Below are 70770 nucleotides of genomic sequence, written 5' to 3' on the forward strand. Positions count from 1 at the left end.
AGGTACTTTAGCCTTATCCCCAGTTTTCAGATGAGAAGACTGAATCTTGTGGTGAGGCAAGGGTAACATGACTTCTTCAAGAGCACACAGCTCAGGAGTGGAGGAGCCCAAATTCAAATCTAGACATACTTTAGGCCCCTGATCCCTAATCTTGAATCTTAGTGTATAGTCATGAATGAAGAGATTGCCAACCACTGGAGATAAAGAGCCAAAGAGTATTTGTACACAGAAGAAAGGTTGACTGGTACAGAAGAAAGCACGAATCTGGTCTCAGGAAGAGAGGCATTTGAGGCACTGAAAACAGCAATGAGCAGGAATGGACTGGGACTACAGTGAAGTCTGCATCCCCTTCCCAGTGCTCGGAAGTAAGTGAGGCAGAGGTGAGAGGCCTCAATGTCTCTGATGGACACTCAAGACAGAGTGGGGAGCCTTTAAAAGGAGAGATGACAACAGGAGAAATAGCTGATCATTTTGAGGCTCTGGGTGGCTAGAGAGAGCCTGACATTCTCAGGAGATTTCCAGCACTGATGACAAGGTAATCCTTATGTCTTGCCATCAAATTCCTTCAGAAAGCCTTATCTCCCTTTGTAAGCAGATTCACCTATTTCTTTACAGAGCCTTAGTAGGGACAGCAACTCAGGTATCTTACTCTGCAAGATCCAGGTCTCCACTCCAAGTATTTTCCTACTGTTTATAGCAAATAAGTCAAAATAAAGGGAGTGACTGGAAAGAAGGGGAGGACATTCACAGCTGTCCTCATGGTCTTGGTGCTCTGAAACCTCTCTGTTGGTAGGTAGTAAGAGGGCACAGAGCAGTGACAGCAAGAGGGATTTAGGGCATACAATGAGGAGAATTCCTGGAAGAGAACTGAGTCTCATGACTGTGATGCTGAGACATTCAGAAATAATTTTTGCAGGGTATTTAAGAAAGGGTTGACACTTTCAGGACTGGGGTTGAGGGCTAGGTGGTGCAATTCTATGAATTTTCCAGAAAGGGTATCTCTTCCCAGGACACAGTTGCTTCTCTATATTAGCAGGTTTTTTTACATGAATTATTTCTAGGCTTTCCCAGAGAAAAGCAAATTGCTTTGGGTATCCTCTCAAGGTATATCTCCTCTTCTCTCCCTGTTTTGCTAAAAGTTTTCACAATTATCTCAGGTTCAAAGAATTTGGTAACAAAATAAGCCATTTGTTATAGACAAATAAATAAAACCAATATTTATTAGAGACTTATTTAACTTACTTTCAATATTACTGGCATTAAAAGAAAAGAGAAACAGAAACAGCAGAGGACATAGCAGCAAATTGGGTTTTGCCAACATTCAGACTCAAACAGCACTGGGAAACCCCATGTCACAACACATCTGGAATCCCAGTTGAGCAAAGGTCCCAGGCAGCGTGTCTGCTCCCTGGGTGAGATCTCAAAGATTGTAGTTCTGGTTTCCCACATATAATCCCAGGATGCAAACTGGTATCATCATCAATCTGTGAGCAAATTGCAGCTCTAGTTTCATGTTAATGCTGTTTATTTTGGTCTGTAAATCTTGGAATGTTGCTAAATCCAGGGAATGTTTGTCCAGACCTCCACCAGGAACTTAACAAATTGCATGATCCACTTCCTATCTCTCTATTGTGCCTCTCTTCTGACACTCACAGCAGGTATGGCTGACACCCACAGCAGTAGTCAGGGCCGTGGCCAGGTACATCAGAAGCAAGGTCAGAGGCCTGCTCTGCTGTTTTGCCTCTGAAGCCTGAACGAGACTACTTCTATTTGATTTCTTTAACATCCCCCTGGTGTCTCGGAGAGTAAAGAATCTGCCTTCAATGTGGGAGACCGGGGTTTGATCCCTATGTTGGGAAGATCCCCTGGAAGAGGGCATGACAACGTACTCCAGCATTCTTGCCTGGAGAATCCCTATGGACAGGGGAGCCTGGTGGGCTATAGTCTGTAAGGTGGTAAAGAGTTGGACATGACTAAGCAACTAAGCACAGCACACAATGCTCCCCAGACCCTATACCCTGGCTTTGCAGATATTTAAGCCCCTCTGGCTCCCCTAGTTATCCCCTGATTTGGGTCTCTGTCACTTGTGCCCTCAGCATTGCAAGGTAACTGGCACCCTAGTCTTGCCCCTGGCCTGTTAGCCTCCAACAGAGACATCTGTGTTTAGGAAACTCCCATCCCAGCCTGTCATGGGGCTCTTTTAGTAGATGGGTGGCTGGTAGCCAGCACATTGGAGAAATAACTGAGTGGGCATAGGATACAGAGGAGCAGGTGAGAAAGCTCTGTGGCATCAGAGAAGATCTGAGAAGATACAGAAGCCAAGGTGGCTGGAGATACTTTTCCTTTGGAGGGTATTCCTGGAAAACAGACTGTCTCAGCATCTCAGAGCCTCCTGTTTTCCAGGTCTAATCTCGGGCCCTGAGGATTCACTGTGAGTCAGCAGCTTGAGTGTGTTTGAGTTTAGGGTTCCAGACCTGTGTCTGAGACTGATTTTCTGCAGAGCTTTAAGCAAGTTACTGTTCCATTCTGAGTTTTTATATTATCTACTCAATGATCTGGAAAGGTCTTTGTTTTTCTGACCCTCTGACTCAAACACAGCTGCGTAAGCACTAACATTCACTGAGATGTACAAGGTGGCAGGCAGAGAGGGATACTTCACTGAGACAGAGAAGATGAGGTGCTCAGCTCTGAACAAAGCATGTTTGGCAGGCCTGTTAGACATCTGAGGAGAGAGGTCAAGCTGATTAGTGTGCAGGAGAGAGATCTAGGCTGGAGACACATGAATGGTCATCAGCGAGGCAATTGGGTTTCAAGCTATGATAGCGGATAGAATCATGCACCAAGTGTGAATAGAGGAGATGAAGAGGAATCATTAATAGGGACCAAGAATAAGAGGAAAATCAGGTGAAGGAAAGGGCTAAAGGAAATGAGAGGACAGGATGTACATCAACTCTGTGTGAGTTCTGTTCCTGCCTTCCTGTCAGGAGTTCCTGTTCATGTTGAAGCATGAACCTGCTGTCAGTTTTGTGCATAAATCTCCTTTTGATCTCCTGGATTGAAAGACTAGTTCCTGGCTGGCTCCAAGGCTGTAGGACTGTGAAATCCATAAACATAACTAGGAGGACTGGTGTTATCTCGAGTTAGCCTCAGTTAATGATTAGCTGTGCCCTCTTTGAAGGCTGTAGGGATTCTCGAGCTGTCTTCCTGATTAGCTGTGCCATCCTCCAAGGCGACAGGGTTTCTGGTGCTGTCTGTTCAGGAGGGAGTAAACCAAGAGATCTCCAGAGAGACTTCCTTGAAAGGACTTGGCAGGTGAGCAGGTTGTGAGGAATGAATAGATGGAGTCATGCTTCATGATGGCACTATCCAATCTTTAGAAGTCACGACTGGTGAGTAGAATAACAATCCACCAGGAAAAGTAGTCTGCAATCTCTAGGGACCAAGAAAGGTCTGCCAGGTCCTAGTGAGGAGGCAGCAGTGGGCAAGGAAAAGGGAGCGTTTAGCACAGCAAAAGGGAAGGACTGGGGTTGCTGGGAGAAGGGTGGTCAAAATGGGGTGGAAATTGGGTGGTAGTCAGGAAAGGAGGCCTCTAAGAGGATGTGAGGCCGGAAGAATGAGAATGAGCCAGGTATGGAAAGAGAGAGGAATCAGCAGGTAGAAAGGCAAAAAAAATTTCCTGCCTAGGAGCTGGTAAGGAAATCTTCACTTTTTGTTCTTTTAGAAAATAAGAGAGGAAGGTCTTTAAGAGACCTTAAGCATTCTGACTGCTACTGCCCAAACAACAGAAGTGGGAATCTGACCAGCTGGAGGAACTACTGGCTGGATTCCTTGCGTCAAAGGTCATTACACTTGAATTCTGCAGCCCTCATCAAGGTGCGCATGTTGGAAATCAGAGACCAGTAGCTTTTGAACTACTTTTCCTAGAGCCAATGCAGAGACAGAAATGAAAATCACAACAGTTATAATTTCTAAAGTGATTCTGTTTGTCAGGTCCTGTGTGCTGAATACGCAGTACTCAAGATATCTCAGTCAAGTATCAGTTAAAGAAAACAAATGCTGCTTGTATTAGTCAGTTTTTGCCATGATAGCAATCATCCTGAACATCTCAGATGCTCATATCCAAAAATATTTTCCTGTGAGTCTGGAAATTATCTGTGGCTATACTAGGCTCAGCTCAAGTCCACATGCGTTCTGGGACCCAGGCTGGAGGTAGGCTCACTTGGGATATGCTGTTCTCATGGCATTGGCAGGAGGATTCTTTACCATCTGAGCCACCAGGGAAGCCATTTTCATGGCAGAGGGCATAAATGCAAGAGTCTCTGACCAAGTACACAAGCACATCCACTCATATCTCATTCTCCAAAGCATATCCTATGGACAAGCCAAAGTCAACGAGAGGTGCATACACACTCTTCTCCAGAATGCACACGGAGTTGCTGGTAATAACAATCCAATCTACCACACTGCTGTGTCTTAAGCACAAAAGGATTTATTATGTGGAATTGGGTGTTCACAAAATTGTCAGAGGTGCTGGAAAAATAGGATTTAAAGCAGGTGCTGTGTTTTCGGAGAATGGTATATCAGAAGGTGACTGAGATAGATGCTGACTTCTGGTTCACTCATAATCGCAGCAAATTAATTTCTGGAAGAACCCTGTAAGGTTGGAATGGGGCTCCTTAAGCAACTGCTGACAGTACAGAAAGACTCACCTCTGTCTTTTCCTTCCTTCATAGGTTTGAACATGTATTGGCGGCGGCAACTCCAGGCACTTTGCATCCTATGGAGGTCTCAGATGTCCAATCACACTATCCGCATTCATACTAGGCAACTGGCATCCCTGCAGTGGGGACACCAGGAAGTTCCAGCCAAATTTAACTTTGCTACTGATGTGATAGATCACTGGGCTGGCATGGAGAAGGTAATGGGGTGGAAAAGAGGCACACAGTTGGAAAATTTGGCTGAGTTCGCTAGTCCATCCATTCATTCAATAAGTGTTTGTTGAGTACTTATTATGTGTCAGGCACTATAATGAGCTGTGAACAAGATGTCCATCTTCCATTAAGGTGCATAGGTTAGGAACAAGAGAACATGAGCTTGGCAGAAAGAAGGTTTCAGGAAACTGATGCATGGTGGAGCAATCTGGGAACCACCACACCTCAGGCAGCTTGAACACACAGCCGACCTGAACATACTCCACGTTCTCTGTTGTGACCTCCCAGGGTGAAACAAGGACTAGCAAGTTGGAGTCATAGAGGAAGTAAATTTGTATTTAATAAAACAAAAATCAGCATTCTCTTGTTAAATCAGCATCAACCAAAGACTGAGTGGGTCTTCTCAGAAAGCTATGTGTCCTTGTCATTCGGCATACACAAGTAGAATGATTATTAGGCTGGGAGTGTCAAAAGGATTCCAACATGAGACATCAGAGAAGAGAGTAATGCGAAAATTCCTAAATTTTCTTTCCTAGCCTGGACTTCCGGAATTCTGCTCCATTCATTGCTGACACTGTGATTGACTTTACCTGAGTTCAATGTACCTTTATGGAAGATGAAAGGATTCATCCTGGCTAGGGTAGCAGAAGAGATGTTTCTGTTAGCATGGGCTTAAAAGAATGATGATCAAAGGGAATCATAGTTGTGATGTTGTGATGTCTCAACACCATGACATAACTGTAGTACAGAAATGGTAAATGCCAGGCCTCTAGGCTAAACATGGCCCATGGTGCAGGGCTCTCTAAACAAAACAAAACAAAACAAAAAATTGGTAAACATTTTAAAGTTGAAATTTTTCAGATAAAAATTTAGATTTCTGGCTTTTCTTTTGAAGTTATACTTCTTTAGAATAATGAAAGAGGTCTTTACTACCATGACTCAAAATCTTGAATTCATAAAATAAGTAATTTACTAAATATATGTACATTTCAAAAACAACAAATTTCCGTTGAAAAACACAGTCAGCAAAATTTTAAAATAATGACAATCAGAGTAAAGATATGCAGTTCATAAAAGAGCCAAGAGTTAATAGCTCTAATGCAAAAAGAGCTCCTAGAAATCAAGAATAAAAAGATGCAATCAAAAATAGATATGGGCAAATATATAAAAACAGTTCACAGAAAAGTGAACTCACAAGGCCCTTAAATGTAAGAAAAAATGCTCAACCTCACTCATAGTAAGAGTTACACAAAAGAAAACTTCACTGAAATAATATATCTTACTTACTAGTTATATAAAAATTTTGTCAACATACTCTGTTGACAAAGCTATGAGGAAATAGACACAGGTACTGATCAAAGTGCAAAAAGAGTCAACCCTTATAAAGAGGAATTTTGAAATACCTAATACAATTACAAACAAATTTTCTCTTTGGCTTGACATTAGTGCTTTCAAACTATGATATGGAGACCCTGAGGATTCCTGAGACTTTTCCCAGGGGAATATGTAAAATGAAAACAATTCGAAACAAAACTAAGACAAATTGAAACTCTTGTGCAACACTGGTGGGAATGTAAAATGGTCCAGCCATTGTGGAAACAATATATTTCCTCAAAAAATTAAAAATAGAGTTACTGTATAATCCAGTTTTTCCATTGTTGTGTATGTACCCCAAAGAATCAGAAGCAGGGTTTTGAAGAGATATTTATACACCCATGTTCATAGTAGTAGTATTCACAGTAGCCAAAATGTAGGAACAATCCAATGTCTATCAATGGACTAGTGGATACATAAAATTGGCATCTTTACACAACATTTTTTTAAAAGAATGCAATTCTGATATATGATACACCATACATGAACATTAAGTGAACTAAGCCAGATACAGAAGGAAAAATATTGTGCAATTCCATTTATATGAGGTACCTAAAGCAATCAAATGGCAACCCATTCCAGTGTTCTTGCCTGGAGAATCCCAGGGACGAGGGAGCCTGGTGGGCTGCCGTCTATGGGGTCGCGTAGAGTTGGACACGACTGAAGCGACTTAGCAGCAGCAGTAGCAGCAGCAGAGTAATCAAATTAAGAGACTAAAAGTAGAATAGTAGCTACCAGGGACTTGGGAAATGAGGGACTGGGGAGTCATTGTATAATGAATACACAGATTCAGTTTTAGACAATGAGAAAGTTCTGGAGACAAATGATGGTTGTGGTTACACAGCAGTATAATAAATGCATGCCACCAAATTGTGTACTTTAAAAATGGCTAAAATGGTAAATTTTATGTTATGTATATTTTACCATGGGCTTCCCTGGTAGCTCAGTTGGTAAAGAATCCACCTGCAATGTAGAAGACCCTGGTTGGATTCCTGGGTCAGGAAGATCCCCTGGAGAAGGACATGGCAACTCACTCTAGTATTCTTGCCTGGAGAATCCCCATGGACAGAAGAGCCTGGCAAGCTACAGTCTATGGGGTTGCAAGAGTTGGACATGACTGAGCAACTAAGCACAGCATATTTTACCACAATAAAAAATAAACAAATACATAGAGATAGATAAATAAATCTAAGATAATATTTGCTTTTCTAATTCTCATTCTCTCATAAAAATACTGTGTCATTTTCCAGAGGCTACAATGAGGTAAATACATAAAAATAAAGGAATCCAAATGTCTTCTATTAAGGAAGATATTAAAAAGATTTGCAAAAATATAAAGTGATGGAACTCTTCTCATTATATTTTGTTTGTTTTAGAAAGTATACTTACTTCTTCAATAAAACATATCTTATTTGTGTTAATATACGATGGACTTATTACTGTTATATTTAAAAGCTGAAGCTCCAATACTTTGGCCACTGAATGCGAAGAGCCAATTCACTGGAAAAGATCTTGATACAGGGAAAGATTAAGGGCAGAGGGAGAAGGGGATGACAGCAGATGAGATGGTTGGATGGCATCACCAACTCTGGACATGACTTTGAGCAAACTCCAGGAGATAATGAAGGACAGGGAAGCCTGGCGTGCTGCAGTCCATGGGGTCACAAAGAGTTGGACTTGACTTAGCGACTGAGCAACAACAACAACAACAACAATAATGGATCTGTTCACACATGTATACAATTTCTCAGTTTAATTTCTAACAAACATTGAGAGATATTATTAAAGTGCTTATAAATAAAGCTCTTTAGGATTGTAACACTTCTTAAGAGTGTATAGGAGTCCTGGGATCAAAAAGCTTATTAAGCACCACTGCAGCAGTTCCAAGATGGGAATTTATTTTACATGCTTGTGTACCATCCCACCTTAATCATTAGACCTTCTCTTTCTTCAGGCTGGCAAGCGACCCCCTGGCCCAGCCCTGTGGTGGGTGAGTGGCAATGGGGATGAGGTAATGTGGAACTTCAGCCAACTGAGTGAACTCAGTCAACAAACAGCCAACGTCTTCGCAGGGCCATGTGGTCTGCAGCGTGGGGACCGTGTGACAGTGGTGCTGCCCCGAGTGCCTGAGTGGTGGCTGGTGATCCTTGGCTGCATGCGAGCAGGTTGGTGATTGACCACCTGAGCTGGGCACCGTCTCCCTTGTGAAAGAAACTGCAATCATTCCTCCCAAAAGATGCCCCCTCCACCTATCATGTGGTCCCTCGTCATATAGAGACATCACTCTTCTTCCATTTATTTAAGCAAACAATGCCCTAAGCACTATGCTAAGAGGTTGCTAATACAGAGTAAACGAAACAGAGTCTATGTATGGGACACACAAGTCTCTGGAGAAAGACAGCTGCTTTAAATTATTAATTGCATATACAATTATTAAATCACAGTTTTGATAAGTGGCATGAGGTTCTATAAGAACCTATACAAAATATTTGTCAAACTATGACCTATAGGGCAAATCCAGCCCACAGCTTGTTTTTATAAATAAGAGGTTTTGTTAGAACCCAGTCATGCCCTGTGTGTGTATTATCTGTGATTGCTTTTGAACTATAATAACAGACTAACATAGTTTGGACAGAGAGCCTCTGGCACATAAAGCCTAAGATATTTGATATTTGCTTGGCTTTTTGTAGAAAAAAATTGCTGATCTTTGCTGTAACAGGAGACCCAAACAGACTAATCTGAGAGGTTTACAGAAGTCTTAGTAGAAGTAGTATTTAGTCTGAGAGCTGAAGGACAAGTAAGATTTGACCAGGAAAGGAGGAAGAGAGGAGGAGTGCTCCAAGCAGAGGGAACAGTAGAGAGGAGGGAAGCCTGAAAATTATGAAAGAACCTGGAATGATGACTTGTGTGCCTACAGCCCAGGCGGCAAAAAGAAAGTAAAGGCAAATGGGTCTGGAGAGGTGGACAGGTGCTAAACTGGCAGAACCTCGTAAGCCATGGCAAGGGAAGGGTACTGGGTCCTTATGCAGTGAGGAATGGAAGCCATAAACTGATTCCATGACATGACTATTTTCTGAATATAGATGGTGACTCTGGATGGTACATGGAGAATGGGATGAAGGAGGGAAAGAATGGGGTTGGGGAATTCAAATAGGAGACAAAGAATGATAGCGATTTCAATTTGGATGGGGAGATAGAAATGGAGTTAAGTGGTTGGATTCGAAAAAACTGATTGCAAGATTTTTTTTTGATGAATGACATAAGGTAGAGGAAGAAGTCATGTAGATGGAGAAGTCAGAGTCACTCAGGCAACTGGGTGGATGCAGTGGTCTTTTTTACAGTGAGAAGCAGCTATGGGGTATCAGGGAAAGATGACAAGTTCAAGTTGGGAGCTGTTGAGTTAGGGGTATCCAAGTGATGTTCAAGAAGCAGGGAGAAGTTCTAGTTATAAGATAAACGTGTCCTAGGTATATAATATAAAACACGATCACTATAGTTAACAATATGTATTGTAGAGAGTAGATTCTAAACATTCTCATCACAATTGAAAAAATAAGTGTAATCATGTATAGTGATAGATGACATAAGATAGTATTTATTAATTATTCATTTTTATTATTTATTATTTATTTATTGTGGTATTCATTTATAGTATATAGGTATATCAAATCATTAAGCTCTATACTTCAAATAGATAAATTCTTGTATGTCAGTTATATCTCAATTTTTTAAATATAAGGATAGAAAGGAAGGAATAAGAAGTGAATAGCTGGGATTTAAGGGCATAACATCTGAGATGCAAACAGAAATTTCAGAATGATCAATTTTTAGATATAAGAGATGAGAAGTGGAAGAGCCTCAAGAAACACCAGTATCCTTCATTTACAACTTATCTTTCCTGGCCTTCTTCACACACAACAAGCATTCTCATCAGTAAGGAGGAAAATGTGATTGTGGTAAAAAAAAGTAAGAGTTATCAGAGGAATAGGAACACAGCTATAGAAGCAGGTAGCCCATGGGAGGAGTGAGCAGGCCGTGAGAGAAAAATGACACAAACTGACACACTGACAGATAATGGTCTGAAGGGAAGGAGAACTCAGAGCGGGAGATGGAGGGACAGTTGAGGTGGTAACAGGCCTGCAGTGTGGATCCTGAAGTGTTGAGAGTGGGAAAGAGTAAGCCAGAGGTGGAAACTGATAACCAGGAAGAGCATGTGAAAGCAGCTTTATGAAAGGTGAGAAACAGTCTAATTATTATCCAGAAGAATAAAGCAAAGTCATAAAAGTCTCATCAAGATAGAAAACAAAAGCCTAGGAGTGCTCTTCCCAAAGAAAATTCAGTGTCCCATGCTTGAGACAATCAGGACCTTGAGCACTGTGGTATCGCATGAACAATTCCAAGTTCTTTTAAGGCTCTAATATTTTAGTTACTATATATGATTGTTTGGATATAGCAAACTTCTATAGGGCAGTGTGTGTGTGTGTGTGTGTGTGTGTGTGTTAGTGGCCTTAGACTACCAATGGTGTAACATGAGGCAATTGGGTTTCTCTCAGTCTCAGTAGACTTTTTACAGCTCTGACAACCCCAGGGACATCTGTGTTTAAATCAGTCTCTAGTCCCAAGTTCCTTTATTATTGATACTCCCCATTGGTTATCACCACCCCTACCTCCCCTAACCCAGCTTCTCCCCACTGGCTGTTCATATTAAAATTCTCTAGGGGAGAAATCAACCATCCCTTCCAGTTCTCTCTCTAAGCCATTTGACTTTTTCCAGGCCTTGTCTTCATGCCCGGGACCATCCAGATGAAAGCCAAAGACATTCTCTATAGGCTGCAGGTGTCTAACGCCAGGGCCATTGTGGCTGGGGATGAGGTGGCTGAGATAGTGGACACTGTGGCACTGGAGTGCCCTTCTCTGAAAACGAAACTACTGGTGTCTGAGAAAAGCCGGGATGGATGGCTGGACTTCAAGACACTACTGTGGTGAGCATCTATGTATCCTGTTGTTTAGTCACTAAGTTTTGTCCAGTTCTTTTGTGACCCCATGGACTATAGCCCATCAGGTTCCTCTGTCCATTGGATTTCCCAGGCAAAAATACAGGAGTGGGTTGCCATTTCCTTCTCCAGGGGATCTTCCCAGGAGAACCCACATCTCCTGCATTGGCAGGTAGATTCTTTACCACTGAGGCACCAGGGAAACCCATCAACCTGTCTTAGCCTGAGCTTTTACCAAAGATGGAAACCTGCACTTATGTGCAGATTCTTTATTTGGGAAGTCTGAGGAGCAGTGTGTAAGATGTGGGAGAGTTAAGCAGGAAAGAAGTAAGAGTTAATACAGAGTTTATTATCTGCATTATTGAGTCACTGCACAGCATAAGTGGGCCTTGGCCTGCAGGGACCTTTTGAGGAACACACAGAATGCCTCTCAGGATTGTCTACTAAAGGACTGACAAACATTGACCCATCAGCACTTAACCTCCATTCATAGAGGGCTGCCCAGAGATGTTATTTACCCCACACTCTGGGCTGCACATACATGCGTGCAGGATAGGCTCAGAGTCCCATGCCATGGTGGTGACAGAGAATGAAGGCCAGAGGCACAGAGTGCCTCGCCTCACTGTGGCTCGCAGTAGAAGCAACAGCAAGTTGGTTGGAACTCACCTGGAGCTTTTGACTGTGTCGAATAAGAGGTAAAGCTAAGAGGGTATGTGGTAAAACACAGGAGATGGCTGATACACAGAGTTTATAGACTCCTTTCCCATCTTTTGCATCCCTAAGTGAGGCTGCCAGCAGTCTATAACATGATTGGCCAGAAGAATGAGTCTCCCTTTCATATATCTGAAATCTCCACACTAGAGACAATACCTTAGGAAATTCCTAGGGAGAGTGTAAGCTTTTTCTTTCTAATGTTATAGTCTTTAATATAACTGTCAGGGAAATAGACAACATAACAGCAGTTTTGAGAGACTCCAAAGAGGAGTAAATGCTTCTAGGGAATAGAAGAGGGAAGATTGGGAGAATTTACACTAATTGAGCATCTCCTATGCACCTGCTGTCATGCTGTGGCTTCCAACAACAAGCAAATAAACATTCACTGAATTCTCAAAGCAAGTTGCCATTTCTCAATAACTCTGAGATGGGTGTTATATTGATCCTATATCTCAGATATGGAAAATGAGACTCTGAGAAGTTAAATAAATAATCTAGAGTGACATAGTTAACAAAGTATCAAACTTGAGTGGTGTTCAAACCCAAGTCTGACTGACTCAAAGTCTCACAATCTTATCCACTCATAAGCCTCCTTTCTAGAGTGGGTCAGCTGACTTGCCTCTCCAGTATGAGGGGAGATGGGAAGGCATGAGTCACCAAGACATCTGGGGTCCAGGGCAGATCTTATTAGGTGACAATCTGTGTCACTGTTGTCAGGAAAGCATCTACTACCCATTGCTTTGTGGAGACTGGGAGCCAAGAAGCAGCTGCCATCTACTTCACCAGTGGAACTAGTGGCCTTCCTAAGATGGCGGAACACTCCCACTCAAGCCTAGGATTAAAGGCCAAGATGGATGCTGGGTAAGAAGAGTCCTTTCTCTCTGGAAATGACATGACCAGGCCTTGAGATTTTTCTGATCTCAAATTCAATTCTCTTGAAATAAATAGGTTACCATGTGGTACTTCTGAGAAACAGAGTTGGGAAGCGGGCAAAAGGGAACATTGCTTAGCAAGCTGGGTATCCAGTGACCCACGGTCGAACATTTCTGTCGTAGATAACAAAGGATCACAAAACCTCTTCAGCGCTTTGAGCAGTGTCTCTACTAGCTTGAGTGCTTAGCACGAGGTTTATATGCATTTTTTCGCAAGACTGATCTGTATCTTGTCCTTTGGCATGTTAGTAATTTTCTTTGATGCTGTCCACATTCCAAGAGCCTGTTTTTGTCAGTAGCAAATTACTTTTCAAATTCATTAAACAGAGATCTGTAATTGGATTAATAAGATGAACTGAGATCTCAGAATTTCTGTATCTCGGATCTCAAATCTAGGCTTTTCTTTCACTCTACATCAATCTCATCAGTGGAGTCAGAAAATAGTGTGCTAAGATTGTCATGAAATTATAACCAGAGATCTTGATCTTTTCAGTTGCTCCTGCTTGCCATGTTAATTTTGTTATTAGAACTAGAAAAATGCTTTCATGCAAAAACCCTCAAAAAAAATGTCATATCTATGAGCCTATGGCATCAGAAAATTAAATTTCATAGAAATTATTTAATAGAAGAGCTACAATAAGAAAAACATAGTTTCAAAAGATGGAAATATAAAAAATGTAGCTAATATATTAAATTCCCACTCACCACTCAAAATTTGATTCCATTTGGCTAAGACCTAATTTCTCTACAGAGCTGGCTGTGGGTGAAAGTAGCAATCATCTTGAGGATGGGACATATTCTATGGTAATTCCCAGCCACAAGGAAGTTCTTTCTATGTGGCTTAAATTACTTTTGCTTTCAGTTCAGTTCAGTTTAGTTGCTCAGTAGTGACCGACTCTTTGTGACCCAATGAGTCACAGTACACCAGGCCTTCCTGTCCATGACCAACTCCCAGAGTCTACTCATACTCGTGTCCATCGAGTCGGTGATGCCATCAGCCATCTCATCCTCTGTCATCCCCTTCTCCTCCTGTCCCCAATCCCTCACAGCATCAGAGTCTTTTCCAGTGAGTCAACTCTTCTCATGAGGTGGCCAAAGTACTGGAGTTTCAGCTTCAGCATCATTGCCTCCAAAGAAATCCCAGGGCTGATCTCCTTCAGAATGGACTGGTTGGATCTCCTTGCAGTCCAAGGGACTCTCAAGAGTCTTCTCCAACACCACAGTTCAAAAGCATCAATTCTTCAGCACTCTGCTTTCTTCATAGTCCAACTCTCACATCCATACATAACCACAGGAAAAACCATAGCCTTGACTACATGGACATTTGTTGGCAAAGTAATGTCTCTGTTTTTGAATATGCTATCTAGGTTGGTCATAACTTCCCTTCCAAGGAGTAGTTCAGTTCGGTTCAGTTCATTTCAGTCGCTCAGTCATGTCTGACTCTTTGCTACCTCATGAATCACAGCATGCCAGGCTTCCCTGTCCATTACCAACTCCTGGAGTTCACTCAGGCTCATGTCCATCGTGTCAGTGATGCCATCCAGTCATCTCATCCTCTGTCGTCCCCTTCTCCTCCTGCCCCCAATCTCTCCCAGCATCAGAGTCTTTTCCAGTGAGCCAACTCTTCGCATGAGGTGGCCAAAGTACTGGAGTTTCAGCTTTAGCATCATCCCTTCCAAAGAACACCCAGCGCTGATCTCCTTTAGAATGGACTGCTTGGATCTCCTTGCAGGCCAAGGACTCTCAAGAGTCTTCTCCAACACCACACTTCAAAAGCATCAGTTCTTTGGTGCTCAGCCTTCTTGACAGTCCAACTCTCACATCAATACATGACCACTGGAAAAACCATAGCCTTGACTAGACGGACCTTGGTCGGCAAAGTATTGTCTCTGCTTTTGAATATGTATCTAGGTTGGTCATAACTCTCCTTCTAAGGAGTAAGCGTCTTTTAATTTCATGGCTGCAGTCACCATCTGCAGTGATTTTGGAGCCCCCACCACCAAAAAAAAAGTCTGACACTATTTCCACTGTTTCCCCATCTATTTCCCATGAAGTGATGGGACTGAATGCCATGATCTTCATTTTCTGAATGTTGAGCTTTAAGCCAACTTTTTGACTCTCCTCTTTCACTTTCATCAAGAGGCCTTTTAGCTCCTCTTCACTTTCTGCCATAAGGGTGGTGTCATCTGCATATCTTATTGATATTTCTCCCGGCAATCTTTATTCCAGCTTGTGTTTCTTCCAGTCCAGCATTTCTCGTAATGTACTCTGCATATAAGTTAAATAAACAGGGTGACAATATACAGCCTTGACATACTCCTTTTCCCTATTTGGAACCAATCTGTTGTTCCATGTCCAGTTCTAACTGTTGCTTCCTGACCTGCATACAGGTTTCTCAAGAGGCAGGTCAGATGGTCTGGTATGCCCATCTCTTTCAGAATTTTCCACAGTTTCTTGTGATCCACACAGTCAAAGGCTTTGGCATAGTCAATAAAGCAGAAATAGATGTTTTTCTGGAACTCCCTTGCTTTTTCAATGATCCAGCAGATGCTGGCAATTTGATCTCTGGTTCCTCTGCCTTTTCTAAAACCAGCTTGAACATCTGGAAGTTCACAGTTCAAGTATTTTTGCTTTAAGACAAGCTTAATACTTTAAATTCTGGCCTAGAAAGAGACAGGTTACAAGTGTCACTCTGCATGAGACCCTCAGTTGTGCTCAGGCAATTCATGATGCTCGAAAACAAGAGAACCAGCCAAGGTCTATGCAGCCAAAGTTCAATTTGCAGGCAAGGCCACTTTTTAGACTATCCACTAAGGTGTCTTTTGTTAGTAAACATTTCTCAAGTGGTTACCACTGGCCAAAAGCTGTACTCAGTACTGGAGTTAAAATGGAAATGAAACCCAGTTAGCTGTTCAGTCATGGGAGCTGGAGTCACACCTGAATAGGCACCTGCTGGTGATGGACAGGGAGGCCTGGAGTGCTGCGATTCATGGGGTAGCAAAGAGTCGGACATGACTGAGTGACTAAACTGAACTGAACTTGAGACAGGATGTGTGGATAGAACAACTCTCCTTTCCCCTGCTTGCTTATACCTTAACATACCTATAAACATATGCAAACATTCACGTACACAACACTCCTCTGCACACATACCTACCTCTACCCACATATAGACATACTCATGCTCCATCCACACCCACATGCACTTACACATGTTTTTCCTCTATGTTGTCAGAAAATGGACAGACCTGCAAGCCTCTGACATAATATGGCCTATATCAGACACAGCTTGGATAGTGAATATTTTGGGCTCACTTCTGGAACCCTGGACGTCAGGAGCATGCACATTTATCCATCTCTTGCCAAAGTTTGATCCAGTGATCATTCTAAAGGTAAGAGAAGATCCAGTTTGCACCAGATGGGCAGAGTGAACCCATCTTGAAGTTCCTTTCAATTCATCTAATTTTTACTAACCTTGGCCATGCAGGTAGAAAGTGTTCAGTAAGCAAGATGGAAATGGTTCCTGCCCTCATGCAATTCATGGTCTGGGAAAGGAGACAGACATATACACAATTAAAAGGAGTATATTCAGGAGACAAGCATCATGGGTCATTCCTTCATTTAACACATATTTAATGGGCCCTTGCTCTGGTATGAAGTGTCAGATAGATGACAGTGAACTGAGTGTAAAACAGAGGGATGGACTACTAGAGATGATGCCGTCATTGTGCATGTCTGTGTATGTGTGTGCCTATAGTGTAGCCATTTTAAGAGTGTAGCTTGAAAATGATTTACCTGTGTTACACATTTTATTAATCATTCATGTTGCTTTACAGAATTCCATAGAATGGGTGGCTTAAACAACAATTATTTCCTCTTTATCCTGGGAATCTGAGATCAAGGTGCTGGTATAGTTGGGTTCTTGGTAAGAACTTTCTTCTAGGCTGCCTTCTTGTAATATCCTCATATGGTAGAGAGAGTGGGCCCTGGTATTTCTGCTTTTTCTTATAAGGACAATAATCTCACAATGAGGGACCCACCCTCATGACTGCATCTAAACCTAATTGTCTTTTGAAGGACTTACTCCTAAGTACCAACATACCAGGGGTTAGGGCTTCAATATATGGATTGTGTGGGGACACAACATTCAGTCCATAACAGATAGCCATGTAATCACCATCAGATCAAGATATAAAATGTTACCTGCATTGCAGAAAGAGGCCATACCCCTCATGTCATTGTTCACACTCCATAGATTATTCATTGTTAACCTCTATCACCATAGATTTACTTTGCTTCTTCTGGAACTTCATGTAATCTTTTGTGTCTGGCTTCTTTCACTCAATATATTTTCTGTGAATACTGTCCATATTACTGCACATATTAGAAGTTTGTATAGTGTTCCCTTCTGTGGATCTATCACAGTTTCTCTTACCACCCTATTGTTGGTGGACATTAGGGTCATTTTCAGTCTGGGATTATTATCTATGAGGAATTTTGAAGAATAAATAAGAGTTCTTCCTGTGGAACTTGAAGGGGTAACCATTGAATAAAATCTACAAACTGCATGATCTGGAGCAACAAAGCAATGGAAATAGGCTCATTTTGTTTGCAAAGGCACAACCTATTTGGACTTCATTTGTGACAGAGTGGGCAATTAACACTCTGGGGCCTCCAGATCTCTGTAGCAGTTAATGACTCCGATTTCTGTTTGGCTGGCAGCAGAGATACCAGGAGCAAACTGAGGCATAGATGACATCTTCAAAGGTCAAGAGACCAGGCAAGTTCTGCAGTCTCTCAAGAGATTCTCTTTATATGATTCTGTCATTTTCTGTTTTAAAGAAATTCTTATTCTGTCTCCTTCCACAAAAAGATTTGAAGTAGCTTTTGTAAAGAGCAATAAATAGAAAAAAGTATGAAACAAATGTAAAATTATAAAGCCTATTAGGAAAATATAGGCTGAACATGTGGGGTGAGTGAGTGGGAAGACTAAGGAAAGGAAGCAAATAAGTAGGTAATTGCAAATAAATGGGTAAAGCAAATAAGTAGATAATTGCATGTTGAGCTTCCTGTAAGGCAAGGCAATAAGGGAAGTGAGATAATTTTCATCTCTTATACCAATACGTCAAAAGCACCCAGAGGAAATAATTACATGGTGTGTTAACATTAGAATTTTTTTAGATGTTTTGTCTAACCCATTCTTTGTAATAAATTCTGTACAAAGCAAAGCATGGAGTGAAGGTGGTATTATTGTTGTTGTTCAGTCTCTCAGTTGTGTCTAACTCTTTTTCAACCCCACGAATTGTACCCCGCCAGGGTCCTCTGTCCATGGGATTTCCCAGGCAAGAATACTGGAGTGGATTGCCACTTCCTTCTTCAGGGTATCTTCTAGACCCAGGGACCAAACCTCTGTCTCCTACATTGGCAGGTAGATTTTTTACCATTGAGCCACCAGGGAAATCCATGAAGGTGGTATTTCTAAAAAGTATAGGCTGCAAATGGTAGTGCTGCTATTTACTGATTGTGTGACTTCAGGCTAGTTGCTCAACCCTCTGTTGTTGAGGGTTGATAATACAAACTCCATCAGGTTATAGTGGGAATTAAATTAGAGAGCACAGGGCCTAGAAAGTATTCAGTAGTACCTTATTTTTCATAGCACTTCTGTAAAGTCTATAGATGCTTTTAACTTTAAAAGGCACTTTCTACCTGAATTAGGTCCCAAAAAATATTTTGGGGAAAATAAGGCTGGGATTCAGTTCAGTTCAGTCATTCAGTTGTGTCCAACTCTTTGCGACCCCGTGGACTGCAGCATGCCAGGTTTCTCTGTCCATGACCAACTCCCACAGATTACTCAAACTCATGTCCATTGAGTCAGTGATGCCATCCAACCATCTCATCCTCTGTCGTCCCCTCCTCCTCCTGCCTTCAATCTTCCGCAGCATCAGGGTCTTTCCAAATGAGTCAGCTCTTCGCATCAGGTGGCCAAAGTATTGGAGTTTCAGCTTCAGCATCAGTCCTTCCAATGAACACTCAGGACTGATTTCCTTAAGGATTGACTGGTTAGATCTCCTTGCTGTCCAAGGGACTCTCAAGAGTCTTCTCCAACACCACAGTTCAAAAGAATCAATTCTTCCACGCTCAGGTTTCTTCATAGTTCAACTCTCACATCCATACATGACTACTGGAGAAAGCATAGCCTTGACTAGATGGACCTTCGTTGGGAAAGTAATGTCTCTGCTTTTTAATATGCTGTCTAGGTTGGTCATAGCTTTCCTTCCAAGGAGAAAGCATCTTTTAATTTTATGGCAGCAGTCACCATCTGCAGTGATTTTGGAACCCCCCAAAACAAAATCTGCCACTGTTTCTACAGTTTCTCCACCTATTTGCTATGAAGTGATGACACTGGATACCATGGTCTTTGTTTTCTGAAAGTTGAGCTTTAAGCCAACTTTTTGACTCTCCTCTTTCACTTTCATCAAGAGGCTCTTTAGTTCCTCTTCACTTTCTGCCATAAGGGTGGTGTTATCTGCTTATCTGAGGTTGTTGATATTTCTCCCGGCAATCTTGATTCCAGCTTGTGCTTCATCCAGTCCAGCCTTTCTCATGATGTACTCTGCATAGAAGTTAAATAAACAGGGAGACAATATACAGCCTTGACATACTCCTTTTCCCTATTTGGAACCAGTCTGTTGTTCCATGTCCAGTTCTAACTGTTGCTTCCTGACCTGCATACAGATTTCTCAAGAGGCAGGTCAGGTGGTCTGGTATTCCTATCTCTTTCAGAATTTTCCACAGTTTATTGTGATCCACACAGTGAAAGGCTTTGGCATAGTCAATAAAGCAGAAGTAGCTGTTTTTTCTGGAATTCTCTTGCTTTTTTGATGATCCAGCAGATGTTGGCAATTTGATCTCTGGTTCCTCTGCCTTTTCTAAAACCAGCTTGAGCTGGTTGGAAGTTCACGGTTCACGTATTGTTGAAGCCTGGCTTGAAGAATTTTGAGCATTACTTTGCTACCGTGTGAGATGACTACAATTGTGCTGTAGCTTGAGCATTCTTTGGCATTGCCTTTCTTTGGGATTGGAATGAAAACTGACCTTTTCCAGTCCTGTGGCCACTGCTGAGTTTTCCAAATTTGCTGGCATTTTGAGTGTAGCACTTTCACAGCATCATCTTTCAGGACTTGAAAGAGCTCAATTGGAATTCCATCACCTCCACCAGCTTTGTTCATAGTGATGCTTCGTAAGGCCCACTTGACTTCGCATTCCAAGGTGTTTGGCTTTAGGTGAGTGATCACACCATTGTGATTATCTGGGTCATGAAGATCTTTTTTCTACTTTTCTTCTGTGTATTTTTGCCACCTCTTCTTAATATCTTTTGCTTCTGTTAGGTCCATACTGTTTCTGTCCTTTATTCAGCCCATCTTTGCATGAAATTTTCCCTTGATATCTCTAATTTTCTTGAAGAGATCTCTAGTCTTTCCCATTCTATTGTTTTCCACTATTTCTTTGCACTGATCACTGAGGAAGTCTTTCTTATCTCTCCTTGCTATTCTTTGGAACTCTGCATTCTGATGCTTATATCTTTCCTTTTCTCCTTTGCTTTTCACTTCTCTTCTTTTCACAACTATTTGTAAGGCCTCTTTAGACAGCCATTTTGCTTTTCTGCATTTCTTTTCCATGCGCTGGTCTTGATCCCTGTCTCCTGTACAATGTCACGAACCTCTGTCCATAGTTCGTCAGGCACTCTATCTATCAGATTTAGTCCCTTAAATCTATTTCTCATTTCCACTGTATAATCATAACGGATTTGATTTAGGTCATACCTGAATGAACTAGCGGTTTTCCAAACTTTCTTCATTTTAAGTCTGAATTTGGCAATAAGAAGTTCATGATCTGAGCCATAGTCAGGTCCTGGTCTTGTTTTTGCTGACTGTATACAGCTTCTCCCTCTTTGGCTGCAAAGAATATAATCAATCTGATTTTGGTGTTGACCATCTGGTGATGCCCATGTTAGAGTCTTCTCTTGTGTTGTTGGAAAAGGGTGTTTGCTATGACCAGTGACTCTCTTGGCAGCACTCTATTAGCCTTTTCCTTGCTTCATTCTGTACTCCAAGGCCAAATTTGCCTGTTACTCCAGGTGTTTCTTGACTTCCTACTTTTGCATTCCAGTCCCCTATGATGAAAAGGACATCTTTTTGGGTGTTAATTCTAGAAAGTCTTGTAGGTCTTCATAGAACCATTCAACTTCAGCTTCTTCAGCATTACTGGTTGGGGCATAGACTTGGATTACCATGATATTGAATGGGTTGCCTTGGAAATGAACAGAGATCATTAACCTATTGTAAAACTAGTCTAAGGAGTTTCAAGACTTAACCTCCACCAGTTAAGACCACATGGTTGGTTTGTAATAGCAGCTAATCCTCCTTTGGTGACTGGAGGTTTATATAATTCTAGAGGTGAGTGGGACAGCCAGTCAATTGCCAGGAAGAAGCAGCCTGATTTGACCAAAAAACAACTGTGCTCGACTTTTTTCTGTAATAAAAAAGTGCAATCTTTTATCTGTCATTTTTGGTTTGAGGGTTCATGAAAATCAGGTTCATTTGGCCTGAAGCAGATGCATTAAAGAAGCTAAGCTTTAAGTCTACAGCTTCATAGACCATACCCATAACCACTGTGCTACTGATTAAGCTCAACTCTCTTCTTCCAGGTTCTGTCCAGCTATCCAATTAACTACTTGATAGGCGCACCCATTGTTTATCGGATGTTGCTACTACAGGACCTTTCCAGGTGATGGGGATTTGGGGGTTAAGAGCCTCTGGTCTATTGGCCATACCTTGCCTCTGTGACATACACGTATGTGTATTTATGTGACCCTCTGAGCATGCATAGCCCCCAATAAGTCAACCTCATTGTCAAAGCACCTAGAATCCAGCTCTAGGCTTAAGCAAAGTGTGGTTCAAGGGAGGTTCAGGAGAACACTGATCTCTCTTCTTTTCCTCAGTTACAAGTTCCCACATCTAAAGTGTTGCTTCAGTGGCGGGGAGACCCTCCTTCCAGACACTCTGGAAAAATGGAAGATCCAAACAGGACTGGACATCCTAGAATTCTATGGCCAGACAGAAACGGTAGGAAACTTGCTCTAGGAAACCATGGGCTGGTGAAACTCATGAGTTTCAAAGGCTCTTTGATAATAAAGATATGAGCCACCATTTATCATATACTTATTCAATAAATATAAATATTTATTAAGCACCTACTATGGGGGAGATATTGGCAATTCAGCAGAAATAAAACAGACAAAGTTCCTGCTCTCATGGAAATTACATTCTAGCGGTCATGGGGGAGAAAGATATGAAGAGATAAATGACATGCCAGATGGTGAAAAGTTCTACAGAGACAGGTGAAGCAGGTAAGGTGAAGAGAGGTGGGATAATGGCCTAGTGTTTCAGGTGGTGTCATCAGGAGAGTCCTCTATAGCGGGGGAATGTTTTGGCAGAGACTTGAGTTTATTACATGTGTCAAGCAAATGTCAAGCTGCTCAGACTGAAGTAAGAGATGGAGAAGAGAACCCACTAAGACCCCTGCCCCCATCTCATCTGCTGAGATATCTTCTTGGAACTTTTGGGGTCCCTTGAGCTCAATGTGGACTCATGTTGCTCCATACTATGCCACTTATCAAAACAACCTGGGGAATACTTCCCCCAACTTTTTTCCCCAGTGTTCTTACTTTGACTCTCAGTACTTACTGCCTCCTCCTCTATACTCTTCTATCCACATCCTTTTATGGTTAATGGGTCCCCTGAACCATTAGAGCTCCTGAGAGGGCTCATGGCAGCACCGTGATGTGGAAGAACATTACAAGTGTGGGTGAGGACAACGGAGTTACAGCTGGGCTTCTAGCAATTCACAGGAGACCATGTCTGGGGATGCTCCTTTGGACACCGAGATCTCCATAGGAGAATATTCATCTCAGGATTCAAGCAGAGCTCTCCTTATGGAAGAGAATTTAATCCCACACTGTATTAAAGGATTTTGGTATCCATAGTCCCTTATTAAAGTGTGACCCCTCTGAAGAGATTGCAATGCATTAATTAATAGTTGTTAGTTCCTCTTCCCTGTGGCAAGGTCAATCAGAAGCTTTTCAAATACTTTAGTGAAACCTTTAGGATGGAGGTTCCAGGAAAAGGGAACAAGCCAGAGAAAAGGGAGAAAGGGAGCTACCAAACATGAACCAACTACAGGACTGTGTCAGGACCTGCTCTGCTGAATCTTTTTTACCAATCTGTCTACTACTTTCCACAGGGACTCACTTGCAGAGTTTCCAAGACAATGAAAATCAAACCTGGCTACCTGGGAACTGCAATTCCCCATTATGATGTGCAGGTTTGTTAGGGGTATTAGGGAGGGAGGGTACATATATGTATATATTTTTTCAGCAATTTGCTTATTACATTGTCCAAAAATAATAGACTATAAAAATATTAAAATAATATTTAAAAAGGAGGGTGGGAGGAGGGAAGAAGGGAGGATGGGGAGAAAGGAAGTTATTCATATTCTAATCATCCAGGAAAAACCACTTTGAATAGCTGGAAAATTAGTTAGCTAGTTAGTTATATAAATATACACATTTTGAAACAAAAATAGGGATGAATTTTGACATACAATTTTGTGACTTAATTTTATCACTAAGTAATCTTGGGTGGCCATCTTTTCAGGTAAATTAATACCCATCTACAGCATAATTTTTAATTACCACATAGCAATAGATAGTATGGTTCCACCACTCTTAATGCCTTTTGTTAGTTAATAGATGATTTCTAAAATTTTCGCTAGTAAAATCAACACTACAATGAATATGCCATAGCTAAAATTTTGCTTCTATCCTTTATTATTCTTTGGGCTAAATTCTAAGATATAGAACTTATCTATATGTGTCTATGTTTATATATATGCATATGTATTTAAAGTATAACAATTTACATTCTAGTCAGTGTTGTGTGTAATTACCTGATCCCTGATATCTATGATAATCATTTATGAAGACTACTTTTTAGTATATTAATTAATTCTCACATAATTTGGTGAAATAAGCTATTATTATCTCTGTTTCACAGATGAAGACACTGAGACATAGAATTTAGGTAACACAAAGTCAACTAATAAAGCATCAGAGTCATAATTTGAACTTTAATCTGTCTGATGTCCAAGTCTGTGAGCCTCAAAAATAATATATAAGAAGTAAAGAAGTATAGTGCCATTATACTTCATGAACTCCTAAAACTACAAGTATCTTCCCAAGATCATCTGGTCCAGTCTCACTAAGGGGTTGTACCTAAACTGTTTCAGACAAATGGATTAAAGATTTGGGCTTAAAGTTCTTGGCTTCTCTTGGTTTCCAACTCTTTTCAGTCACCACTAGAGTAAGATGATCTATTTGATCAGCTGTTTCATGTTGCCATTCAAGCTGTCTATTGTTATGCAAACCATTCTTCCAATCTACTTCTTCCTCCAGGCAATAGATGAGAAGGGCAATGTCCTGCCACCTGGCACAGAAGGAGATGTGGGCATCAGAGTCAAACCCATCAGACCTATAGGCATCTTTTCTGGCTATGTGGTGAGGAAAGCTTGCTCATCCCCCTCTGTCTCCTAGTGCAAATAGTGGGTTCTGAGAGGCATGAGGGGAGTTCCCACCTCCCAAGAAGCACTGGTAAGAAATAGGGACAAAGGGACAAAGGAAAAAAAGTGTCTAGGAATGAGCACTTTGCCTAGCAAAAAGCCGAGTTATTCACTCCTGCTTTTCTTAGCCTATCGTTAAGATTCCAGTTGATGAATTGTCTTTCTCACAGTAACCCTTTTCCACTTCCAAGAGCTGTTTTATGATAGAAAGTTTATTGCCCCTGAATTATATAGAGCAGCATTCTTCCAAGGGCAGTACTGCCCCCTCTCTCAAGTACCACGCCCCTGCTCTATGCCAATGATCTCCTCTAGAGCCATGCAAGATGCTTTACACTAAGATTTCACTATAAGTTAGAAGCATTCCTATCTTCAGATCTTGAAATATTAAAAATAGGTGACCCTCAGATCCAACTGCCCCACTCTATGGGTGAAAATGGTGAAGTCAGAGTTTACAAGACTCATTCAAGTCCACCACAGTGAACAATGGGCAGGGACTTCTGACACCAGGATGATTAAATAATAAAGTAAATAACCCAAAAGTTACAGTTGCTGCCATTTATTGCAAGCTTACCACATGGCAAGCACTCTCCTAAAGAAGTTTATATACTTTAAACTTGTTTAATCCTTTCAATTACCCCTTGAAGTCCTTGGGCCCAAATTACTTGAGTTTAAAATACTGCCTTACTAATTGCTGTGTGATCTTGGACAAGTTACTGATCTCTCACACCTCAGTTTCCTCAGATTCCTCCTGCTTTTCAGATCTTTAATACCCTAACTTCCAAATGAAGGAGTTAGGCTATGAATTCCATATGTCACCTTTTAACCCAGAGATCAAACATCTACTCTAAAGCTCACACCCCTACCCTTGAACAAAATATAGAGATGTTCTGACAAGGGGCAAACCTCAATTGTTCTCTCTGCTCATAAACAGGTACTTCAATTGAACAGAGGGGTTCAGCCATTACAGAAATATGCACATTGACCCAAGTCCAGACAGCTTGTTGGTGTATCTCTAGAACTTTCATATCTAACAATCTGGACCCAAGAAAAATGTCTAATAAATCTTGATGCCCTTGAATGGTGTCATGGGGTGGAGCAGGGGTTAGGCTGACCACTAAAGGAAAGGTTGAATCCATTGGGGGAAAGGCCCTAGAGCATGGGCAAATGGATTCATTAATATTAGCCATCAAACTGGACCCCAGAGGAGTAAGTGAGAGACTCTGGGTGGAATAGATAAAAGGAGAAGTGCCAATTCCACCTGTTCAGGGAAGTCCTACCATGTGTAGTAATTCAAGTTGTAAAATGAACAATCTGCACTCCGGTGATGGCAGGCCTAGGGCAGAGGATTTAGGCTTTGCAGGTATAATGACTGTCTTTCTGTGGTCACCAGGACAATATTGAGAAGACAGAAGCCAACATCAGAGGGGATTTTTGGGTCCTGGGAGACCGGGCAATCAAGGATCAAGATGGATATTTCCGATTCATGGGAAGAACAGATGATATCATTAACTCCAGTGGGTAAGCTTGGTTTCAGGGCAGGAAAAGGGTAATCCAGTTCTATATTCTGTCTGATTCTAGACTTCTGAGCTGAGCTAGAGGTTGAGTGTCCAGTCTTCTCTGAAAGATAGGTTTTTCTACAGGTACCGGATTGGGCCCTCAGAAGTGGAGAACGCACTGATGGAGCACCCTGCTGTGGTTGAGACAGCTGTAGTAAGCAGCCCGGATCCCATTCGAGGAGAGGTGATGGGGGCACTGTGGCCTGGGGGTGGGGGTGGGGGGAGGTGTGCAGATGGTAGTTAAGAGTATGAACTCTGGAGCTAGACAGTCTGGGCCTAAACCTTAGCCCTGCTGCTTACTAGCTGTGTGTCCCTGGACCAGTTATTTAGCCTTTCTGTCTCAGTTTAACCATATGCAAGATGCAAAGCTGTTGTGAGGATTAAATGTGTTAATATTTGTAAAGTGCTGGAAACAAAGTCTGACCTGTAATAAGTACTATACAAAGTCTATCATTTGGGGCTGCAGATATTCTATCCTGTTTGGCATTTGAATCAGAATCTATTCCCTGACTAGAACAGAGGAGGAATTTAAGCCAAGATAGAGCCTTTGAGGCATGCGGTTTTTAGTGAGAGGAAGAGAGGAAGAAAGGCCCCTATAATGCCAAGGTTAATGAAATAAGCCCAGATGAAATCTAGAAGAGCTTGTGTATGTGAAGGAAAATTTAAGGTGGAAAGACATGGGTTGATGTCCAGGGTGAAAACTGATAATATCATACACCTGGCAGGTGTGGGAAATATCATAGGCTCAAAACCCTGTGTGCCAAGCACTGAGCTAAGCCGTACTGTATATGATTTCTTTTTATTTCCCATGAATTAAATATGGAAGTTGGATCTCTATTTTATAGGTTGGCAAACTAGCTTGGAGAGGTTAAACAAATCTTTTAGGTTTAATGTTCCCAGCCTTTATTTTCCTCTCTTCTAACTAACTTTTTCCCATCACACTCTATTGTCCCTGGGATATGAGGTAATCCTGGTCTCAACCTACAGTCCTACATGCTCATCAATAAACAACTTGAGAGAGAGTTGGAATATTGGCCATGATTGTCCCCAGGTCCTACTTTTCCCTTGCCCCAGATATCTGGAGGTGCAAATGAGGGGATATAAAGGTGGTGGCTGTGGTGGAAGTCTTGACATTGATTATCCCAGGGGATAACGATGTACTCTGATCATTCTCTGGGCCTTCATCCTTGCTGTAGGTAGTGAAGGCATTTGTGGTTTTGGCCCCACACTTTCTGTCCCATGACCCAGACGAGCTCACCAAGGAGCTGCAACAGCATGTGAAGTCAGTGACAGCCCCATACAAGTACCCAAGGAAGGTAAGGCCTCTGGATTCCCATGTCCTTCCCCCTTTATGTAGGGACGGAGATATGGTTTTCCTCTTGTAGTTCTCTTTTTCAGGGTGAGGACCAAGCCTTTACTCTAAAGTTCTGCCTGATTATGACCAAGAAAATGCAAAAAGACAGTCCAGTAACTGCCTAGATGCCTGAAAATTGGCCTTTAATTCACTCTGAATTGAAACTCAGATTCTCCCATGGGAACAAGTTCTAGCCAATATCTGGTCCATATCCCTACACTTGGCATTGAGGTCTTGCTATATTTTTCAAGATTCTCTCATTTACAAGTGACAGAAATTCAATCTGAAGTGTATTGCTCACACAGTTGTAAAGTCCAAGGTTGGGGAAGCTTTGTTGTGGCTGATAACAATCATTAAGATGGTGTGGTCAGGGATGTCTTTTTTCATCCCTTAACTCTTCTTCGTTCTGTATTGGCTTCATTTCTTGAATTGTGCTCCCTGTGAGATAGTCCCCAGGAGCCCCAAACAGTTTTAGCAGCTTAGATAATCTCAGTAGAAAAAAAGCATCTTTTCCCTCAAAGGCACCAGCAAAAGTCTTCAAGTTCATTCTCACTGGACCAATTCAGGTTATGTGCCCATGATTAAACCAATCTTTATAACCAGAGGAATGGGCACTCTGATTTGCCAGTTCTGAGTCATGTAATCAGCCCTGAGCAAGTACAAGAAGGATGGGAGAGAGGGCTGCCCTACACCCCTGATATGGACTCAGTGAGCTCACCACAATAAAAAGGAACTGCTCTTACCAGAAAAGGTAAAGAACATAGAATACATTCTCCCTGTTTTCAGCTATTTTTACACTGGTGCAAGAAACTAAGGCATGGAGATTGATGTAGAAATGGGTATCCCAGGTTTTGGAGCTGGGTACAACATAGAAGCTTGCTGAAGGGAATGAAAAAAGCATTTATGTGTCTGGGGTAGACACAAACACACAAAGACACTATACTTTTTAAGTGGTAAGACTTACACATCTCAGATTCTTAGGTAACCCAGATTTTCACTGATGGGCTTTGTCAACACAGGCTAATTATCATGTGTGGGTTTTCTGAGAGGCAAACTCTGGGAAGGAACTTAACATGCTAATGTTTATTAGGGAGTGCTTTGGGATCAACACAAGGGGAAGGAAACAGAAGGGAAGAGAGAGGTGTTTGCTGTTGTTCATTCGCTCAGTCATGTCGACTCTTTATGATCCCATGGACTGCAGCACAACAGGCTTCCCTGTCCTTCACCATCTCCCAGAGTTTGCTCAAACTCATGTCCATCGAGTCGGTGATGCCATCCCAACCATCTCATCCTCTGATATCCCCTTCTCCTCTTGCCTTCAATCTTTCCCAGAATCAGGGTCTTTTCCAATGAATCCAATGAGTCTTCACATCAGGTGGGCAAAGTATTGGAACTTCAGCTTCAGCATCAGTCCTTCCAATGAATATTCAGTATTTATTTCCTTTAGGATTGACTGGTTTGATCTCCTTGCTGTCCAAGGGACTCTCAAGAGTCTTCTCTAGCACCACAGTTCAAAAGCCTCAATTTTTCATCACTCAGCCTTCTTTATGGTCCAACTCTCACATCCATACATGACTACTGGAATAATCATAGCTTTGACTGTATGGACCTTTGTTGGCAAAGTGATGTCTCTGCTTTTTAAGACACTGGTTAAGTTTGTTATAGCTTTTCTTCCAAGGAGCAAGTGTTTTTTAATTTCATGGCTGCAGTCCCCATCTGCAGTGATTTTGGAGCCCAAGTTAATAAAGTCACTGTTTCCATTTTTTCTCCATCTATTTGCCCTGAAGTGATGGGACCAGAATGTTGTGTTTTGAATGTTGAGTTTTAAGCCAGCTTTTTCACTCTCCTCTTCCACCTTCATCAAGAGACTCTTAGTTCCTCTTTGCTTTCTGCCATTATGGTGGTGTCATCTGCATATCTGAGATTATTGATTTTTCTCCTGGCAATCTTGATTCCAGCTTGAGCTTCATCCAGCTCAGCATTTCGCATGATGTACTTTGCATATAAGTGAAATAAGCAGGGTGACAATACACAGTCATACTCCTTTCCCAGTTTTAAACTGGTCCATTCTTCCATGTTCAGTTCTAACTGTTGCCTCTTGACCCACATTCAGGTTTCTCAGGAGGCAGGTAAGGTGGTCTGGTATTCCTGTCTCTTTAAGAATTTTCCAGTGTGTTGTGATCTACACAGTCAAAGTCTTTAGTGTAGTTAATGAAGCAGAAGTAGATGTTTTTCTGGAATTCTCTTGCTTTCTCTATGATACAACAGATGTTGCCAATTTGACCTCTGATTCCTCTGCCTTTCTAAACCTAACTTATATGTCTGGAACTTCTCAGTTCATGTACTGCTGAAGCCTAGCTTGAAGGCTTTTGAGCATTACCTTCCTGGCATGAGAAATAAGAGCAATCATGTGAGAGTTTGACCATTTCTTGGCATTGCCCTTCTTTGGGACTGGAATGAAAACTAATCTTTTCCAGTCCTGTGGCTGCTGCTGAGCTGTTGATTTGCTGGAATATTGAATGCAGCCTTTTCACAGCATCATCTTTTAAAATTTGAAATAGCTCAGCTGGAATTCCATCACCTTGACTAGCTTTGTTCGTACTAATGCTTCCTAAGGCCCACTTGACTTCACACTCCAGGATTTCTGGCTCTAGGTGAGTGATCACACCATCATGGTTATCTGGGTCATGAAGACCTTTTTTGTATAGTTCTTCTGTGTATTCTTGCCCTTTTCTTAATATCTTCTGCTTCTGTTAGGTCCATGTTGTTTCCGTACTTTATTTTGTCAATCTTGGCAAGAAACTTTCCTTTGGCATCTCTGATTTTCTGGAAGAGATCTCTAGTCTTTCCCATTTTTCACCCCAGACTGTCCAGCAAAAATGGGTTTATTTGACAGCAGCAAAGATTGAAATTCAGAGTCTTGAACTATGGCAAGCCATGTGCAAGGAAAGGAGGTTTCTTTTGAAGAGAAGAAAGGGAAATTAACAAGGCTATAGTAAACAGAGTATCCAGGGGAGGAACTGAAAGTTCAAAGTATAGTGTCTTCTCATTGGCTGAGTTGTGACAATCTCTCATTGGCAAGAAGAGGTGGTTAAGATTTACTGGAATTGAAGCAAATGACATCTGATAAGAAAGCTTTCCCAAGATATTTGGACCAGTCTGGTAGAAGGCTATCACCAAAGCTTTGATGATGACATACTATTTCAAATGAGCCTCAATTTCTATGAACTTGATAACATATGGATTTATTTATTTTTATAAATTTATTCATTTTAATTGGAGGCTAGTTAGTTTACAGTATTGTAGTGATTTTGCCATATATTTCCATGAATCAGCCATGGGTGTACATGTGTTCCCCATCCTGAACCCCTTTCCAACCTCCCTCTCCATCCCATCCCTCTGGGTCATCCCAGTGCACCAGCCCTGAGCACCCTGACTGGCGATCCATTACACATATGATAATATACATGTTTCAATGCCATTCTCCCAAATCATCCCACCCTCGCCCTCTCCCACAGAGTCCAAAAGACTGTTCTATACATCTGTGTCTCTTTCGCTGTCTCGCATATAGGGTTATAATTTCCATCTTTCTAAATTCCATATGTATGCATTAGTATACTGTATTGATGTTTTTCTTTCTGGCTTACTTCACTCTGCATAACAGGCTCCAGTTTCATCCACCTCATTAGAACTGATTCAAATGTATTCTTTTTAATGGCTGATTAATATTCCATTGTGTATATGTACCACAGCTTTCTTATCCATTGTCTGCTGATAGACATCTAGGTTGCTTCCATGTCCTGGTTATTATAAATAGTGCTGCAATCAGCATTGGGGTACACGTGTCTCTTTCAATTCTGGTTTCCTCGGTGTGTATGTCCAGCCGTGGGATTGCTGGGTCATATGGCATTTCTATTTCCAGTTTTTAAAGGAATCTCCACACTGTTCTCCATAGTGGCTGTACTAGTTTGCATTTCCACCAACAGTGTAAGAGGGTTCCCTTTTCTCTACACCCTCTCCAGCATTTATTATTTGTATACTTTTGGATAGAAGCCATTCTGACTGGCATGAAATGGTACCTCACTGTGGTTTTGATTTGCATTTCTCTGATAATGAGTGATGTTGAGCATCTTTTCATGTGTTTGTTAGCCATCTGTATGTCTTCTTTGGAGAAATGTTTGTTTAGTTCTTTTGCCCACTTTTTGATTGGGTCGTTTATTTTTCTGGAATTGAGCTGCATTAGTTGCTTGTATATTTTTGAGATTAATTCTTTGTCAGTTACTTCGCTTGCTATTATTTTCTCCCATTCAGAAGGCTGTCTTTTCACCTTGCTTATAGTTTCCTTTGTTGTGCAAAAGCTTTTAAGTTGAATTAGGTCCCATTTGTTTATTTTTGTTTTTTTTGTTTGTTTGTTTGTTTTTATTTTTAATTTTAATTTTTTTTACTTTACAATACTGTATTGGTTTTGCCATACATTGACTTGAATCCGCCACAGGTGTACATGAGTTCCCAACCCTGAACCCCCCTCCCATCACCCTCCCCATATCATCTCTCTGGGTCATCCTAGAGCACCAGCCCCTGTATCCCGTATCGAACCTAGGCTAGCAATTCATTTCTTACATGATAGTATACATGTTTCAATGCCATTCTCACAAATCATCCCACCCTCTCCCTCTCCCACAGAGTCCAAAAGTCTGTTCTTTACATCTGTGTCTCTTTTGCTGTCTCGCATACAGGGTTATCATTACCATCTTTCTAAATTCCATGTATCTGTGTTAGGATACTGTATTGATGTTTTTCTTTCTGGCTTACTTCACTCTGTATAATCAGCTCCAGTTTCATCCACCGTTAGGTCCCATTTGTTTATTTTTGGTTTTGTTTCCAGTATTCTGGGAGGTGGGTCATAGAGAATCCTGCTGCAGTTTATGTTGGAGAGTATTTTGCCTATGTTTTCCTCTAGGAGTTTTATAGTTTCTGGTCTTACATTTAGATCTTTAATCCATTTTGACTTTATTTTTGTGTATGGTGTTAGCAAGTGATCTAGTTTCATTCTTTTACAAGTGGTTGACCAGTTTTCCCAGCACCACTTGTTAAAGAGATAGTCTTTTCTCCATTGTATATTCTTGCCTCCTTTGTCAAAGATAAGGTATCCATACGTGTGTGGATTTATCTCTGTCCTTTCTATTTTGTTCCACTGATCTATATTTCTGTCTTTGTGCCAGTACCATACTGTCTTGATGACTGTAGCTTTGTAGCACAGCCTGAAGTCAGGCAGGTTGATTCCTCCAGTTCCATTCTTCTTTCTCAAGATTGCTTTGGCTATTTGAGGTTTTTCGTATTTCCATACAAATTATAAAATTATTTGTTCTAGTTTTGTGAAAAATACCGTTGGTAGCTTGATAGGGAGTGCATTGAATCTGTAGATTGCTTTCGGTAGTATACTCATTTTCACTATATTGATTCTTCCAATCCATGAACATGATATATTTCTCCATCTATTTGTGTCCTCTGTTTTCTTTCACCAGTGTTTTATAGTTTTCTATATATAGGTTTTTTTTTTTTTAGGTAGATATATTCCTAAGTATTTTATTCTTTTCATTGCAATGGTGAATGGGATTGTTTCCTCAATTTCTCTTTCTATTTTCTCATTGTTAGTGTATAAATGCAAGGGATTTCTGTGGGTTAATTTTATATCCTGCAACTTTACTATATTCATTGATTAGCTCTAGTAATTTTCTGGTAGAGTCTTTACGGTTTTCTATGTAGAGGATCGTGTCATCTGCAAACAATGAAAGTTTTACTTCTTCTTTTCCAATCTGAATTCATATTATTTCTTTTCCGGCTCTGATTGCTGCGGCTAAAACTTCTAAAACTATGTTGGATAGTAGTGGTGAGAGTGGGCACCCTTGTCTTATTCCTGGCTTTAGGGGAAATGCTTTCAGTTTTTCACCATTAAGGATAGTGTTTGCTGTGGGTTTGTCATATATAGCTTTTATTATGTTGAGGTAAGTTCTTTCTATTCCTGCTTTCTGGAGGGCTTTTTATCATAAATGGATGTTGAATTTTGTCAAAGGCTTTCTCTGCATCTGTTGAGATAATCATATGGTTTTTATCTTTCAATTTGTTAATGTTGATGTATTATGTTGATTGATTTGTGGATATTGAAGAATCCTTGCATCCCTAGGATAAAGCCCACTTGGTCATGATGCATGATCTTTTAAATATGTTGTTGGATTCTATTTGCTAGAATTTTGTTAAGGACTTTTGCATCTATGTTCATCAGTGATATTGGCCTGTAGTTTCCTTTTTTTGTGGTATCTCTGCCTGGTTTTGGTATTAGGGTGATGGTGGCTTCATAGAATGAGTTTGGAAGTTTACCTTCCTCTGCAATTTTCTGGAAGAGTTTGAGTAGGATAGGTGTTAGCCCTTCTCTACATTTTTGGTAGAATTCAGCTTTGCAGCTGTCTGCTTCTGGGCTTTTGTTTGCTGGAAGGTTTCTGATTACAGTTTCAATTTCCATGCTTGTGATGGGTCTGTTAAGATTTTCTATTTCTTCCTGGTTCAGTTTTGGAAAGTTGTACTTTTCTAAGAATTTGTCCATTTCTTCCAAGTTGTGCATTTTACTGGCATATAGTTGCTGATAGTAGTCTCTTATGATCCTTTGTATTTCTGTGTTGTCTGCTGTGATCTCTCCATTTTCATTTCTGATTTTGTTGATTTGATTCTTCTCTCTGTTTCTTGATAAGTCTGGCTAATGGTTTGTCAATTTTATTTATCTTCTCAAAGAACCAGCTATTAGCTTTGTCGATTTTTGCTATGGTCTCCTTTGTTTCTTTTGCATTTATTTCTGCCCTAATTTTAATATTTCTTTCCTTCTACTAATCCAACCAGTCCATCCTAAAGGAGATCAGTCCTGGGTGTTCATTGGAGGGACTGATGTTGAAGCCGAAACTCCAATACTTTGGCCACCTGATGCGAAGAGCTGACTCATTTGAAAACACCCTGATACTGGGAAAGATTGAGGGCAGGAAGAGAAAGGGATGACAGAGGATGAGATGGTTGGATGGCATCACCGATACAATGGACATGGTTTTGGGTGGACTCCAGGAGTTGGTGATGGACAGGAGGCCTGGCATATTGTGGTTCATGGAGTCGCAAACAGTCGGACACGACTGAATGACTGAACTAAACTAACCCTGGGGTTCTTCATTTCTTCCTTTTCTAGTTGCTTTAGGTGTAGAGTTAGGTTACTTCTTTGACTTTTTTCTTGTTTCTTGAGGTAAGCCTGTGCTGCTATGAACCTTTCCCTTAGCACCGCTTTTACGATGTCCCATAGGTTTTGGGTTGTTGTGTTTTCATTTTCATTCACTTCTATGCATATTTTGATTTCTTCTGTGATTTGTTGGTTATTCATCAGCGTGTTGTTCAGCCTCCATATGTTGGAAGTTTTAGTAGTTGTTCTCCTGTAATTGACATCTAATCTTGCTGCACTGTGGTCAGAAAAGATGCTTGGAATGATTTCAATGTTTTTGAATTTACCAAGGCTAGATTTATGGCCCAGGATGTGATCTATCCTGGAGAAAGTTTCATGTGCATTTGAGAAAAAGGTGAAATTCTTTGTTTGGGGGTGAAATGTCGTATGCTGCTGCTGCTGCTGCTGCTGCTAAGTCACTTTAGACTTGTCCAACTCTGTGTGACCACATAGATGGCTGCCCACCAAGCTCCGCCCTCCCTGGGATTCTCCAGGCAAGAATACTGGAGTGGGTTGCCATTTCCTTCTCCAATGCATGCTTGCACACTAAGTCACTTCAGTTGTGTCCAACTCTATGCAACCCTATGGACAGCAGTCCACCAGGCTCCTCTGTCTACAGGATTCTCTAGGCAAGCATACTGGAGTGGCTTGCCATTTCCTTCTCTGAAATGTTCTATAGATATCAGTTCAGTTCAGTGCAGTCGCTCAGTCGTGTCCAACTCTTTGCGATCCCATGAATAGCAGCACGCCAGGCCTCCCTGTCCATCACCAACTCCCGGAGTTCACTCAGACTCACGTTCATCGAGTCTGTGATGCCATCCAGCTATCTCATCCTCGGTTGTCCCCTTCTCCTCCTGCCCCCAATCTCTCCCAGCATCAGAGTCTTTTCCAATGAGTCACTCTTCGCATGAGGTGGCCAAAGTACTGGAGTTTCAGCTTCAGCATCATTCCTTCCAAAGAAATCCCAGGGTTGATCTCCTTCAGGATGGACTGGCTGGATCTCCTTGCAGTCCAAGGGACTCTCAAGGGTCTTCTCCAACACCAAAGTTCAAAAGCATTAATTCTTTGGTGCTCAGCCTTCTTCACAGTCCAACTCTCACATCCATACATGACCACAGGAAAAGCCATAGCCTTGACTAGACGGACCTTAGTCAGCAAAGTAATGTCTCTGCTTTTGAATATACTATCTAGGTTGGTCATAACTTTTCTTCCAAGGAGTAAACGTCTTTTAGGTCTAACTGGTCTATTGTATCATTTAAAGTTTGTGTTTCCTTGTTAATTTTCTGTTTAGTTGATCTATCCAAAGGTGTGAGTGGGGTATTAAAGTCTTCCACTATCATTGTGCTATTGTTAATTTCCCCTTTCATACTTGTAAGCATTTGCCTTACATATCGTGGTGCTCCTATGTTGGGTGCATATATAGTTATAATTGTTATATCTTCTTCTTGGATTGATCCGTTAATCATTATGTAGTGTCCTTCTTTGTCTCTTTTCACAGCCTTTATTATAAAGTCTATTTTATCTGATATGAGTATTGCTACTCCTGCTTTCTTTTGGTCTCTATATGCGTGGAATATCTTTTTCCAGTCCTTCAATTTCAGTCTGTATGTGTTCCTTGTTTTGGAGGTGGGTCTCTTGTAGACAACATATATAGGGTTTTGTTTTTGTATCCATTCAGCCAGTCTTTGTCTTTTGGGTGGGGCATTCAATCCATTTACATATAAGGTAATTATTGATAAGTATGATCCCACTGCCATTTACTTTGTTGTTTGGGGCTCGAGTTTATACACCTTTTCTGTGTTTCCTGTCTAGAGAAGATCATTTAGCATTTGTTGGAGAGCTGGTTTGGTGTTGTTGAATTCTCTCAGCTTTTGCTTGTCTGTAAAGCTTTCGATTTCTCCTTCATATTTGAATGAGATCCTTGCTGGGTACAGTAATCTGGATTGTAGGTTTTTCTCTTTCATCACTTTAAGTATGCCCTGCCATTCCTTTCTGGCCTGAAGAAATTCTATTGAAAGATCAGATGTTATCCTTATGGGAATCCCCTTGTGTGTTATTTGTTGTTTTTCCCTTCTACTCTTAATATTTGTTCTTTGTGTTTGATCTTTGTTAATTTGATTAATATGTGTCTTGGGGTGTTTTGCCTTGGGTTTATCCTGTTTGGAAGTCTCTGGGTTTCTTGGACTTGGGTGATTATTTCCTTCCCCATTTTAGGGAAGTTTTCAACTATTATCTCAAGTATTTTCTCATGGTCTTTCTTTTTGTCTTCTTCTTCTGGGACTCCTGTGATTTGAATGTTGGGGCATTTAACATTTCCTAGAGGTCTCTGAGGTTATCCTCATTTCTTTTAATTCTTTTTTATTTTTTCCTCTCTGCTTCATTTATTTCTACCATTCTATCTTCTACCTCACTTATTCTATCTTCTGCCTCCGTTATTCTACTGTTGGTTCCCTCCAGAGTGTTTTTTTTTAATCTCATTTATTGCATTATTCATTATATATTGACTCTTTTTTATTTCTTCTAGGTCCTTGTTAAACATTTCTTGCATCTTCTCAGTCCTTGTCTCCAGGCTATTCACCTGTAACTCCATTTTTGTTTTCAAGATTTTGGATCATTTTCACTATCATTATTCTGAATTCTTTTTCAGGTAGATTCCCTATCTCTTCCTCTTTTGTTTGGTTTGGTGGGCATTTATCCTGTTCCTTTACCTGCTGAGTATTTCTCTGCCTTTTCATCTTGTTTATATTGCTGTTTTTTGCTGGTGGAGGGGATTTCCATATTCTGGCAGTTTGTGGTTCCTCTTTATTGCGGAGGTTCCTCACTGTGGGTGGGGTTGAACAGGTGGCTTGTCAAGGTTTCTTGGTTAGGGAAGCTTGTGTCTGTGTTCTAGTGGGGGGAGCTGGATTTCTTCTCTCTGGAGTGCAATGAAGTTTCCAGTAGTGAGTTTTGAGATGTCAATGGGTTCAGTGTCACTTTGAGCAGTTCCTGGGTTACTGGAGAATTTGTGTGGTATGTCTTGCTGTGGAACTTGTTGGCTGATGGGTGGTGCTTGGTTTCAATGTAAGTATGGAGGCTTTTGGATGAGCTTTTATCAATTAATATTCCTTGGAGTCAGGAGTTCTCTGGTGTTCTCAGGTTTTGAACTTAAGCCTCCTGCCTCTGGATTTCAGTCTTATTCTTATAGTAGCTTCAAGACTTCTCCATCTATACAGCATCGATGATAAAACATCTAGGTTAATGATGAAAAGTTTCTCCACAGTGAGGGACACCCAGAGAGTTTCACAGAGTTATATGGAGAAGAGAAGATGGAGGAGGGAAATAGAGGTGACCAGGAGTAGAAGAGGGGGAATCAAAAGGGGAGAGAGCAAGCTAGCCAGTAATCAATTCCTATATGCTCTCCACAGTCTAGACCCCTCAGAGGTGTTCACGAATTTACACAGAGAAGAGAAGAGGGAGGAAGGAGACAGAGGTGACCAGGAGGAGAAAAGGGGGAATCAAAAGGAGAGAGACAGATCCAGCCAGTAATCGGTTCCCTAAGTGTTCTCCACAGCTTGGCACACACAAAGAGATTCACAGAGATGGGTAGAGAAGAGAAGGGGGAGGGAGCGGGTGGAGGCGACCTGGTGGAGAAAAAGGAGAATCAGAAGGGGGAGAGAGCAATCAAGCCAGTAATCACACTCCCACGTAAAAATGGGTACTGAAGTTTGGGTTCTTAAAGGTACAAGATAGATAACAAATACCAAAAGGTAAAGATTAAAAATCTAGAGTAGAGGTTAGATTCTCAAAAATACAATATTAAAGAAACAAAACAAAGTCACAAACATTATAAAATATATATAAGAAGTTTTCTTTTAAAATAGGGTCTTTTTTTGCAAGGTAATAGTAGATTATAAAAATGAAAATTAAAGGAGTAATAGAGGACTTAAAAATAAAAAGTTTTTTAATTTAAAAAATGATAGTAGTAAAAATATATCTAGGAATTTCTCTGGAGCTGTTGTGGACAGTGTGGGGTCAGTTCAGCTTCAGATAGTTCCTTGATCTGGCTTATACTTCTCAAGATTTATGCTGCTGCTGCTGCTGCTGCTGCTGCTAAGTCGCTTCAGTCATATCCTGCTCTGTGCGACCCCACAGATGGCAGCCCACCAGGCTCCCCAATCCCTGGGATTCTCCAGGCAAGAACACTGGAGTGGGTTGCCATTTCCTTCTCCAATGCATGAAAGTGAAAAGTGAAAGTGAAGACGCTCAGTCGTGTCCGACTCTTAGTAACCCCATGGACTATAGCCTACGAGGCTCCTCCATCCATGGGATTTTCCAGGCAAGAATACTGGAATGGGGTGCCATTGCCTTCTCCATCTCAAGATCTATAGGCCCCTTCTAATGTAGTTGGTGCTAACTACAGGGTTTTAATCTATTGCACCTGTCACTTCTAAAGTGGTTCCCTCTGTTTATTTTAGCTTCTTCTGTTTGTTGGTCTCTTCAGTGTTTAATTTCCACCCTGACACAAGGGGGTGAAGGTGGTCACTTATTTAGGCTCATTTTTTCAGTCGTGCTGTGGGGAGGAAGGAATACCGCAAACAAATATCACTGGTGTGTATGGGGAGTCTTCGCAGTGTTTCAGCCACACTGGGTTTGCCCCCACTCATGGCATGTGTACTTTTCTGGTCTACACTCCTCAGGCTCCAGGTTGCTCTGCCAGAAACTGTCTGAGGCGGGCCCTAGGTTGTGTGCATTTTCCAAGTCTAAGCCACTCAGGTTCAGGTTCTTGAGTACACCCCAAAGGTGCAGATTCAGTTGGGCCTGTGTTTTGTGCCCTTCCCAGGTCTGAGCAGCTCAGGTGACCAGGTGCTTGCTGAGTGCAGTCATACCCAGGTGGGCAGTGGGTCTTATCACCTCCCCCATCCCAGCCACTAGGTTTCCTGGGTGTACAATGGGCGTGCCTTCTCAGGTGTGCGGTGTGTCTCTTCTGGGGAGCTGATCTCAGGCTGTGACCCTCTGGGCAGATGTCAACCATTCAGAATCCCAAGAACTCTTGGTTAGCAATGGAGCCTGTTTGCAGTTTGGTAAAGGATGCCTCTCTGGGGTCATGATTGACCCTTTCCGGCTCTGGCTGCCTCTCAACCATCCCCCTCTACCCCCTTCCTGCTTGTCTCTGGTGGGAATGGGCTGGTCCAAAACTTGCTAGCTCTCCTCTGGTATTTGCTCAGTCCTTTGTTCTGTGAGCGGGCCTGGTAGTGCCTCAAGTTAGGGCTTTTCACAGGATAGTTCTCTCTCTCTCTCTCTCTCTTTTTTTTTTTTTCTCTCTCTCTCTCTTTTTCTATCTGTCTCTCTGGCTATCCCACAGTTTGAGTTGCTATCTCATGTTAGTTCCCTCAGATTGTCTTCAGGACATTCTGGTCCGGTCCTTACCCTAAGCAATGTAGCCCTTGCCTCCCTGTTCAGCCCCCGCTTGCTGGTGGTGGCTGTGAGTGCTGGGAGTTGCCATTAGGCACGTAGTCTGTGGGTTTTAATTATTTATTTATTTATTTTTCCTTCCAGTTATGTTGCCCTCTGAGATTCCAAGATTCCCCACAGACCCTCCAGTAACAGTGTTTCTTGGTGTTTGGAAACTTCTCTTTCAAGACTCCCTTCCTGGGATGGATCTCCATCCCTACCTCTTTTGTCTCTCTTTTTATCTTTTATATTTTGTCCTACCTCCTTTTGATGACAATGGGCTGCCTTTCTGGGTGCCTGATGTCCTCTGCCAGCTTTCGGAAGTTGTTTTGTGGAATTTGCTCAGCATTCAAATGTTCTTTTGATGAATTTGTGGGGGAGAAAGTGGTCTCCCCATCCTATTCCTCTGCCATCTCAGGACCGCCCCCCAACATATGGATTTAATAAACAGAAACTTCAACTAAAATAGAATTGAAAGACCAGAAAGGGAAGTTATTATGAGAGCTTTAGAGGCTCTGGTAGGACTGAGTTGTTATTTAGTTCAAATTAGAGCTATCACTATTTATCAAACCAATAATTATTGAATTTTCAATCTTGTTTTCTTTTTTATGAGGCCAATCATTTGGCTTCTGTAGCAAGTTTTTCTTAATTATCGTTTGGGGAAATACTCTTTGGATGATGACAGCCATGTCATGGTGAAGGGGCTTGTGTAACTCAATGAAGCTATGAGCCATGTGTGTAGGGACACCAAGATGGGCGGATCATAGTGAAGCGTTCTAACAAAACGTGGCCTGCTGGAAAAGGAAATGGCAACTCACTCCAATATTCTTGCCTTGAGAACCCCATGAACAGTATGAAAAGGCAGGACGATATGACACCAGCAGATGAGCACCCCCAGATTGGAAGGTGTCCAATGTGCTACTGGGGAAGAGCAGAGAGCAATTACTAATAGCTCCAGTAAGAAAGAAATGACTGGTCCAAAAAAACAGAAATGATGCTCAGCTCTGGATGTGTTTGGTGGTGAAAGTTAATTCTGATGCTTTAAAGAATAATATTGCATAGGAAACTGGAATGTTAGGTCCATGAATCAAGGTAAATTGGATATGGTCAAGCAGGAGACAATAAGATTGAACATAGGCATCTTATGAATGAGTGAAATAAAATGGATGGGAATGAGTGAATTTAAATCAGATGAACATTATATCTATAACTGTGGGCAAAAATCCCTTAAAAGAAATGGGGTAGCACTCATAGTCAACAGAAGAGTCCAAAACGCAGCGCTTGGGTGCAGTCTCAAAAAACAACAGAATGATCTTCTTTCATTTCCAAAGCAAGCCATTCAACGTCATAGTAACCAAGTTTATGTCCCAACCTTTATGCCAAAGAAGCTGAAGTTGAACAGTTCTATGAAGGCCTACAACACCTTCTAGAAATGATACCAAAAAAGATGTCCTTTTCATCATAGGGAACTGGAATCCAAAAGTAGGAAGCTGCGAGATACCTGGATTAACAGGCAAGTATGGCCTTGGAGAACAAAATGAAGCAGGGCAAAGGCTAACAGAGTTTTAGCATGAAAACATGTTAGTCATGGCAATGCCAATTTCCAACACATGAGCCAAATCTGCACAGAGATATCACCAAATGGCCAATACTGAAATCAGATTAATAATATTCTTTGCATCCAAAAATGGAGAAGCTCTATACTGTAAAAAAAAAAAAAAAAAAAAAAAAAAAAAGGCCTGAAGCTGACTGAGACTCAGATCATGAGCTCCTTATTGCAAAATTCAGGTTTAAATTGAAGTAGGGGACATTTAAGCCATTCAGGTATGACCTAAATCAAATCCCTTATGATTCTAAGTGGACGTGATGAATAGATTTAAGGGACTAGATCTCATACACAGAATGGCTGAAGAACTATGGACAGAGGTTTGTAACATTGTACAGGAGGCAGTGACCAAAAGCATCCCAAAGCAAAAGAAATGCAGGAAGGCAAAGTGGTTGTCTGAGGAGGCTTTACAAGTAGCTGAGGAAAGAAGTGAAAGGCAAGGGAGAAGGGAAAGATGAATGTAGATTGAATGCAGACTTTGGGAGAATAGCAAGGAGAGATAAGAAAGCCTTCTTAAGTGAACAATGCAAAGAAACAGAGGAAAACATAGAATGGGAAAGACTAGTGATCTCTTCAGTTTTCTTGAAGAGATCAAGGGAACATTTAATGCAAGGATGCCATGATAAAGGAGAGAAATGGTAGGGACCTAAGAGAAGCAGCAGAGGAGATTAAGAAGAGGTGACAAGAATACACAGAACTATACTAAAAAGGTCATAATGACCCAGATAACCACAATGGTGGTCACTCACCTAGAGCCAGTCACCCTCGAATGTGAAGTCAGGTGGCCCTTAGGAAGCATCACTACAAACAAAGCTAGTGAAGGTGATGGAACTTCAGCTGAGCTATTAAAATTCTAAAAGATGATGCTGTGAAAGTGCTGCACTCAATATGCCAACAAATTTGGAAAACTCAGCAGTGGCCACAGGACTAGAAAAGTTCAGTTTTCATTCCAGTCCCAAAGAAGGGCAATGCCAAAAAAATGTTTAAACTACTGTACGATTGCTCTCATTTCACATGCTAGCAAGTTTATGCTCAAAAACCTTCAAGCTAGGCTTCAACAGTACATGAACCAAGAACTTTCAAATGTACAATATGGGTTTAGAAAAAGCAGAAGAACCAGAGATTAAATTGCCAACACTTGTCGGAACATGGAGAAAACAAGAGAGTTCCAGAAAAACACTATTTCGGCTTCATTGACTATGCTAAAGGCTTTATGTGGATCACAACAAACTGTGAAAAATTCTTAAAGAGATGGGAGTACCAGACCACCTCACCTGTCTCCTGAGAAACTTGTTTGCTGGTCAAGCAGAAATAGTTAGTACTGGACATGGAACAACAGACTGGTTCAAAATTGGGAAAGGAGCATGCCAAGGCTGTATATTGTCACCCAACTTATTTAACTTATATGCAAAATACATCATGTGAAATCCTGGGCTGGACGAATCACAAGCTGGAATCAAGGTTGCTAGAAAAAATAGCAACAAATTTAGATATGCAGATTATACCACTCTAATGGCAGAAAGTGAAGAGGAACTAGAGTCTCCTGGGGAGAGAGAAAAAGCTGGCTTAAAACTCAACAGTCAAAAAAGTAAGATCAAGTCCCATCACCTCATGGCAAATAGATGGGGGAAAGTGGAAATAGTGACAGATTTAATTTTCTTAGGCTCCAAAATCACTGCAGATGGTGACTACAGCCATGAAATTAAAAGATGCTTGCTCCTTGGAAGAAAAGTTATGACAAACCTGTGCTGTGCTTAGTCACTCAGTCGTGTCCAACTATTTGAGACCTCATGGACTGTAGCCCACCAGGCTCCTCTGTCCACGAGGCAAGAATACTGGAATGGGTTGTTAAGCCCTCCTTCAGGGGATCTTCCCAATCCAGAAACTGAACCGGGGTCTCCTGCATTGCAGGCAGATTCTTTATCAGCTGAGCTACTCAGGAAGCCCATGACAAACCTAGATAGCATATTAATAAGCAGAGACATCACTTTACTGACAAAGGTCCATATAGTCCAAGCTATGGTTTTTCCCTTAGTCATGTATGGATGTGAGAGTTGGACCATAATGAAGGCTATGTGTGTGCTAGTTGCTTAATCGTGTCTGACTCTTTGCGACCCCATGGACTGTAGCCAGCCAGGTTCCTCTGTCCATGGAATTCTCCAGGCAAAAATACTGGAGTGGGTTGCCATTCCCTTCTCCAGGGGATCTTCTTAACCCAGGAATCAAACCCAGGTTTCCTGCATGACAGGAAGATTCTTTACCATCTGAGCCACCAGGGAAGCCCAAGGAAGGCTGCATGGTAAAGAACTGATGCTTTCAAAATGTGGTTCTGGAGAAGACTCTCGAATGTCTCTTGGACTTCAAGGAGATCAAACCAGTCAATCCGAAATGATATCATTGAAAGGACTGAATGTTCATTGGAAGGACTGCTCCAATACTTTGGCCATTTGACGTGAAGAGCCAACTCATTGGAAAAGACCTTGATGCTGGAAAAGATTGAAGGCAAGAGAAGAAGGTGGCAGAGGATGAAATGGTTAGATAGCATCACCAACTCAAGGGACATGAATTTGTGCAAACTCTGGGAGATAGTGCAGGACAGAGAAGCCTAGCATGCTACAGTCCATGGGGTCACAAAAAGTTGGACAAGACTGTTGAACCACAACAGCAGAACATCTAGAGAACTTGATATCATCCACATCAGCCTTTAGGATTTGTGACAAATCCTAAGTAAAACCCTGAGTCATTATGGTCCAGGTAAATTGCTTTTATTCCCAGGTAAGGCAAAAGGTGTTGGCTGGCTTCATCAACTAGAATACTAAAGAATGGACTGCATAAATATTGAAGAATTTGCTCCCAGTGGAAATGGATATTAGTAGTGATGAGGGTTAAGGACAATAGGGTATGGGATAATAATGTTGTTTATTATTCGGAAGTCCTGGACAAATCTCTGCCCTCCTCTTTCAGGTTTTTCCACTGGTAATATAGAAATATGCAAGGGTAAGTCCAAGGATAAGGAGAAGGAAATGGCAACCCACTCCAGTGTTCTTGCCTGGAGAATCCCAGGGACACGGGAGCCTGGTGGGCTGCCATCTATGGGGTCACACAGTCAGACACGACTGAAGCGACTTAGCAGCAGCAGCAGCAGTCCAAAGATAATGTGACTTTGAACCTTTTAATCTTCTATTCAGACGTTATATCTTGCAGAGCTTCTTTACTTTTAGATATTGATTAATTCTGAGAAGAGGTTTTGAGGGATCTATTAGAATCTTGATGGGAGGTGCACTGTGAATTTTGCCAATATCAGGTAGAGATTTTGCTCATTAGGAAGTTGGGAACCAACCCAACAGGGACAGATGATCTGTGTTTCTAGAATTAGTTGTAGTACCATCAGACACAGAGCAAATAAATCATTCACATAGTTGGCTTCTTTGATGACTACTGTCAAATTCTAGAATTATTGGTTCCCTTTTTTGAGAAAGAAATTCTGATATGATACTTTTCTAAGAAGTATCAGCCTAATAAATGGGTAGGGGCAGAGGCACTACGGGGGAAAGTGTATGTTATTTCTCAACCAGCCTGAACAAAGGGAAATGGATTCAGAGAGAAGAATCTCTTGACATTCATCAGAGATTCCTTTTAATACTCCAAGACAGGGGATGCTTTATAACAGTGTGATTGAGCACTGAGAGTATGGCTCCGGTGTCAGTTAGGACTGGAAGTGTTAGTCGCTCAGTCATGTCCAACTCTTTGTAACCCCATGGATTTTAGCCTGCCAGGCTCCACTGTCTATGAAATTCTCCAGGCCAGAATACTGGAGTGAGTAGCAGTTCCCTTCTTCAGGGGATCTTCCCAATCCAGAAATCATTCAAGCTTTTCCCTATTAACAGTTTTCACCCAATATTGAGCTTGGCATTTACTGATGAGCTGATATAAGTTGGAGAAACCAGATTAAGCTTGAGTGACTATATTAAATTACTCAGCAAATTTGTGAGGATCTTTGGTTACTTTGGGAAAATCTTTGACTATGGCTTATAGTTCCACTTTAGTTCAAGGAATATAAGAAATTAAGGGTTTAGCTTCTGGATCCTCAGAAGGCTTAATTTTGAAGGAGTAGATATTGATTTATTCAGAGGAAAATAGGGTAGGGAGAATTTTAGGGAAAAGGGAAAGTTTGGTGAGAGAATTAGCAAGGGGGAACTGAAGATATGGAGGAGGTGTGGCAGGCATAGAAGGGAAGGAGGAAGATGGTGCTGTAAGTGGGGCCAGAGGAGGAGGGACTGTGTTAAAGCAATAAGACAGTCCCAGAGACTGAGACTGGGACAAAAAAAAAAACAAGGAAGAACAGCCTTAGGCTTCAAAGGGGACTTTATCTTTCTTTGTTTACTTGTTTCAGTTAATTTTAAAATCTGATTTTGCAAAGAGGCAATTTGAGACTCCTGATAACATTTGAAAGTCTTAAAATACCAGTTGAAAGAGATGTTCCATTCAGTTTTGGAAATTTTAGAGCTGTATTTGTCCAATTTGGTTTTAAGAAAAATAAGTTTGAGGTTTTCAAAAGTTCCCCATAATAACCATTGATATTCTCAATTGTCTTTGATTAAGTCAATTTATATAGTTAGAAATTAGCATGAATGAAAACTGTGGTTTTCAAACATAAACTAGACGAGGGTCCTTGGTGTGTGGGAAGGGCAAGGTGAAAATACTTAGATGACTGGGAATTCTATTTCCCAGAGGTTTTCATGTAGGAAGGAATAATTTTCAAACAGTTGGAACAACTCAAACAATCTTAATTGCCTGGAGGCCTAATGCCAGCCAGTTTTGAGGAACAGTTTGGTCCCTGAACTGAACTGTCTGGTCCCAGAGGAGGTACATCACAAGCAGCTTAGGGCAGTTCCAATAGAACAATCCCTATTCCAAAAGGATTGGGTCAAAGGTTAAGTCTGCACAATTCTGATTAACTAACCCCTGTTCCCAAAGAAGTAGGCTCAAGTCCAGTCAGTTCTAGAAGAAACAGTCCTGGTTTCAAAGAGAATCATGCCAAAGGTTAGCACGGTTCCAACTGGGACAGCCTGATTTTAGTGTTAGGCTAAAGTTTCAATGGAGCACCCACACACAGAACAAGGCCTTAACTAGAAAGGATGAAACCTTTAAGTAGAACCTGAATAAAACCTGAGGAGCTTCAAAATACAAAGAGGGTAGAAGCTCAAACCCAAGAGAAAGACTTATCCTCAAACTCCAGGGCAGAATGTGGAGATGCACTGTTATGTAGTCTTAATAAGGGCTTCAGCCAACTCTATGAGGAGTTCTGAAGCTAGGATAACTTTTCCCAGGGGAAGACAGGGAGAAGGGTCTCTATGCTCAAGTAGGTTGGGTTTGGATGCAGGCTGCCCTGGGAAGAGATAACTCTCCTTTATTGCTGCACTCCCCAAGGTGGTTTGGCAGTGGGGGAGTAAGTCTTTCATTCCCGCATCAAAGAATCCATCACACAGAATTTCAACCTCAAACTGATAGTGAGGCATTACAGCAGAGTCTGAAATCAGACTGTTCCATTCAAAATTCATCTCCATTACTTTTCTGAACAATTACTCTGTGCCTCAAATTCCTTATCTGTAAAATGGGCTAGTGGTGTTACACCTTCACAGTTGTTAAGATGAGTTAACATTAATATTTGTAAGGCATAATGCATTTGGAAGAGTGACCAGCACATTAGTAAATATTTCATAAGTATTTTAAACAGGAGACTAGAAATCCAATCATAATATAAATTTTAAGTTGTAACAGTATCTTAGAGGATCAGGTGGAGTGGTACTATCCCACAGTATAACACTATATTATTCAATAGATATGTCTCCTTTCTCGAGTGTCTTATCTAGAATGCCCTGGGCAGCAGATTTTTTCCACTTCTTCCCTTTTATCTTACCTTTTCTCCTTTGCCTTCTCTTCTAATTACAGCTATTTGTAAGCACTCCTCAGACAACCATTTTGCCTTTTCAAAGACAGACAAATAGGAAATGACTGAGATGGAATTCAAAACCAGATCTTGTAATTCTTAGATACCTATTCTCTCTGGTCTACATCAATAGCCATACCTAATATTTTTCAGTATTTACCCTGTTGGAGAGGAAGAAAATTTCCTGTACCTTTCTAGGTTCTTCCTGCTGGTCTAAGTATTAAATCAGTATGGGACAGATTAATAGGAGAAATCAAACACAAATTTAGTCATGTATTCTTGGGAGAGACTCAGGAAAACTCAATAACTCACCAAAAGAGTCAGAACCCTCACCTTAAATACCATGTTCAGCTGAAGACAAAACATGATGTTGGGAGTAGTGGTTTGGAGACCTCAAAAGGGTGTTAGGCAATTCTAATGGAAATGGGAAAGCAAATATTTGGTAAATAAATGTTTTCTGAGCTGTACAGATACAATGGGTCACAGAAGGACATTGATGTCTAGGCCCTGTTGAATCTTCCCCACACCCTAGACCATATTCTTTGCAGAGATATCTCAGGAACAAACTGTTTAAACATTTTAAGCAGTTAAGGGGTAAGTAACAAGAAAAGCATCCTGAGTCTTCTATTTCTTAAAAATAATAAGCCTAAATTAATCCTCATGCCCAAGAGGCACATTTTGAGCTGGCAAATTTTCTTCCCCTATAACCTCATGCAAGAATATAGTCTGTGTAATTGCACTTTTTTTTATCACAACAACTCAACGAAGTCATTATCCTTCAGGCTATTCATTGGGAATACTGAGTCTCAGAAAAACTAAGTGACCTGACCAAAGCCAGGCACATGGTGAAGGAAAGGCTGAAGCCCAGAGAGTCTGAGATAAAAACTCAGATGGCTGTTTACTGTGTCATGTTGCATCCATCATGCTGCATCTTCACTCTTCTAGAGAATGTCAGAGACCAGCTAACTAATCTTTATGTTTAATCTCTTGTCCTTGTCCCAGAACATTTTCTGAAGACTTTTATCACACAAGGGGTTTCCCAAGGGACTTAACCAGGATCTGTCCTCACTTACCTGGAGCCTTTGGCCTCCAGAGTTTCCTCTCACTCTATAGCAATTCCTCTGAAAAATCCAACTCATTGGGTCACAAATAATCCATTTTGAACTGATCTTTTCTCAACAGATAGAGTTCGTCCTAGATCTGCCCAAGACCAACACAGGGAAAATTCAGCGGGCAAAGCTTCGAGACAAGGAATGGAAAAAGTCTGAGCAGGTCGAAGTCTAGTGATACCTGCAATGTGCTTTACCTTGGATCCTGCCCTTCTTCCCCTTTAATTCCATTTGGGTCATCGGCCTTCCTCTGGGGATATGCGATTCTTTGTGGCAAAACATGATCTGATTTTTTGTCTTTCCTTGGTTATTATTTCAAAATCTTACCATGTTAGATATTGAAAAAAGAAAAAGAAAGGAGGAATGAGAAAGAGAGGAAAGGAGAGGAGAACAGAAAAAAAGGTGGGGAAAGAAGAAAGAGAAATTAAAATGGCAATAAAAAGAAATTGAAAAATAAGAAAAGGAGGGAGGGATCATAAGATGGAGGCCTGGAGGAAAGATGGAAATAATTAGAAGGAAGAAAAAAAAAGGAAGAGGAGAAAGGAAGAAATGAAGGAAAGAAAGAAGGTGGGAAGGTAGAAAGGGGAAAAAACAAAAGAACTCAATAAAATATCAATAGTAAGAGAAAATGATAAATAAAAATGATGGGAGACAGGAAGAAGGGGAGAAAGGGAGGAGAGAAGGAAATTTTTAGTTTTCTCCCACAAATAGATAGTGACAAGAATCATGAAGAAAACTGAATCTTAGCTAGGAAACAAAAGGCTATAACACCCCATCACATTCCTAGGAAGAAGACAAAATCTCCATACAGAGAGGCTTGTGAGTATGGTTGGAAAATTATAATCACCCTCAAGTAACTTCAAATTTGGGGGCAGTCATGACCAGAGGAGGGGAAACACCATATATTGAGCATTTGCCACATGCAAAGCACTGTCCATGCAAGCCATTTCACAAATACTATCATGTCTTATCTCAACGTGGCATCTACAGATTTCAGATCATGGCTATGAGAATAGTGCAGGCACCTCAAAAGGGTGGCCCTTCTCCCATGGCTTTTGTCTCTCTTTTTTTGTTATCTAATCTTCCTAGAATCAATAATAAAATCATTTTAAAGTTAAGACCCTAAGGGTTATCTTTGGGGAAAAGAAAGAAGTTTTGCTGAAGAATAAACCACAGAGTCAGTTCCTGAGACTTCTGGATCCCAGAGCCAGGGATCCAGAAGAGGGTTAAGGACTATGAGGGTCTTACCTATAACTAAGAGATAGAAGGTGAATCTTCTTAACAGATTAAAGTTTAAAGTGAGTTGAAGAAGAAACCAAAGGGTCTCTGAGAGTCTATGACTCTTCTTAAGAATACTTAGTAATAATAACAACAAGATTAATAATAATAGCAATTATTTATAAAGTACTTGCCAAGTGTCAGGCCCTATGGCAAGATACACATATTAATCTCACTTTTCAATTCAAGTTCTATTATTTTCCCATTTTACGGTGGAAAAAAACCTAAGATTTGGAGAGATTCAGTGATATTCTGCAAAGTCTCGTAGCTGGTAAATGACAGCATCAGACTCAAACATAGGCCTATCTGCTTACAATGTCTATGCATCCCTTTGCTTGCCTTCTTCTCTAACCCTTACTTCTCTTAAAGTAATCTTTTAAATATTCCCTAGAGAGAGGGGTTAGCAGTGTAGGAAGATCTTGAGCTCACATCCTCCCAGGGACACACCAAATATATACCTACATATATAACAATTCCTCTTGAAGAATACTTCAGGACTGATTGAATAACTACTGCACATAGGCAGACCACATAGAAATAGATAAGAGAGATGGAGACATGGTATACACGGGAATCTCACTCCTATCACAGCAATCTTCAATAGGAAGCAATATTGCTGAAGGGTCTGAGTGCAAGCTTATCCTCCCTGGGACACGGTGAAAATAGTTGAAGGGCCTCCTAGACCATACAAGAAGGAAACCCATTTGCTAACCCTAGTGAAAAGTGAAAGTGTTAATATCTCAGTCATGTCTGACTCTTAGTGACTCCATGGAATGTAACCCACCAGGTTCCTCTGTTCATGGAATTCTCCAGGCAAGGTTACTGGAGTGGGTAGCCATTCCCTTTTCCAGGGGATCTTCCTGATCCAGGGATTGAACCTGAGTCTCCTTTTTTGCAGGTGGATTCTTTACCATCTGAGCCACCAGCCAAAATGACAGGAAACAGCCCTCTCCTGAGTCAGAAGTGCTGATAAGCACCACTGCTTCTATGACTCCCTGTGACCCATGCCTGTTCCAGCTCCAGCCACTTGCCAAGGCAGCCTTGACCCAGGAACTATACCTAACCATGCTCTGCTGCATCTCTAGTCACCTTACCAAGGTGACCTTGGGTTTAGCATTCCCCAGTGACTTTTCTGGCCTAGGTCAAATATAGCTCCAGCTGGCCTGTGAAAGGTGCCAGGTGAAAGTAGTCTACACAAGGGATGTTCCCACACGAGGCCACTCCTTAAAGAACAAGAGAGATATGTCTTTTGTTTATTTCACAGAAACAAAAGTCAAACAAAATGAGGAGACAGAGGAATACATCCCAGATGAAAGAACAAAGAAAATCCCAGAAAAACTTAGATAAAACAGAGATGCCTGATAAAGTGTTCAAAGAAATCATCATGAGGATGCTCACTGAACTTAGGAAAGATTGCAGAACCTCAGTGAGAACAACAACAAATACTTAAAATATAAGAAAGAACCAATCAGAAACAAAGAATACAATAACTGAAATTTAAAATACATTAGAGGTAATTAATAGCAAAGTAGATGATACAAAAGAATGAGTAAAAAATCAGGAAGATGGAATAGTGGAAATCCCTCAATTAGAACATGAAAAAGGAGAAAGAAAATTTTTAAATGATGAGACTTTAAGGGATCTCTGAGATAGCTTCAAGCACTCTAATATTTGTATTATAGGGGTCCTAGAAGAAGAGAAAGAGAAAGGGACAGAAAACTTATGTGAAGAGATAATGACTGAAAGCTTTCATAACCTGGAGAAGGAAATAGACATCGAGATATAGGAAGAACAGAGCGTCCCAAACAAAATGAATCCAAAGAGATCCATAGCAAGACATTAAAATGGCAAAAATCATACATAAAGAGAGAATCTAAAAGGCAGTAAAAGAAAAATAACTAATCATGTACAAGGAAACCCCATGATTATCAGTGGAGTTTTCAGAAGAAACTTCACAGGCAAGATATATTTAAAGTACTGAAAAGGAAAAACTCAACCTAGCATACTCTATCTGGCAAGGCTGGCACTAAAAATTAAAGGACAGATAAACAGTTTTCCAGAGAAGCAAAAACTAAAGGAGTTTATTACCACTAAACTGGCCTTATAAAAGTGTTAAAAGGTTTTCTATAAACAGAAAAGAAAGATCACAACTAGAAATAAGAAAATATATAAAGGAAAAAATTCACTGGTAAAGGCAAATATATAAGAAAAGCAATGTATCAGCCACTTAAAAATCTAGTACAAAGTATAAAAGACAAAAATGTAGTACAATCAACTATAGCTATAGTAAGTAATTCAGGGATACACAAAATAAAAAGATATAAAATATGACATCAAAAACATAAAGTATGGGAGGGGAATAAAAATGTAGTGCTTTTAGAATGCTTTTGAATTTAACCAACTGTCAGCTTAAAACAGATGGTTAAATATGCAGGTTGATACAGATGAATCTCATGGTAACCACAAACAAAAAAACCTACAATGGATATACAAAAATAAAGAGAAAGGAATCCAAACAAAAGACTAAAGGAATCCATCAAACCACAAGGAAGAGATCAAGAGAAGGAAATAGGAATTACTAAACAACTGAGAGACAATTAGCAAAATTGCAATAAGTACACATCTATCAATAATTGCTTTACATGTAAAGAGACTAAATGCTCTAATCAAAAGACATAGGGTAGCTGGAAGGATATTAAAAACAAAACAAAAACAAGAGCTATGTATATACTGCATATGAGAACCTCACCTCTCAGATATAAAGATACACATAGACTGAAAGTGAAGGTATGGAAAAAGATATTCTATGTATACGGAAAATAAAAGGAAACTGGGAGAGCAATACTCGGGTTAAATGAAATAGACTTTCAAACAAGACTGTAATAGGAACAAGAAAGGGCATTACATGATGATAAAGAGGTCAGTCCAACAAAAGGATGTCAACTTTATAAGTCTTCATGCATCTAACATGGGAACACTGAGACATAATAAACAGACTTTTGGACTCAGTGGGACAAGGAGAGGGTGGGATGATTTGAAAGAATAGCATTGAAGCATATACACTTCCGTATGTAAAACAGATAGCCAGTGGGAGTTTGATATATGACACAGGGCACCAGTTTGGGTGCCCTGTGACAACCTAGAGGAATGAGGTGGGGGGCAGATGGGGGAGGGACATTCAGAAGGGAGGGAATGCATATATGTCTATGGCCAACTCATGTTGATGTATGGCAAAAACCATCACAATATTGTAATTAATAAATAAAAAATATTAATAGCAATAAGGGAGAAATAGACAACAATGCCATAATAGTGGGGATTTTAATATCCAACATACATCAATGGGTAGATCATTCAGACAGAAAATAAGTAAATACTGGTTTTAAATGACACATTAGACCTTGTTAGAGCACAGGTTCAATAGTTGTATAGTTGCATGCAGACTTAGTTGCTCCAGCATGCGGCATCTTCCCAGACCAGGGGTTGAACCTGTGTTTCCTGCATTGGCAGATGGATTCTTTACCACCGAGCCACCGGTGAAATCCTCTTTGAGAGGTTTTTGTTTTAGGGTAATGTTGGCCTCACAAAATGAGCTTGGAATTATGCCTTCCTCTTCAATTTTTTGTAGTAATATGAGAAAGATAGGCTTTAACCCTTCTTTGGCGGGTCCCACCATGTGCTTTCAGCGGTGACATGGAGCTGGAGGAGTTAGGGATCCGAGAAGAATGTGGCGTGTTCGGGTGCATTGCCTCAGGGGAGTGGCCCACGCAGCTAGACGTGCCACATGTGATCACTCTGGGACTCGAGGGGCTGCAGCACCGGGGTCAGGAGAGTGCTGGTATTGTGAACAGTGATGGAAATTCGATACCCACATTCAAAACACACAAGGGAATGGGTCTTCTAAATCATGTATTTACTGAAGACAATTTGAAGAAATTATATACTTCAAATCTTGGAATTGGACCCACAAGGTATGCCACTACAGGAAACTGAATTAGAAAATTGCCAGCCCTTTGTTGTTGAAACACTTCATGGAAAAATAGCTGCGGCACATAATGGCTAATTAGTTAATGCTGCGCGCTTAAGGAAAAAGCTTCTGCGTCATGGTATTGGTCTGTCAACAAGTTCTGATAGTGAAATGATCACCCACCTACTGGCTTATACCCCTCCTCAGGAACAAGATGACACCCCAGACTGGGTAGCAAGGATTAAAAATTTAATGAAGGAAGCACCCACAGCATACTCTCTGCTTATAATGCACAAAGATGTGATTTATGCAGTCCGAGATCCCTATGGAAATCGTCCTCTATGCATTGGTCGTCTTATTCCTATTTCTGATATAAATGATAAAGAAAAAAACAAACATCAGAAACGGAAGGATGGGTGGTGTCTTCAGAATCTTGTAGCTTTTTATCTATCGGTGCAAGATATTACCGTGAAGTCTTGCCTGGAGAAATTGTGGAAATAGCCAGACATATAGTCCAAACTCTTGATATTATACCAAGGTCTGAAGGAAAGGCAATGGCTTTCTGTATCTTTGAATATGTTTATTTTGCAAGACCAGATAGTATATTTGAAGACCAGATGGTTTACACAGTAAAATATTGTTGTGGTCAGCAGCTGGCCATTGAAGCCCCCGTGGATGCAGATTTGGTCAGCACTGTCCCAGAATCCGCTACACCTGCTGCTCTTGGTTATGCAACAAAATGTGGGCTTCCATACGTGGAGGTGCTATGTAAAAACCGGTATGTAGGAAGAACATTCATTCAGCCAAACATGAGGTTAAGACAACTTGGTGTTGCGAAAAAATTTGGAGTACTGTCAGACAACTTCAAAGGAAAAAGAATTGTTCTTGTAGATGATTCAATTGTGAGAGACAATACCATCTCACCCATAATCAAGTTACTCAAAGAATCTGGTGCAAAAGAGGTACATATTCACGTAACTTCACCACCATCCATGCTTCATGGGAATAAACATACCAACAAAAGAAGAGCTTATTGCCAATAAACCAGAATTTGAGCATATTTCAGATTATCTAGGAGCAAACAGTGTTGTATATCTGTCAGTAGAAGGACTGGTTTCATCTGTACAAGAAGGAATAACACTGAAAAAACAGAGAGTGAAAAAGCAAGACATTATGGTTCAAGAAAATGGGAATGGCCTGGAATGTTTTGAAAACAATGGTCATTGTACAAAGGAAGATATTATGATTCAAGAAAATGAGACTGGTCTGGAATGTTTTGAAAAGAATGATCATTGTACAGCTTGTCTGACTAGAAAATACCCTGTGGAACTGGAATGGTAGCTGCCAGGGGCAGACATCATATTTCAGGACACAAAAGTTGGTGAAGAAGCTGTAGTGGTTATACCTTCATTTACTGTCATTCAGTTGGTACAGTGTGGAATGCCACATGCTTGTAAGTTCTGAGATTTTTTTTTCTGAAAAGGATACCAAATTGCTATGATTTATTCAGTAATCCTGGATAAATACTTTGGTATTATGTAGGAACTTGGATGATCCTTTCAGTTTTATTCAATACTGTTATTTTTAGAGATCATGTACATTTCAGATCATCAGCAGTAATGTAGCAGATAGGCGAATTTCTGTTTTAGAGAGGATTGCCAGGTATTATACTCTCACAGGTTCTTAGGAAATTTTGTGGAATGTTTAAGAGTTACTGAAATTCATTTATGGAATATTTTCATGGAGAAGGAAATGGCAACCCACTCCAGTGTTCTTGCTTGGAGAATCCCAGGGATGGAGGAGCCTGGTGGGCTGCCGTCTATGGGGTCGCACAGAGTCGGACACGACTGAAGTGACTTAGCTTAAAGAGTTTATAAAATTCCCCTTGACGTCATCAACACCTGAACTTCTGTTTTTGAATTTTTTAAAAATTACTGATTCAATTTTGTTATTAATAATCAGCCTAATCAGTTTTTCTATTTCATCATGATTTAATCTTGGAAAATTGAATGTTTCTAGGAATTTATCCATTTCTTCTAGACTGTCTAATCTGTTGGCATATGATTATTCTAGCATTCTTTTATGATCCTTTGTATTTCTGTGGTGTCAGTTGTAATCTTTTCTCTTTCATTTCTAATATTATTTATTTGGGCTCTCTTTCTTTTTTTCTTGATAAGTCTGGCTAAAGATTTTTTGAGTTTGTTTATCTTTTCCAAGAATCAACGTGTAGTTTCACTGACCATTTCTACTGTGTTTTTAGTCTCTATTGCATTTATTGCTATTCTAATCTTTCTTAATTCCTTCTTTCTACTGACTTTGGTCTTTGTTTCTTATTTTGCTGTTCCTTCAAATGTATATTTACATTCTTTATTTAGCATTTTTTTTAAGAAGTCCAGTATCACTATGAACTTCTTTTACTGTTTCTATTTTCATTTCTCTCCAGATGTTTTTAGTTCCTTTAGATCTCTTCATTAACACATTGTTTATAAGCATGTCATTTATTGTCTGTGTGATTATGTTTTTTTCCCCCAGTATTTTCTGTAGTTGATATCTAGTTTCATACATTTATAGCCAACAAATATACTTGATATGATTTTAATCCTCTTAAAAATAGTGGGATTGTGTGTGTGTGTGTATGTGTGTGTGTGTGTGTGTGTGTGTGGTCTATCATGTCCTTGAGAATGTTCCATGTGCACTTGAATATGTATTTTTCTGGTTTTAGAAGGAATGTTTTATATAAATATATGTGTGTGTGTTTGTGTGTATCAGAAAGATAAAGAAAATTACAGGCCCAAATCCCTGATAAACAGAGACACAAAATCCTCAACAAAATATTAGTGAGTAAAATTCAACAGCCCATTATAAGGATCATATGCCATGATCAAGTGAGATTCATTCCACAATGCACAGGTAGTTTAACATGCATAAGTCCATCCATATGATAAAACATGTTAATGAATTGAGAATAAAGATTATATAATTATCTCAAAAGATGTAAAAAAGGCATCCAACAAAACTCAACATTCATTTATAACAAAAAAAAAAACTTTTCAGAAAGTGGGTATAGAAATCTCAGGTTGGCTTATTTCTCTTCCTCAGTTCTTGTCTCATCACAATAAAAATTTGGAGTGACAGAATAAAGGGTTTAAAACAACGGACAAGATACAGCTCAGCTCAGCTCAACTCAGCTCAAACAGATAGATCTTTATTAGACTGATACCTCCAAGACATGGGAGCAGGCTGACCCCAAAGAAGTCCTCCCTCTCTCTCTTGCCTTCCACTTTTATATATTTCCAGTCTCCTCCTTTTGGTTATGCCCTGTGCAAAATAGGGCTTGTACCCACCCACCAATCAATGAAAAAGAATGCAAATGTGCATAGGCTCAAGGCTGATTAACAAGTTATATAACAGCAGGCTGTGTTGTTTATGTCTTCCCATAATTCAGTCTGTTATAATCAGATGTAGAATTTATTTGGGAACCCCTAATGTGCTCCCCAGCGCACTAAGCACAGGCGGCGGTGGCGGGCCAGCACACTAAGCATGGCTGAGAGCTACCCCACATTCGAGGTCAGGGGCAGCAGCCTAGAGTGCCAGGCTGCGTTGGTGCAGGAATGGCCAGGAGGAGCCACCCCACATCCGAGGTCAGGGGTGAAGGCCGAGAGGAGCCACCCCGTGTCTGAGGCCAGGGGTGGTGCCTGAGGCCAAGGGCGGCAGCAGGAAGAGGCAAACCCATGCCGGAGGCCAGGTCAGTGACCGGGAGCAGCAACCACATGCCCAAGGCTAGAGGCGGCAGCCAGGAGGGGCAACTCCAGGGCCAAGGAGTGGTGGCTGTGTGGGCGCAGGAGGGCCTAGAGGAGCCATCCAACGTTGAAGGTCAAGAAGGGCAGCGGGAGGAGATACCCCTCATCCAAGGTAAGGAGCAGTGTCTGTGCTTTGCTGGAGCAGCCATGAAGAGATAGTCCACGCCCAAGGTAAGAGAAACCCAAGTAAGATGGTAGGTGTTGCAAGAGGGCTTCAGAGGGCAGACACACTGAAACCATACTCACAGAAATCAAGTCAATCTAATCACACTAGGACCACAGCCTTGTCTAATGCAATGAAACTAAGCCATGCCCGCAGGGCAACCCAAGATGGGCGGGTCATGGTGGAGAGGTCTGACAGAATGTGGTCCACGGGATAAGGCAATGGCAAACCACTTCAGTATTCTTGCCTTGAGAACCCCATGAACAGTATGAAAAGGCAAAATAATAGGATACTGAAAGAGGTACTCCCCAGGTCAGTAGGTGCCCAATATGCTACTGGAGGTCAATGGAGAAATAACTCCAGAAAGAATGAAAGGTTGGAGCCAAAGCAAAAACAATAGCCAGCTGTGGATGTGACTGGTGATAGAAGCAAGATCCGATGCTGTAAAGAGCAATATTGCATAAGAACCTGGAATGTCAGGTTCATGAATCAAGGCAAATTGGAAGTGGTCAAACAAGAGATGGCAAGAGTGAACGTCAACATTCTAGGAATCAGTGAACTAAAATGGACTGGAATGGGTGAATTTAACTCAGATGACCATTATATCTACTACTGCGGGCAGGAATCCCTCAGAAGAAATGGAGTAGCCAATCATGGTCAACAAAAGAGTCCTAAACGCAGTCCTTGGATGCAGTCTCAAAAACAGCAGAATGATCTCTGTTCATCCCCAAGGCAAACCATTCAATATCACACTAATCCAAGTCTATGCCCCAACCAGTAATGCTGAAGAAGCTGAAGTTGAATGGTTCTATGAAGACCTACAAGACCTTTTAGAACTAACACCCAAAAAAGATGTCCTTTTCATTATAGGGGACTGGAATGCAAAAGTAGGAAGTCAAGAAACACCTGGAGTAACAGGCAAATTTGGCCTTGGAATATGGAATGAAGCAGGACAAAGACTAATAGAGTTTTGCCAAGAAAATGCACTGGTCATAGAAAACACCCTCTTCCAACAACACAAGAGAAGACTCTAACATGGACATCACCAGATGGTCAACACCGAAATCAGATTGATTATATTCTCTGCAGCAAAAGATGGAGAAAACTCTATACAGTCAACAAAAACAAGACCAGGAGCTGACTGTGGCTCAGATCATGAATTCCTTATTGCCAAATTCAGACTTAAATTGAAGAAAGTAGGGAAAACTGCTAGACCATTCAGGTATTACCTAAATCAAATCCCTTATAATTATACAGTGGAAGTGAGAAATAGATTTAAGGGCCTAGATCTGATAGATAGAGTGCCTGATGAACTATGGCATGAGGTTCGTGACATTGTACAGGAGACAGGGATCAAGACCATCCCCATGGAAAAGAAATGCAAAAAAGCAAAATGGCTGTGAAATAAATAGCTTACAAATAGCTGTGAAAAGAAGAGAAGTGAAAAACAAAGGAGAAAAGGAAAGATATAAGCATCTGAATGCAGAGTTCCAAAGAATAGCAAGAAGAGATAAGAAAGTCTTCTTCAGAGATCAATGCAAAGAAATAGAGGAAAACAACAGAATGGGAAAGACTAGAGATCACTTCAAGAAAATTAGAGATACCAAGGAAACATTTCAGGCAAAGATGGGCTCAATAAAGGACAGAAATGGTATGGACCTAACAGAAGCAGAAGATATTAAGAAGAGATGGCAAGAATACACAGAAGAACTGTACAAAAAGGATCTTCACGACCCGGATAATCACGATGGTGTGATCACTCATCTAGAGCCAGACATCTTGGAATGTGAAGTCAAGTGGGCCTTAGAAAGCATCACTAGGAACAAAGCTAATGAAGGTGATGGAATTCCAGTAGAGCTATTTCAAGTCCTGAAAGATGATGCTGTGAAAGTGCTCCACTCAATATGCCAGCAAATTTGGAAAACTCAGCAGTGGCCACAGGACTGGAAAAGGTCAGTTTTCATTTCAATCCCAAAGAAAGGCAATGCCAAATAATGCTCAAACTACCACACAGTTGCACTCGTCTCACACACTAGTAAAGTAATGCTCAAAATTCTCCAAGCCAGGCTTCAGCAATACATGAACCGTGAACTTCCTGATGTTCAAGCTGGTTTTAGAAAAGACAGAGGAACCAGAGATCAAATTGCCAACATCTGCTGGATCACGGAAAAAGCAAGAGTTCCAGAAAAACATCTATTTCTGCTTTATTGACTATGCCAAAGCCTTTGACTGTGTGGATCACAAGAAACTGTGGAAAATTCTTCAAGAGATGGGAATACCAGACCACCTAAGCTGCCTCTTGAGAAATCTGTATGCAGGCCAGGAAGCAACAGTTAGAACTGGACATGGAACAACAGACTGGTTCCAAATAGGAAAAGGAGTATGTCAAGGCTGTATATTGTCACCCTGCTTATTTAGCTTCTATGCAGAGTACATCATGAGAAATGCTGGACTGGAAGGAACACAAGCTGGAATCAAGATTGCCAGGAGAAATATCAATAACCTCAGATATGCAGATGACACCACCCTTATGGCAGAGATTGAAGAGGAACTAAAAAGCCTCTTGATGAAAGTAAAAGAGGAGAGTGAAAAAGTTGACTTAAAACTCAACATTCAGAAAACGAAGATCATGGCATCCGGTCCCATCACTCCATGGGAAGTAGATGGAGAAACAGTGGAAACAGTGTCAGACTTTATTTTCTTGGGCTCCCAAATCACTGCAGATGGTGACTGCAGTCATGAAATTAAAAGATGTTTACTCCTTGGAAGAAAACTTATGAGCAACCTAGATAGCATATTCAAAAGCGGAGACGTTACTTTGCCGACTAAGGTCCGTCTAGTCAAGGCTATGGTTTTTCCAGTAGTCATGTATGGATGTGAGAGTTGGGCTATAAAGAAGGCAGAGTGCCAAAGAATTGATGCTTTTGATCTGTGATGTTGGAGAAGACTCTTGAGAGTCCCTTGGACTGCAAGAAGATCCAACCAGTCCATTCTGAAGGATACCAACCCTGGGATTTCTTTGGAAGGAATGATGCTAAAGCTGAAACTCAAGTACTTTGACTACCTCATGCGAAGAGTTGACTCAGTGGAAAAGACTCTGATGCTGTGAGGGATTGGGGGCAGGAGGAGAAGGGGACAACCAAGGATGAGATGGCTGGATGGCATCACTGACTCGATGGACGTGAGTCTGAGTAAATTCCGGGAGTTGGTGATGGACAGGGAGGCCTGGCCTGCTGCAGTTCATGGGGTCGCAAAGAGTCAGACATGACTGAGTGACTGAACTGAACTGAATGGGCTCCTTTGATAATGGTTTTTCAGTCTGTCTGTCCTCTGATGGAGAAGGATAAGAGGCTTATGGAAGCTTCCAGATGGGAGAGACTGACTGAGGGGGAAACTGGGTCCTGTTCTGATGGGCAGGGCTGCGCTCAGTAAATCTCTAATTCAATTTTCTGTAGGTGATAGGTGAAGTGAAGTGAAGTCGCTCAGTCGTGTCTGACTCTTTGAGACCCCATGGACTATAGCCTACCAGGCTCCTGTGTCCATGGGGTTTTCCAGGCAATAGTACTGGAGTGGATTGCCATTTCCTTCTCCAGGGGATCTTCCCGACCCAAGGATCAAACCCAGGTCTCCCACATTGCAGGCAGATGCTTTACCATCTGAGCCACCAGGGAAGTCCTAATCCCTAAGAAAAGCAATGCCGAAGAATGCTCAAACTACCACACAATTGCATACATCTCACAGGCTAGCAAAGTAATGCTCAAAATTCTCCAAGCAAGGTCCCAACAATATGTGAACCATGAACTTCCAGATGTTTGAGATGGATTTAGAAAAGGCAGAGGAGCCAGAGATCAAATTGCCAATATCTGTTGGATTATCAAAAAAGCAAAAGAGTTTCAGAAAAACATCTACTCTTGCTTTATTGACTATGCCAAAGCCTTTGACTGTGTGGATCACAACAAACTGAAAAATTCTGAAAGAGATGGAAATACCAGAACACCTGACTTGTTTCCTGAGAAATCTGTATGCAGATCAGGAAGCAACAGATAGAACTGGACATGGAACAACAGACTGGTTCCAAATAAGGAAAGGAGTACATTAAGGCTGTATATTGTCACCCTGCTTATTTAACTTCTATGCAGAGTACATCATGAGAAATGCTGGGCTGGATGAAGCACAAACTGGAATCTAGATTGCCAGGAGAAATTATATCAATAACCTCAGTTATGTAGGTGACACCACCCTTATGGCAGAAAATGAAGAAGAACTAAAAAGCCTCTTGATGAAAGTGAAAGAGGAGAGTGAAAAAGTTAACTTAAGCTCAACGTTCAGAAAACAAAGATCATGGAATCTGGTCCCATCACTTCATGGCAAATAGATGGGGAAACAGTAGAAACAGTGACAGCCTTTATTTTGGGGGGCTCCAAAATCACTGTGAATGGTGAATGCAGCCATGAAATTAAAGGTCCTTGCTCCTTGGGAAAAAGCTATGACCGACTTAGACAGCATCTTAAAAAGCAGAGCCATTACAACAAAGGTCCATCTAATCAAAGCTATGGTTTTTCCAGTAGTCATGTATGGATGTGAGAGTTGGACTGTAAAGAAAGCTGAGTGCTGAAGAATTGACGCCTTTGAACTGTGGTGTTGGAGAAGACTCTTGAGAGTCCCTTGGACAGCAAGGAGAGCCAATCAGTCCATTCTAAAGGAAATCAGTCCTGAATATTCTTTGAAAGGGCTGATGCTGAAGTCGAAACTCCAGTACTTTGGCCACCTGATGCGAAGAACTGACTCACTGGTAAAGACCCCTGATGCTGGGAAATATTGAAGGCAGGAGAAGAGGACAACAGAAGATGAGATGGTTGGATGGCATCACCGACTCAATGGACATGAGTTTGAGTAAACCCTGAGAGCTGGTGATGGATAGGGAGGCCTGGCGTGCTGCGTTCCATGAGGTCGCAGAGTCGGACACAGCTGAGCGACTGAACTGAACGGAATTGAAATGGGCTCCTAGATGCCTAAAGTTACTTGAAGAAGGCCCTGTGGTTATTTTGTATCCACTGTGTGCCCAGGGCGCATGTGCAGGATTTGGAAAAGTCTCTGTGGTTATTTTGTAGCATATCTGTGATCTCTCCCAGGTGTGTCTGGAATGGGTTTTAGAGATCAGTTTGCAATGGCACCCCACTCCAGTACTCTTGCCTGGAAAATCCCATGGACAGAGGAGCCTGGTGGGCTGCAGTCCATGGGGTCGCTGAGAGTTGGACACGACTCAGTGACTTCACTTTCACTTTTCACTTTCATTGCATTGGAGAAGGAAATGGCAACCAACTCCAGTGTTCTTGCCTGGAGAATCCCAGGGATGGCAGAGCCTGGTGGGCTGCCGTCTATGGGGTCACACAGAGTCGGACACGACTGAAGCGACTTAGCAGCAGCAGCAGTTGCATTCTTTTCAGCTAGGGTACCCCTCATTGCTCATGCCTAACTTCCTACCTAACAGAAGGAGCATACCTTAACATAATAAAGGCCATATGCGATTCACAGCTATATAGGATGCAATGGTGAAAATCTGAAAGTGTTTCCTTTAAAGGAAAAGCTTAAGGTCAGGAACAAGACAAACAAACATATACCCACCACTTGTATTCAACATAGTATTGGAAGTCCTAGCTGTAACAATTAGGAAAATAAAAGGAATAAAAATATCCAAACTGGAAAGGGAGAAATAAAACTTAACCACTTGTGGATGATGAAACTGAATGTAGAAAACTTCAAAGATGCCATCAAAAAACTATTAGAACTAATAAATGAATTCAGTAAATTTCCAACACACAAACAATACACCAAAATCTCTTGATTTTCTATACACTAATAACAAAGTTTCAGCAAAAAAAAAAAATCTTGCTTATAATTTCATGAATTTATATAATATTTATTATATATTTATAAATATAATAAATTCATCGAGTTATATTAAATTACTTAATAAATTTAATAAAGGAGGTGAAAGACCTGTTTTCTGAAAACTATGATATTTGACAAAGAAATTAAAGATGTCTGAAAAAAATAGAAAGATATGCTGTGCTCATTGATTGAAAGTATCAGTGTTGTTAAAAAGTCTATACTATCCAGAGCAACCTACAGATTCAAAACAATCCTTATCAAAATACCAATGGCATTTTTCACAGAACTAGAATAAATAATTTAAAATGTTTATGGAAACACAAAAGACCCCAACTAGCCAGAGCAATCTTGAGGAAAAAATGTTGCTACAGATATTATACTCCAAGACTTGAAATTTTATTGCAAAGCTACAGTAATCAAGATAGTATGATATTGGCACAAAAAGAGAGGTCAATGGAAGAGACATAGAGTCAAGAAATAAAGCCACTCTCATGTGGACAATTAATCTATGACAAAGGAGGCAAGAATATACAATATAGGAAAAGACAATCTTCAATAAATGACATTGAGAAAGCTGGACAGAACAAAAGAATAAACTCAATAGCTTTCCTACACCATAATAGAAAAATATACTCAGAATATATTGAAGACTCAAATGTAAGATGAGAAACCATAAAACTCTTAGAAGAAAACATAGGCAATAGCCTTTTTGACTTTGGCCTTAGCAGTAATTTTAGCACCTCTCTCCTCAGGCAAGTGCAATAGAAGCAAAAACAAACAATTGGGACTACATCAAACTATAAAACTTCTGCACAGGAAAGGAAACCACCAGCAAAATTAGAAAGGCAATTTACTGAATGGGAGAAAATATTTGCAAATGATATATGCAGTAAAGGGTTAACAAACAAAATATATAAAGAATTCATAAAACTCAATATAAAAAAGTTTAAACCTGATTTTTAAATGGGATGAAGACTTTAATAAATATCTTTTCAAAGAAGACTTAAAAATGTTCAACAGTCACATGAATAGGTTCTCAGTATCACTAATCTTCATGGAAATGAAAATCAATTCTCCAATGAAATATCACCAACACCTGTCAGAATGGCTATTTTCAAATAAACAAAAAACAGGCAAAAATGTGGAGAAAAGGGTACATTCAGGAAGTGCTGGTGGGAATGTAAATTGGTAGAGCCACCACAGAAAAGCAACATGGTGGTTCCCCAAAGAGCTAAAAATAGAAAGACCATTGTTGTTGATATTGTTCAGTCGCTCAGTTATGTCTGACTCTTTGGGACCCTGTGGACTGAAGCCTGCTAGGCTTCCCTGTGCTTCACTGTCTCTCAGAGCTCGCTCAAACTCATGTCCATTGAGTTGGTGATGCCGTCCAACCACCTCATCTGCTGTCATCCCCCTTTTCTCCTGCTTCAATCTTTTCCAGTTTCAGGGTTTTTTCTAATGAGTCAGCTCTTTGAATCAGGTGGCCAAAGTACTGGAGCTTCAGCTTCAGCATAAGTCCTTCCAATGAATATTCAGGACTGATTTCCTTTAGGATGGACTGGTAGCATCTCCTTGCAGTCCAAGGGACTCTTAAAGGTCTCCTCCAGCACCGCAGTTTGAAAGCATCAATTCTTTGGCACTCAGCCTTCTTTATGGTCCGACTCTCTCATCCATACCTGACTACTGGAAAAACCATAGCTTTGACTAGATGGACCTTTGTCAACAAAGTAATGTCTCTGCTTTTTAAGATGCTGTCTAGGTTGATCATAAATTTTTCCCCAAGGAGCAAGGACGTTTAATTTCATGGCTGCACCCACCATTCACAGTGATTTTGGAGCCCAAGAAAATAAAGTTTATCACTGTTTCCATTGTTTTCCTGTCTATTTGCCAGAAAGTGATGAGACAAGAGGCCATGACCCTCGTTTTTTGAATGTTGAATTTTAAGCCAGCCTTTTAACTCTTCTCTTTCACCCTCATGAAGAGGCTCTTTAGTTGCTGTTCACTTTCTGCCATAAGGGTGGTGTCATCTACATATTGGAAGTTATTGAAATTTCTCCTGGCAATCTTGATTCTAGCTTGTGATTCATCCAGCCTGGCATCCAACATTCGTTGGGTCATAGAAAAAGCAGGGGAATTCCAGAAAAAAATTACTTCTGCTTCATTGACTATGCTAAGGCCTTTGACTGTGTGAATCACAAAAAACTGTAGAAAATTCTTAAAGGGATGAGAATACCAGACCACCTTACCTGCTTCTTGAGAAACCTGTATGCAGGTCAAGAAGCAACAATTAGAACTGGCTGTAGAACAAATGACTTGTTTAAAATCGGGAAAGGAGCACATCAAGGCTGTATATTGTCACCCTACTTATTTAACTTATATGCAGAGTACATCATGCAAAATGCTGGGCTGGGTTAATCACAAGCCAGAATCAAGATTTCCAGGAGAATGACCATGCAACCCAACAATTCCACTTCTGGGTATTTATCTGAAGAAAACAACACTGATTCAAGAAGACAGATACAAAAATCCTCAACAAAATTCTAGCAAACAGAATCCAACAACATATTAAAAAGATACGTCATGATCAAGTGACCTTTAATCCAGGGATGCAAGGATTCCTCAATATTTGCAAATCAGTCCATGTGATATACCATATTAACAAATTGAAAGATAAAAACCATATGATTATTTCAGTAGATGCAGAGAAAGCCATTGACAAATTTCAACACCCATTTATGATAAAAATTCCAGAAAGTAGGCATAGAAGGAACATGCCTCAACATAGTAAAAGCCATATACAACAAACCCACACAAACATTATCCTCAATGGTGAAAAATTGAAAGCATTTCCTCTAAAATCATGAACAAGACAAGGATGCCTACTCCCATCACTATTATTCAACATAGTTTTGGAAATCCTAGCCACAGCAATCAGAGAAGAAAAAGAAAAAAAGGAATCCAGATTGGAAAAGAAGAAGTAACACTCTCACTGCAATGACATGATCCTCTATATAGAAAACCCTAAAGATGCTACCAGAAAATTATTGGGACTAATCAATGAATATTCATCAATCAATAAATATAGTAATGTTGAAGGATATAAAAATTAATACACAGAAATTCCTTGCATTCCTATACATTAACAATAAAAAATCAGAAAGCAAAATTAAAGAATCCCATTCACCATGGCAATGAAAAGAATAAGATACTTAGGAATAAATTTGCCTAAAGAAACAAAAGAACTGTATACAGAAAACTATAAAACACTGATGAAAGAAATAAAAAATGACACAAATAGATAGAGAAATGACGGAGAACACAAATATGTTCTTGGATTGGAAAAATCAATATAGTGAAAATGAGTATACTAACCAAAGCAATCTATAGAGTCAATGCAATCCCTTCCAAACAACAAAAGGTATTTTTCACATAACTAGAACAAATAATTTCACAATTTGTATGGAAACACAAAAGACTCCAAATAGCCAAAGCAATTTTGAGAAAGAAGAATGGAATTGGAGGAATCAAACTTCCTGATTTCTGACTATACTACAAAGCCGCAGTCATCAAGAGTATTGTGCTGGCACAAAGACAGAAATATAGATCAATGGAACAAAACAGAATGTCTACAGATAAATCCATGCACCTATGGACACCTTATCTTTGATAAAGGAAGTAAAAATATACAATGGAGAAAAGATAGTGTCTTCAACAAGTGGTGCTGGGAAAACTGGCTAACTACATGTAAAAGGATGAAATCAGAACATTTTCTAACACCATACACAAAAATAAACTCAAAATGGATTAAAGATCTACATGTAAAACCAGAAACTATAAAACTCTTAGAGGAAAATACAGGCAGAAAAATCTCTGACATAAATCACAGCAAGATCCTCTATGACTTAACTCCCAGAGGATTGGAAATAAAAACAAAAAAATAAACAAATGAGACCTAATTAAATGTAAAAGCTTTTGCACAATGAAGGAAACTAGAAGCAAGGTGAAAAGACAGCTCTCAGAATAGGAAAAAAAAAAAAAATTATAGTAAACGAAACAACTGACAAAGACTTAATCTCCAAAATATGCAAGCAGCTCATGCAACTCAATATCAGAAAACAAACCCAATCAAAAAGTAAATAAAAGACTTAAACAGAAGTTTCTCCAAAGAAGACATACAGATGGCTAATAAACTCATAAAAAGATTCTTAACATCACTCATTACTAGGGAAATGGAAATCAAACCATGATGAGGTATCATCTTACACCAGTGAGATGGCCAGCATCAAAAAGTCTACAAACAATAAATGCTGGAGAGGTTGTGGAGAAAAGGGAACCCTGTTTTACACTGTTGGTTGGAATGCAAACTTGTACAGCCACTATGGAGAACAATGTGGTGATTCCTTAAGAAACTGGGAATAGAACTGCCATATGACCCAGCAACTCCAATGCTGGGCATACACCCAGAAGAAACCAGAACTGAAAGACACAGGTATCCCAGTATTCATTGCAGCACTATTTACAATAGCTAAGACATGGAAGCAACCTAGATGTCCACCAGCAGATGAATAGACAAGGATGTTGACACAATAGACTACTACTCAGCTATAAAAAGGAATGCATTTGAGTCAGTTCTAATGAGGTGGGTGAATCTGGAGCCTCTTATACAGACTGAAGTAAGTCAGAAAGAGAAAGACAAATACTGCATATTAACTCCATATATATGGAATTTAGAAAGATGGTACTGATGATACTACATACAGGGCAGCAAAGGAGACACAGATGTAAAGAACAGACTTTTGGACTCATCAGGAGAATGCAAGGGTGGGATGATTTGAGAGAACATCATTGAAACATGTGCATTACCACATATAAAATAGATGACCAGTGCAAGTTCAATGCATGAAGCAGAGCACCCAAAGCCCATGCTTTGGGACAACCCAGAGGGACAGGGTCTGGAGGGAAGTGGAAAGGGAGTTCAGGATGTGAGGGACACATGTATACCTGTGACTGACTCATGTTGATGTATGGCAAAAACCATTACAATATTGTTAAATATACCCCAGTCTTCCACATTGTAGTCAGACACTTTAAGGTCTGAGCCACCAGGGAAGTCTGTATCTTCCAATTAAAGTACATTAATTAATTTTTTTAAAAGATATATGTATTCCCTATATTCTTTGAAGCATTATCTACAATAGCCAAGATATGGAAGCAACCTAAATATCCACTGATAGATGAATAGATAAAGTGGATGTGGTATATATATATATACACACACACAATGGAATTTTTTTTTTTTACAATGGAATATTACTCACCATAAAAAGCACAAAAGCATGCCATTTGTGGCAACATGGATGGATCTAGAGGGTATTATGCTAAGTGAAATAAATTAGAGAAAAAACAGACTCCACGTGATCTCACTTATATGTGGAATCTAGAAAACAAAACAAATGAATAAACAAAGCAAAGCAGAAACAGATTCATACAGAGAAGAAACTGATGGTTGCCAGAGTGGATGGAGATTGGTGGGGGATGAACAAAACAGGTGAAGAGAATTATAGGTACAAACTTCCAGGTATAAAATAAATAAGTCACAAGGATGTAATGTACATATAGGAAACAGAGTCAATATATTGTGACAGTGTGGTATTGTTGATGATGTTGACTAGTCTTATTCTGTTGATCATATAATGTATAAAAATATCAATTCACTACTGTACACCTGAAACTAATATAATATTATATTTTAATTACAACTCTATAATAAAATATTCACCAGAATGTTAATATACTTTGACTTACTCCTTTCCTAGAGTGCCCTAAAATTCACCAGTTTTATGTTTGCCCTAGTAGAGAAACACAATCTGCTAATCAAAGAGTAAAAGGAACATAATTTAGCTTCCAAAAATTTTAAATCCAGTAGATTGATCATTCCAACACTTTCGCTGTTCTTTATCCTATTGTGAGAATGATTTTGATCATATCTCCTTACTCAGTGCATGTCCCATGCTTCTCCAGGCTCTGGAATAAGTGATGTTGAGATCTCATACTTTTAGGGAAAATCTACAACTTATCCAAGTACAGAATCTGCCTCTCCTCCTTCCACATCATCTCCTTATCCATTTGGCTTGTATATAGAAATCACAATATTAAGCCAGTACTTTTAGATTGGCTCACTGTAACTACAACCATATCTCATTTTATTGTTTCACTTCACTGTGCTTCACAGATATTGTGGTTTTTAAAATTGAGGGGATTGGGCAACTCTGAATTGTCAGATGATGGTTAGCTGTTTTAGCAATAAAGTATTTTTAAATTGGATCTTCCTTGGTGGCACAGTGGTAAAGAATCCACCTGTCAATGGAAGAGACATAAAAGATGCAGGTTTGATCCCTGAGTTGGGATGATCCCCTGGAAGAGGAAATGGTAATCCACTCTAGTACTCTTGCCTGGAAAATTCCATGAGCAGAAGAGCCTAGTGGGCAACAGTCCATGGGGTTGCAAACAGCTGGACACAGCTGAGCACAAACACACACACACACATTTTTATAAATTATGTACTTTTTTAAGACATATTGCTACTGCACACAATAGCTAACAGTATAGTATAAAGGTAACTTTTATATGGACTGGGAAACCATGAAAAATTTGTGTGACTCACTTTATCTCAATATTTACTTTATTGCAGTAGTCTGGAACTGAACTTGCAATATCTTCAAGATGTGCCTGCACAAGGACATCACTGTCTCTTGTTTTGTTCAAGATGAGATGAAAATATACTACCTCATC

General features: G+C 40.5%; 1 protein-coding gene and 1 pseudogene across 4 annotated transcripts; both read left to right on the forward strand.

The window, feature by feature from the left end:
- On the forward strand, positions 3199–49176 carry ACSM2B (acyl-CoA synthetase medium-chain family member 2B). Of its 4 annotated transcripts, none has more exons than XM_005697552.3 (15): positions 3199–3312; positions 3722–3873; positions 4734–4918; positions 8260–8470; positions 11080–11287; positions 12731–12874; positions 16181–16337; positions 21653–21732; positions 21947–22070; positions 23248–23328; positions 24458–24559; positions 26012–26139; positions 26262–26361; positions 27374–27493; positions 48952–49176. In XM_005697552.3, the coding sequence occupies exons 3-15, from the start codon at positions 4742–4744 to the stop codon at positions 49051–49053; spliced, it is 1734 nt and encodes a 577-aa protein (XP_005697609.2). In that variant the 5' UTR covers positions 3199–3312; positions 3722–3873; positions 4734–4741; the 3' UTR covers positions 49054–49176. The 4 variants fall into 4 exon arrangements, with proteins under 4 accessions (XP_005697609.2, XP_005697611.2, XP_017896513.1 ...); XM_005697553.3 differs by lacking the exon at positions 3199–3312 and adding an exon at positions 3314–3389; XM_005697554.3 differs by lacking the exon at positions 3722–3873.
- Positions 53780–56590, forward strand: LOC102182010 (annotated as a pseudogene).

The sequence above is a fragment of the Capra hircus genome, chromosome 25 (genome assembly GCF_001704415.2).
Source record: "Capra hircus breed San Clemente chromosome 25, ASM170441v1, whole genome shotgun sequence".
In the NCBI taxonomy this organism is placed as follows: domain Eukaryota; kingdom Metazoa; phylum Chordata; class Mammalia; order Artiodactyla; family Bovidae; genus Capra; species Capra hircus.

Coding starts and splice junctions, on each gene's coding strand:
- ACSM2B (XM_005697552.3), top strand. CDS start 4,742: ATGTATTGGCGGCGGCAACTCCAGGCACTTTGCATCCTATGGAGGTCT. Junction 4,919..8,259: donor ACTGGGCTGGCATGGAGAAG/GTAATGGGGTGG, acceptor CTCTTTCTTCAG/GCTGGCAAGCGACCCCCTGG. Junction 26,140..26,261: donor GATATCATTAACTCCAGTGG/GTAAGCTTGGTT, acceptor GTTTTTCTACAG/GTACCGGATTGGGCCCTCAG.